Source organism: Nicotiana tabacum, chromosome 19 (assembly GCF_000715075.1).
Source record: "Nicotiana tabacum cultivar K326 chromosome 19, ASM71507v2, whole genome shotgun sequence".
NCBI lineage: Eukaryota > Viridiplantae > Streptophyta > Magnoliopsida > Solanales > Solanaceae > Nicotiana > Nicotiana tabacum.
The window spans coordinates 110,133,267-110,205,355 of record NC_134098.1 but is presented as its reverse complement, the minus strand read 5'-3'; the positions used below and the strand labels follow the sequence as shown (position 1 = coordinate 110,205,355).

The window sequence follows — 72,089 nt, the reverse complement described above, 5'->3', positions numbered from 1 at the left end:
ATCTTTAGGATCAACTTTTTAATCTCTTTCTCAATTAACTGGACATCGAATTTCTTTCGATTTTACGGGAATCCCCTTTTTGGGAACATGGCTTAAGGCTAGAAATCCTAGAGTATATTATTCTACAGTTAGACAGAGCCGGTCTGATCGATCCGCATCCCCATGATCCTGTAATGAAGATAGTACTCGAAGAATTTCTTCGGAGAATGCTAATTCAACTACAGCAGCAAGGGCAAAATAGCCCCGTCTATCATGACTTTCTCCGCTATTTTCGGAATGGGGGAAACTAGGTGAGGGGTGAACCTTATGTCTGATTCAATCTCATGCTTTCAAATCCTCTTAAAGAGTACATTGGTGTCACTTTGTATAAGGAAGTGTCCCTTTTTGTTGTCTTCGACCATCTTTCTTTCTCCCATTCTTTTTGTTGGTCAACAACCAACCAAAGTGCTCTATACTTCTTCACTACTCCTACAGGCTTGACGGAGTTAAGATGTATTGAGGGAAATGTTTTGTCTCAATCAATCAAGAATGCCTCAACTGGATAAATTCACTTATTTCACACTGGATCTAGCGCATATCCTCTCCAACCCACTTGAACAATTTGAAATAATCCCATTGATTCCTATGAAAATAGGAAACTTATATCTCTCATTCACAAACCCATCTTTGTTTATGCTACTAACTCTCAGTTTGGTCCGACTTTTGGTTTATTTTGTTACTAAAAATGGAGGAGGAAACTCAGTACAAAATTCTTGGCAGTCTTTGGTAGAGCTTATTTATGATTTTGTGCTGAACCCGGTAAACGAACAAATAGGTGGTCTTTCCGGAAATGTTAAACAAACGTTTTCCCCTCACATCTCGGTTACTTTTACTTTTTCGTTATTTTGTAATCCCCGGGGTATGATACCTTATAGCTTCACAATTACAAGTCATTTTCTCATTACTTTGGGTCTCTCATTTTCTATTTTTATTGGTATTACTATAGTGGGATTTCAAAAAAAAGGGCTTCATTTTTTAAGCTTCTTATTACCTGCAGGAGTCCCACTGCCATTAGCACCTTGTTTAATACTCCTTGAGCTAATCCCTTATTATTTTCGAGCATTAAGTTCAGGAATACGTTTATTTGCTAATTTGATGGTCTGTCATAGTTCAGTAAATATTTTAAGTGGGTCCGCTTGGGCTATGCTATGTATGAATGATATTTTATATTTCATAGGGGATATTGGTCCTTTATTTATAGTTCTTGCATTAACCGGTCTGGAATTAGGTGTAGCTATATCAGAAGCTCATCTTTCTACGATCTTAATCTGTATTTACTTGAATGATGCTATAAATATTCATCAAAGTGCTAATTTTTTTTATAATTGAATCAAAACGAGCCTGAATGGGTATACTTAGTCGTGGAGCATTGTGAGTATTTGCTTTAGGTATCATTCCTGTGCATCTCCTTACTTTATAGCAGTTATTGCTCCGGTTCCAGAAGGTATAGCTCTCGTCTCAACTTTTTCTTTGAAATCGGAGACTGTTCCAATTTCCTACTGAGATAGGCAAGCGGAGGGAGAACTAGACGTATCTTGATAGGAAAAGATAGGTTAGAATGGTTAGCTCACGGGTGGGATTGACGGGATAGATCACTACTGCAGAAGGAGGTAGAACCGGGGGAAGCACTATGGCTATAAAGGTCCTCGCCCTTTTAGGCACACGGTTTTAAAGATTCAATCTCAAAACGGTACTAAAGATTAGGCAGAAGAAGAACTAGAACTAGAATTCTTCGCCCCTCCCCTTGTACCATGAAGCAAGTTCAAAACATAAGGATAATGGGCTCGTCTATTATAAGTTATTAGTTCATGGAGTTATTTTAGATATTCCTAATAAGGAGACGGGACAGGATAGTTAGAGTTCTATTTATAGGAAGGAAGAGACTATCGGGAAGCTCACTCTCGGCTGGGCTCGAAGCAGAAGGTAGAACGTAATATCTTTTGTTGGTTTAGCTCATCATGCTATTACAAAAGAGTCCAGCGAAGACAAAGAAAGAAACCATTTTTACGGTATTTTCGCTTCCAGTCCAGATCCATCCTAAACTAAAGAGCGGGGCTAAGCGAGGGGCATAGCGATACATTGTTCATACTCGAGTTGCTCAAATCCAGTAGGAATATCAGGAATAGTAGGATCTAGTAGGAACTTGCCTTGGAATGCAGTGAGGGAGCCCAGAGCTATTGAATTATTTCATAACCCAAGGAGAAGAATAGGACTCTTTACCAGTATCATAACCACTCGATGGAAAATGGAACTTAGATCCCAATGTGAACCTACTTGTGAGTGGAATTTCGTTGACAAGCAAATTCCCCGGGGAAACGAACTTTTCTCCAATTGAGATGCTTTCTTCATTTATGGATTCAATGCGAGATTCGGCTAGTGTGAAGTGTGATCCTTGCTCAGAAGGAAAAGCTATATGATTAACACATAGAGTTCGATGAAGGTAAGGATATTCTCCAAAGTTTTCAATTCCACCTTATCAAGATGTAAAGAGCTAATACGGGCTTAGCTTGCCTTTTATCTTATCCTTCTATTCTAGGCGAGGAGGGAAATTTAGAATAAATAACCCAGAAAAAACTACAAACTAGTCAAATGACAGCCTGCCTTATTTTTCTCTCGTTCGGGACCCCTATTTTCTCGGAGATAGCCTGGTCTGAGCTAGAAGAACAGATTCGTGAGCAAGAGCGTATTTCACAGTTGATTCAACAACAACCATTTTTTCTGGGGACCTTTCGTATGAGTCTGTTCTTTCTTTTAATCTACTATAAAGGTTCTAAATTTGTTCCTAAATATTAAGGATAATTACATTCTTGAAAGGATCAAGGGCTCTACCCTCTCTTATAAAGTCTTACGCTTTTATCGTCAACCTTCGTGGCTTTTTGCTCATTTGGTCTAGCTATTTCATTCCTGGCTCTCTCTTTCAAGCTTCTTTCCACCCTGGGGATTTCTTCTCATTTCGTCCGTTCTGCTAGCTGGTGTCGCCTTTACTCTTACTTATCTATTCCCTTCCATCTTTTCCTCACCTACTCCACTACTTTCCTCATTCATTGAGTGATTAATGCTCCTTAAACCTCTCTCTTGAAAAAGAGCATTTTTTAGTGGAGTGGAGCCTTACTACGTGAACCCAGAGGAACAGGGTCCTTCTTCTTTGCAAAACAACTTCTGAATTATCATCACATTAGTAGTCGCAGAAAGAAAATCTTGGTATTGATTTATTGAAAATCTTTTTGAGATTGCTTAGACAAATCTTTTTATGTGAGGCCATTGTTCCCCACCTTTCTTACCTTGTTTTTTTGGGCTTAAAATTTTGTGACTCATAAGCCCTCCGTATCTAAAGATAAATGGCTAAAGGGCGGGTTCTGCGATTAACTAAGAAGGTGATCGATTGGCTTGGAGAGGAAAGGAAACCCGGGACTGAAAACAATAAGGATAGGAATGAATTGAATAAAGAAGGAATATATAGAACGTTGAGCATTTCTCTAGTCTTTCTTAGCCTTTATATAGTCTTTCTTCCACTCTTCCCTCAAAGCATGCTCTTTCATCCATGAGCATGGTTCTTACTTTCATTTTCCCCCTCCTCACATAGAAGCACATCTTGTTTTCAAAGATGAGTTGTAGATGAGTTAGTTCGATCATCCCACATATCGATGGTGTTTTAGTGCCTTATCCTAGGCCCGTCTAGTTGATCGAGGGATAGACGAGTATAAGGAAGGGATAAAGAATCGTTTATTTGATATTGATTTTATGTATATGTTACGATGCCTTCGTATGAAGGAGGATTGGGGGTACGACAGATAAAAAGAGAGACCCAAAAATGGAAAGAAGAGTATGAGGGGCAGCGACTCACCGATAATAAGAAGAACTCACATTCTCGTCCAGAAAGATGACCAATCTGTTAAGGCATCATTCTCAATGACCATCCTCTCCCATTCTAGTTCTTTTCTCTTTTTTTTAGGGACATGTTCATTTTCATTCCCTCGATATGGCCATGTGTGAAGCAACTTCACGATCCAATCAATTCCCTAAAATCGGATGACACAAGGCAAACTAGAGTAGGCTGATTGATCCAGGTAGCGACAGGTTCCAATCAAAAGGAACCACACGTACGCTAGAAAGACGTATAGGAAAGCCTTTCTTTATGATCATATGGATCACTTTTCGTGATTTTTCTTTCCAAAGGCATAAATTGTAGTCTAACCAGCTTTCTAACTTTAGGTGACCCAGAATCAGTCTTTTGATCATCCTCGAGCCTACACTCGTCTTTCAAATTAAGTTCCCAATTTAGTTGGTGCAGATGCTGAAGGATCAACTGACACTAGATAGGAAAGGTTTTCGATCGAAGCACTCGAACATGTTTCGAAGTCACTTTAGGATTCGATTTATAATCTGGTTGATGTTCCAACATCCCGAATCGAGGTGGCTCTAAACTCAAGTTTGCCTACCTCTCTAGTTACAGAGAGGGGAGAGGAGCTTCGAAGCCATAATTCAAGCTACAAATCTCGCTGGAAAACTAGCCATATCGATCTAGGTAAGTGGTGACAACGAAAAGGCGTTTAAGCCTGAGGGGAGGTGAGCGAGGTAGGATAAAGTGGTATTTGAACCAAGGCGGGCTGATGAGGCCCTATGTAGTCTTTCTTGTCATGTGTGGTGGGCAGTGAAAAAAACCATTCATTAAACCTTTTGGAACTGGAGATAAAGAGTCGTTTAAAGACGTTTTCAACAACCACTTTGTAGAGGCGGGTATCACGGTCAACGGAACTATACTTTGCTATGTCAATAGTCAATATGATAGATAAAGAAAGAGAATAGCAAGAGGAGGATTTTTTCTTTATATTTATATATTTCGGAAATCGAAGCATCATGCACTTTAGGCCCTTCTGAAAGCCATGAGGCGGGGTCACACGAGTAGCGAAAGACTGAGCTTGGTCATGTTCTCATGCTTCACACAATCCCATGTTAGGATGCTTGAAATCCATATCATACCGTATGGATTTAGAAAGTTCAATCAAAAAACAATAAAAAAGGACTGGGAAGGCTTGAATGGATAGCTTCCAAGGCCAGGGCTTGATTCTGCACAATTCAAACTAGCTAATATCTGTTTAATTTACTTAATGCACTCACAAGCCTTCGCATCGTTGCCATAGCTTCGTGTTAAGGGCAAAACTTAAATAACAACTTACTTTATTTACGTAATATTCATTCATAGTGGCCAGGCGGACCGTTTGAAGACGGAGGGCCCTAAGAAACCCAGAAAGAAAAAAACCAATATAGGAACTACAACTAAGAAAGAATAAGAATAAGAAGAATTTATTAAGTAAGGTAGTCTCTTCTTTCTTTCGGTATTCCGCTCCGCGAGCAAGGAGTGCCACGCACGAGCAGAGCAAAAAGAAAGCACGGAGAATTCTTCTCTTTTTTAGGGAGAAATCCTTTGATTGTGTATTGAATATAGATCCATGTCTTTCTTTTTACACTAGCTAAGACCAAATTCTCACATGTACCTTTCGTTATTACAACCTTTCTTTTTGATGTCAAAGACCAGAAGCTACGCGCAAATTCACATTAGATCTCTATTGTTCTCAACAGTGATAGCTATTCATTTAAGTCTTCGGGTAGCACTACTATATCTTAAACAAGGTGGAATTTCTCGTATTCCGTATGTACATGTTCCTGTGGCTCGGATGAGTATTCTTGTTTATATCGTTACGGCTATAAACACATTTTTGTTACTATTAACAAAACATCCCCTTTTTCTTTGCCCTTCCGGAACCGGTACAGAAATAGGTGTTTTTTCTACGTTGTTTACCTTAGTTACTTGGGGGTTTCGGGGAAAACCTATGTGGGGCACCTTTTGGGTGTGGGATGCTCGTTTAACCTCTGTATTCATCTTGTTCCTTATTTACCTAGGTGCACTGCATTTTCAAACACTTTTTTTGTCGAACCGGCTCCTATTTCAATCCGTGATGGACTGATCGATATAACAATAATCAAGTCTTCAGTCAACTGGTGGAATATATTGTGTCAACCCGGGAGAATTATCCGATCTGGTACATCAATACATATTCATAATCCCGTTCTAATCTTGTCTAACTTTGCTAATTCCCCCTTCTCAACCCGTATCTTGTTCATTATGGAAACATGTCTTCCTATTCCATCTTTTCTCGAATCTCCTTTAACAAAAGAAATAGAATCTTGAGAAGGAATACAAAAACCTATTTCACTCGCTGAGTCTTTTTGCATCCAATGGTTGAATGGTTAAAGTGCCCAACTCATAATTGGCGAATTCGTAAGTTCAATTCCTACTGGATGCACGCCAATTGGGTCCTCCAATAAGTCTCTGGGAATTGGCTCTATGTCAATAGAATCTCATCATCCATACATAACGAATTGGTGTGGTATATTCATATCATAATGAACAGTAAGAACTAGCATTCGATTTATAGATGGAATCAAATATGCACTATTTACAGACAAAAGTACTCGGTTATTGGGGAAAATAAATATATTTCTAATGTCGAATCAGGGTCAATTAGGACAGAAATAAAGCATTGGGTCAAACTCTTCTTTGGTGTCAAGGTAATAGCAATGAATAGTCATCGATTTCCGGGAAAGAGTAGAAGATTGGGACCTATTATGGGACATACAATGCATTACAGACGTATGATCATTACGCTTCAACCGGGTTATTCTATTCCACCTCTTAGAAAGAAAATAACATAAATAAAAATACTTAATAGCATGGCGATACATTTATACAAAACATCTACCCCGAGCACACGCAATGGAACCGTAGACAGTCAAGTGAAATCCAATCCACAAAATAATTTGATCTATGAACATCATCGTTATGGTAAAGGTCGTAATGCCAGAGGAATCATTACCGCAAGGCATAAAGGGGGAGGTCATAAGCATCTATACTGTAAAATTGATTTTTGACGAAATGAAAAAGACATATATGGTATAATCGTAATCATAGAAATGCATACATTTGTTTCATACGCTATGTGGATGGTAAGAAGTGATATCTTTTACATCCCAGAGGGGCAATAATTGGAGATACCATTGTTTCTGGTACAGAAGTTCCTATAAAAATGGGAAATTCCCTACCTTTGAGTGCGGTTTGAACTACAAATTTACGTAATTGGAAATAACCAATGAGGTTTATGACGAAACCTAAAAATCGATCACTGATCCAATTTGATTACCTCTACAGGATAGACCTCAACAAAAAACTGAAGAGTAACAGCAGTAAGTGATTGAGTTCAGTAGTTCCTCATTTAAAATTATTGACTCTAGAGATATAGTAATATGGAGAAGACAAAATTGTTTTAAGCACCGACATAACTGGAAGCGCCCCTTCTCTCAAAGAGAAGAGGACGTGCTATTCACATTTCATTTGATGATCAGAGGTGAATTTAATGTTAAGCAGTGGGAATTCTAAAGATTCCCCGAGGGAAAAATAGAGATGTCTCCTACGTTACCCATAATATATGGAAGTATCAACGTAATTTCATAGAGTCATTCGGTGTGAATGCTACATGCAGAATCACACTTGGAAAGGGTGGACAATTAGCTAGAGCAGCGGATGAGATAGGAGCAGAGTCGTGAAAAGAGCTAAAATCACTCTCTACATATGAAAGCACCAAGTACATTTGCTTGTGAAAGAAGAGCAGCTTATTCTGCAACAAATTTTCAACCTCCCTTCGGGAAGTAAGAGCAATTTTCCCTTGCCTTGAGCTAGTTCCAGTCATGAGATGACTTTTCCCTTACTCTTTTCATTCACAATCTCTCGCTGCTCACCGCTATCCCTATGGGTCGAGCCTCCTTTTCAGTCGCCCTCTACAACTAAGTCAGTTGAGCTCTTTCGGCTCTTAGACCAGCTGTGATCTTTCCTCCCGTTGGTTTGCTTACTTAAATATATGCATCCTTAGAGTCAGACCCTTTTTGGAGAAACAATCCTAGCTGGTAAGCAAGACAGAGCAAATCAACGTGGGATAAAGCTCTCGATGGCCATAGAACTGAATGGTTGGAGTGTGCAGGATCACTCTTGAAACTTTCTTCCTTTAAATAAGGAATCCTCTTGGTTGGTCGAAGCTAGAAGACGGTTGGACGAACTGCTATTTTGCATAGGGAGAGTAAGATAGGTTAGGTGCTTTTACTCAACTCGTGAATGTTCATTTCTAGTTAGCAAGGATAAAGAAGCAAATTTATACGAATTGCTTCCTTTATATAAGTTCATTTCTGTCATTACGTGCGACTATCTCCACTATAGAAAAAAAAAGGAAAGAACAACATTTTCAACACATTTATACGAAAAAGTCTTTATTATTAAATTAGCATAAGTAGTAAACATTTTAAACTAGGGTTTTTGCCATACATGCAAACATAATAAATACAACCAAACAAAGATAATTAGCATAGATAGGAGTCTATCTCCAGTAGGCATTAGAGTAGATCTCTACTAAAAATGAGAAGGAACACTCTAAATTAAAACACATTACTTTGTGTCTACAAACACTTATTTAAATCTTCTAAATGTAAAAAGAGTCGACAGACTCTTCTATTCTACTCTCTCTGGGAATCTGAAGCTATGCGGGTGACCCGCGCAGTTAGTTCCCTTTGTTCCTAGAGGAGGGCCTCCTTCCTCTCTTCCAGACCGCGGATGTGGTTCCGGATCTCTTGCATCATCTTTTCTACGGCCTCAGGGTTGAGAGGAGGAAAATGCTCCGGGAACAGACCCAGCCTTTGCTCCGATTGGATCTTCTCCTCTTCGACTTGAGAGATTTCTTGCAAAATTTCTTGAAGTCTTATAAGAGAATCCATGGCTACACTCAAAGCTTTTTTTGCCGACTTCTAAGTTCCTCTCCATCTCCCTTTGCCAAATAGAGACTGAAAGAAGCTTCTATTTATAGGCGTTGGTGGTCCTTAACCCTTTCTTATTATTAGTAAGATAGGTTGTCTTGGTTCCGTAACATAGATCATTTCAAACCTGGCTTTTCATTAATATGGAACCCCATTCACTAGATTTTGGTGCACTGAATAATTGTCCTTTCCCCGTACAGATTTGAGTACGAACGGCCCACCCCAAAGAGTGAATATTGTTTTTTTGCCACGCGGCTTAATCCCGATCACTTCCTCAAGAATATGAGGCAATAATAGAGCAAATCCGTCAGAGAGTACTCCACCACGAGCTGCCAAAGGACGCTCAGTCAATCGTCAATCTCCAGCCCAAAGCTGACCAGTACAAACATCTGTCACCCCGCGGGCTTCGGCGTACCTTGCCTACTCGTCCCGGCCTATTAGTACCCAGCTACAATCTCTTCCCTTATAAAAGAAAAAAGGGCCCCTTGGCCAATCGTCACTCAACAGCTCGAAAGTGGATCAATAAAAAACCATGTGATTTGTACTTGTTTACGTACTGACCTCTAGGCCTAGGGCTTCGTCGTACCCTGCTTACTCCTCTTTCACTTTCACTAGCTTGTGCTTGTCTTTTCTTATTGGCTTATTTATAAAATAGTATCAGCATTTGAGACGACACTCCCCGGCCAATCCTCAGTCGTCCGTCATTGCTTAGAACCACTATCTCTTGATTGATCTGTTTTTTCTACCTTTACAGCTCGCTCTGTAAGTTCACAAGCAATACACCAATACATCACTAGCTATAGCAATAACTTGTACAATGAGTCAGGGGTTCGGTGAATTCAATAATAGACGTATGTTGGCATTCCAGCCTTCCTTCACCTTTCAGGGAGTGCTAATGCGGGTATTTTGGTTTGCAGGTAATAAAACCTACTATTCCGCTATGAGGGAAAAGAGTGAAAAGCTATGTGAAGTAAAACAGTAGTTAAGAAAAGTCTTGTTTATTAACATTTAATAATAATGAAAGTACTTATTTTTTATTTTTAATTCACATTTTATTTTAATTCAAAATTACAATTATATCCTGTCTCTGTAAGGTGAGAGTGGAATTTCTCCTTTATTTTTTCCTTTCAATTCACTTGGATTTCTTCTGTTTCGTCGATTTTGACTGGATCCCACCTTTCTTTGGATAAAAGGGAAGGAGAAGGATCTTCTTACGTGGATCCCTCTTGTTCCTATTTAGTCCCCTTCATTTCAGAAGCTCTTTCTATTTCTACATCTCTTTCTTCCTCACTTTCCACCCTTTCTTCTATTTTTGAGGCTTCTTTCAGTTTCTTAGTAAGAATGGGTGAGGATATTCTGCCTAAATAGTAGACACATGTAATAAATAAGAGAATACTAAAGATACGAGCCATATAATTTCTCAATTCTAACACAAGGTACTTATAAGATCGAATGTACTTCGTAGATCTAATAGGATGATTTTGCCGTGTCCAGACTAATACCAATCCAAGCCATTTCATGAATAAAATGTGACCAATTATCCAACCAAGAAAACCACTTGTTACAAATAAGATCTTGTTATTGCATCGAAAGAGATAAATGTTGACTAATTTGGCTAACATTGAACTTGGTAAAATGAAATGGTTGAATAATTTAAAAATTAGATTATTCCTTCAGCGTCTGCACCAACAAAATCGGAATCTTAATTCGAAAGACGAGAGTAGGCTCGAGGAGGATCAAAAGACTGATTTTCGGTACCCTAATGTTAGAAAGCTGGTTAGAGTGAAATCTATGCCTATGGAAAGACAATTCACGAAAAGTGATCCATATGATCATAAAGAAAGGCTTGCCTATACGTCTTTCTAGCGTACGCGCAGTTCCTTTCGATTGGATCCTGCCGCTACCTGGATCAATCAGCCTATTCTAGTTCGCCTTGTATCATCCGATCTTAGAGAATTCATTGGATTGTGAAGTTGCTTCACACCTGGCCATATCGAGGGAATGGAAATGAACTTGTCCCTAAAAAAAGAAAAGAACTGGAATGGGAGAGGATGGTCATTGAGAAAGATGCCTTATTGGGTTGGTCATCTGTCAGGACGAGAATGTGAGTTCTTCTTATAATCGGTGAGTCGTTGCCCCTCATACTCTTCTTTCCATTTTTGGGTCGCTCTTCTTATCTGCCGTACCCCCAATCCTCCTTCATACGAAGGCATCATAACATATATATGAAATCAAGGTCAAATAAAAGATTCTCCATCCCTTCTTTTTACTCGTTTATCCCTCGATCAACTATATGGGCCTAGGATAAGGCATTAAAATACCGTCAATATGTGGGGTGATCGAATCGACTCATCTACAACTCATCTTTGAAAATAAGATGCACTCCTACATGAGGAGGGGGGGGATAAAAGTAAAAACCATGCGCATGGATGAAAGAGCGCGCTTTGAGGTAAGAGGGGAATAAAGATTATAGAAAGGCTAAGTGAAGTACTTATAGAGACTTCTTTACCATTCTTCTTTCCTCTTCTTGCTTATCACCTTCTTTCCATTTCCTCGCATCCTAATATAATAAAGATCATGACAAATTGCTCCAGGTCTAGATATCTCCCTTCGAGATTGCCAGCATCAGTCTAAGTAGCTTAAGTGTTTGAAGAAAAATGTAGAGAAGGAAGGGTGGTTGAAGCATGACCATACGAAGTACCTTTAGCATTTCAAGTACCTAGTTCAGAGCCAGGACATCTTTGGCATATCCACCAGCAGCGCCTTTGGCATGATAGGCAGGCAACATATCTTGATCCATCGGTAGCAGAGCAACTGAGTGAATGACCTTAATGATCGTTTTAGAAGTAGCGCTTTACTAGCCTAACGACTCAAAGCAAGGTCGAAATCCATCCCTCTTTTAAAAACTGATTAATTAACGACCCACCAAGCAAAGGCACGCTGTGTGGTAGTAGCCAGTTCAAGGAAGTGAAACTAAGACAGGAAACTTCCCTTTTTTTTACTTTTAAGTAAGTAAGACCATGTCCTCTTCCCTTTCGATATCAAGATAATTGACGAAGGTGGTGCTTTGGACATTTTCGCTGATGACAAAGATATAAACATCTACCCGGTATACCAGCAATCCTTCTATTCGGATACCCCGTTATTACTCTAAACCATTGCATTGCCGAGAGGAGAAAATGCTCAATGTTCTATATATTATTTCTTATTCAATTCATTCATATCCTTTTTGTTTTCAGTCCCGAGTTTCCTTTTCTCTCCAAGCCAATCGATCGCCTTCTTAGTTAACTGCGAAACCCGCCCTTTATCCATCTATCTTTAGATACGGAGGGCTTATGAGTCACGGAATTTTAAGCCCAAAAAACAAGGTAAGAAAGGTGGGGAACAACGACCTCACACAAAACGATTTGTCTAAGCAATCTCAAAGAGATTTTCAATAAGTCAATACCAAGCTTTGCTTTCTGCGCCTACTGATGTGATGATAATTCAGAAGCTTTTTTGCAAAGAAGAAGGGCCATGTTCCTATGGGTTCACGTGCTAAGGGTTCACTCCACTAAAAATGCTCTTTTTCAAGATAGAGGTTTAAGGCGCATTAATCACGCCTTGAATGAGGGAAGTAGTGGAGTCATGTCAAGCTTCCTGACCTGCTTTGTACCAGCCGATATTTTGTGTAATGCAGGGCGCTGACTAGCCCTGCTCAACGCCCTACACCCTTCTGTTGAGCGCTTCATTGAGCATTTCTCTTTCCTATCCCATCCTTACGCTACACTATCCATAAGGTTGACCTAGCCCTCTCTTCTCTCCCTTTGTCCACGCGAAAATTACATTCCTTTCCTTTCCTAGCCTATTAAATGTGGTCATGTATGTAATAGAATTCAATGGGATGACCTCCTAGTTGGACCCATACTGTGATGGTAGTGAATGTGGCCTCAGCTCCCACAAATGCAGGCTCCCAAACCCTTAGACTGAGATAGTACCACAAAGCAAGGGTTACCATAAATGACTCTATGGAAGTCCTCTCCCACTTGAAAGCTAAATAAGGAGAAGAAGTGACCTAAATCAATGTATTTCGTTCTTAGCAGAGGTTCCTTCCATATAATCCCTCGAAGTACTTCGCTCACTTTCGAAGAGTGAAAGGATCATTCAAAGTAGACTAAGGACATAGGGCAAAGGAGCTTAGAAGGGTGACGGAAGGGAGTAGTAAGGTATGAAATCACTTAGATAGAAGCATGTTGGATGACAGACTGTTGTTGAGATTTCTGACATTGAGAAATGACGTAAGTGATAGATGGAATCGTGGAGTAGGGTAGTTTCCATTGTTGATTGAGAAAGCAGCGAGCCCAGTGAGCTCTCCAATAGTGCACCGAAACGGGGTAGGAGAGACGGTAAACCTTAGATCGGTTAAGATTCTATTGAAATGTCTTTGATTGAGTGAATCCTGCCCGATTTTGATTTCCGTCCCCGCGGGAGACATTGTAAATAGTTTAATGTTTGATTCCCTTATTGAATTAGGAATCGATTGAATGGGACTTGCCTATCCCTTATTCATGTCCGATTTTTCTCTCTTTCCTTTTGATACTTGGTTGGCAGGGTCAGGGCCTTTCGCACTGGGCGAGCTAATCCGTATTATTCTATGTCAATGTGACCTTACCGGCCTTTATTTTAAGCAATTATTCACTCCAAGATGCATGACAAGACCTTCGATCTCTCTCTCTCCATAATTGATATGGAAGTTGGAAAAAATCAACCACTCAAAGCTGACCTCAAAATGTTCCAAACACGCATAAGTGTGAATATTGAAGACCCTCTTTTCTATATTTCATATTGTTGATTAGTACAAAAGCAAAGGGCACTGATTCAAACATTACAGGTAGATTCTTCTTAACTAAGAAATGGAAGGGGGCACTTCACCGAATGATATGTAAAGTATGGTACGTTCAGTAAACAATCCCTTAGCTCAATTCCTCGGAGATACCTAAGGCAGCTCCCCGTGTCCTTTATACTCAACAGGAAAAGAGTATACAGGTCCGACAGGGGCGAATAAGAGCTCGTCGAACCGTCATTCTTTAGTTCCAAGGTCAATCAATCGGTAGTCCTCCAATTTACTCTCAAAAACCTGTTTATAAGAAATAGCTCATGCCACTCGTATTGCCCCGAATTCACAAAACAGGTTTGGATTGGACATTATTGTGTAAACATTCAAGTTGACAATCGGCTTTCTAGACAGCTAGTGGACTCTGAAACCAATACCAATGATTTCGCTTGATCTAAGAATAACGTAGCATAGAAAACCGGACTCACCAAGGATGGCGAATGTGCAATACGTAGAGGTTGCTCCACTTCCTATAGATTGTTTTGTAGTGGTATGATTACGATGTTTGCTCTGAATGGAAGAGAGACGGCTTTTCCTTTCGGATGTTGCAAACGCATAAATGAAACACCTTAGTCAGCAGAAGAAGTCACTCTCAATCCGATCTATCAAGAAATGTTTTACCGGTAAAGTATAGCAAGAATTAGTCGATCCTTTCTTAGGGTTCAAAGTAATTCAACCAGTGCCAAGAAAAGTATCCGGTTATAGAGCGAGGCAGCAGAGGGGAGTTGGCACAATATGTAATCCCTAGGATATCAATGTCGGAGAAGGGGATCACTCAATGCTGTTACATGCACTTATTACTTGGGATTGGGTAGCGTGAAAGAGATAATAGAAGGACCAGCCAAAAGTTGTTCCGTCTTTCCAATAGCATTCTTAGTTAGCACCATTCAACTAAGCCTGTTTTTGACGAGTGAAGCGGCTAGGCTACATGCTTAGCCTAGTATTCCCGGATTGGTATTGGATAAGAAAGATTTTGCTTTCATCCCACTCATGAAGAACAATAAAGTGAGGGGAGGGCTCCATGGAAAAAGGGTAAGTTTGGGATGAGAGGGTGAACACTAAAATAGTAGTCACCAAATTTGGCTAATTTTTTTTATGAAGGCGAATTGATAAGAAAAGGTACTTCCATGTGTATAAAAGCACAAGGGAAGGAGGCCACTAGTCCAAGTATAATAGCATAGGGGGTGCAAGGGTGAAGATACTAGATTGTTTTGGCACTCTTGGTCAGCTTTCTTTCATTCAGTATTTCTTTCTTCTGCCTTTACGCAAGCCAATTATGTGTGGCGCTGCAGAGGAAGGCATTATTTACTGTACTACTATCGGCTGTACAATGATGGCATTGTGGATCTCATTCGTATTCCAATTTTTTGGACAAAGTTAGAGTAGTCATTTAGGGAATAAGTCTTTTTTAATTATTCTGTTAGCATAGCATTAAGTGCTAAACATTTTACACTTTAGGTTTTACCATACTATACATGCAAGCATAACAAATAAAACCAAACAAAGATAGTTAGCATAGATAGGAGTTTATCTCCAATAGGCAGTAGAGTAGATCTACACTAAAACAAAAAAGAACACCAGACATGAATACAAATGTCTCAAGACACTTATTGAAACCTTCTAAAACTAAAAAGAGTCAACGAACTCTTTTAGATTTCTCGAGTACCAAGGAAGACTGCCTCCACGATCAGTGCCTGCTACTCCTGGCGTGGTCCCTTGAGTCTTTCTTCTAGTTCCCAAATTCTTTGACGGCTTGATTCCATTTGGGCTTCAATAGCAGCCGGGTTCACGGAGCGAAGATTCCACAAGAAACCATTTAACATTATTTGAGTCTTTCGAAGAAAATGTTATACATTTTTTATTTCAACGTTAATTTCATCAAGTCGATGGGGAATGTTGGGAAATTTGAGCAGGGAGGACCATGGCTTCTCGATATACACTAGTAGAAAATTTCTGTTTTTTTTTTGTAGAGCAAGAAGGCTTATCGAGCCTATTTTTATAGAGTGTATAGCAATTCTGCCAATGCAGTACGAATTGCATGGCTGGCACAATATGAGTACTATAAGCACGCTGCCTGTATGAAAAAACAAACTTTGCAGAACCCTTTCACCTAATAGATCGTGGTGAAGTCAGCAATGGATTCGGCGGATCATACACCTTACGCTCAGATTTAAGAAGGATATTTACGAGACTGAGGTGAGTTTTAAGAGAAAGACGGGGGTGGATTTTTTTTGCTCTAACTGGTTGTGAGCACGGGAATTGCGTTGTCGAGCAGTGGGCGGAGAGGAATTTGGTGTTGTAGTTTTGATGACTGTGAGAGGGGTTGAAAATTTATTGGTTTTGTTTAGCAGGTATATTGGTATGAATGAACATATTTTAGATTATAGAATGTATAAGAGCCGTACGACATGAGCAGTTGAGTACAGTACTATCATGCCTTTGTTTTGTTGTGTGAAGAAAGTAAAAAACTTGCGAAGCACGCAGCTCAATCACCCTGCCTGTGTGAATTGAACGAACGTAAAAGTACAACTAACTTAATCTGGTTTTCCACCTATTCTTTAGTGTTCGGCCATTTCTAGAAAAGTCTAAAGGACATATTCGTTGCTGATTTGGGGTTGCGATGGAAGATAATGTTGAAGTTATACACCAAGTACACACGTGATTCTGCTATGACAGAAGTACACGCGCAATTCAGCTCTGGAAATACTCCCGGAGGTCCAGAGAGAGATGATTATAGTCAACCTCTACCTCTCAGATAGCTTTCTTTTCCAACACTTCTATGTGAAGATCATTGTAGTATTAATATGATTGATAGTTTATGTTTACGATTTGAAGTTTTCCAAAGTCTCAAATTCAACGTAAAAGTTCCGGCATATGTTCTTTGCAGATGCTAAAGCCAGAGCATGATGGCAAGAATTGATCGAGCGAAGAATCACAGTTCTCAACTGTCACATTCAAATTTCACTCAATTAAATAAACTATGCCCTTACAAAACTTATTAGTACTCCTACACAGTTGTTCAATTTTAATGTCATTCTCAACTTTATCCCTAACTGGGTCTTTGATTTTAGGCCCTTTAGAGGAGGGTATCTTGTTGGTTAATATCATCCCGCCTCGCATGGACTTCCGGTCTTTCTTAGTTAACAACTTTATTACAATTTTCAGTTCTCTAGTTACTCCTGCAAAAGCAACAACAGTTAGGGATCTGATTGAGGAGCGCCGGGAAGAAAGGATCGGGGAGATTCCCTTGAAGATCACTTACCCAGCTCTGGAAGGACATGAGTGGAGAATTGTCACCGGATTTGATCCAAAAAACACAGGGCGGAGTTACCTTATTCGTGAGTCTTGGCCGGGTTTGTGTTTAAGGAAGAAAACCTTATTGTAGGTTCTTTTAAATTTAAATAGTGCCAAATTCAAAAATAAAAGGAAAAAGATGTTTGTACGCATATTAAATTTTCTAACTCAATTGATCCTACTGTGTCTAGATCAGAGTTCCAGCTTGTTAGCTTTGTATTGGCTCCCACCTTACTTAACGGGGCCCTTAGTTGAATACCGATCAAAATTGTTTGAAATTTTTAAACTTTTCCAATATAGAATTATTAGTTATGTTAAATACCCCGAAAAGCCGAAACCTCTTATTACGGTCTTTAGAAAAACTACGACTAGTCAGGAATTGCATAAGAGAAGAGATGTCGTAAGTAACAATAGTGCAAAAGCAGGCGGCAGAGATCCTCAAAGGAAACCGGATGCTTGGGGCTTAGGACAAGGAGCGTCCGAAGTCTCTTAAGAAAGGACAAGGACTAATTAATATCATGTTTACACCGATCAGATTTAAAAAAGTCCTTCGCCCTTTATCTTCTCGTCTATCTTCTTTATCTTCTAATCGGATCGCCTAGCTTCTTTCAAGCCCTACTTGAATTGCTTTCTTCACAAAAGAATTTTTATTAAGAGTCCTTTAAGAAGCTAAGCTCCTTCAGATAGTAAGATTCGCTTAACTTCATACCTCTAAGCGCTCATGACTATCCGATGATAGTCACTTCGCTTTCCTTTTAGACTGAAAAAAGGAAAACAGAAAGATTGAGCATAAAACAAATATAGAGAATGAGCTATTACGTGCAAACAAAGGAAATTCAATAATAAGAGTCTGATCTTCTCGCGTGAGAATATGCGATTCCTCCGGAGTGAAGTTGTTGGAGGGAAGAGATAATGAGGAAGCTAGTTTATTTGAGAAATCCACTTTCTTTAAATGGTGATGTAGGCGGGGGTTTCCGAGCAATGCAAATAACCTCTGGTTTTTTTCAGATTTGGCGAGCATCTGGAATAACTAGTGAATTACAACTCTATTGTACAACAATTGGGGCATTGGTCTTTGCAGCGTTAATACTTTTTGCTGGTTGGTTTCATTATCATAAAGCGGCGCCAAAATTGGCTTGGTTTCAAGATGTAGAGTCTATGCTGAATCGCCATTTGGTAGGGCTACTAAGACTTGGGTCTCTCTCTTGGGTGGGGCATCAAGTACATGTATCTTTACCGATTAACCAATTTCTAAATGCTGGAGTAGATCCTAATGTATGAACGTAAATCTTATCTATGTCACAGGTTTGATGATCGCTAACGCACAGAAACCCAATCTCATAACTCTTTTTGCAGGCAGGAGGAAAGAGAAAACTAGCTAAATGAAGTAGAGCGAGAGGGAGGATCTACTTGGAATTGGCTGTCAGTGAATCCCAAGTATCACATAGATAGAGGAAAGAAAATCGCTTACATGCCGAAGGTACATCTGAGACCTTCCTTCCAAGCGACTATGACATAGATAGACAAATGTGATTGTGCTTTAGGAAACTAGCAAGCCTTGCCATTCATGTGAAAGGAATATCATCCTAATGAAAGCCTGATTCTTCCCTTATCAATGTTTGAGATGCCTGGTTGTGCCAATTTCCTTAGTTGACAATATGACTTTTATGCCTGGCGGCAACTCGAATCTTATGTTCTTTAGATGCCCAGCTTATCTTCCAGTTGTCTGGCTGTAAAAGGCAGAGGTTAGTTCACAACATTGAAAGCCAAAGACGAAGCGAGAGGGCAGATATAGAGCAGCAGATAAGGAAGAGATTTAGGCAACTTAATTGACCTACCAGACTCTAAAGAAAGGGTACAACTTATTTGGAAACTAGAAACTTATCGCTTTCCAAGCGAAACTCGATGCTACTTTAACACAAGGGCCGGTGTCCATCATTGAAAGTGGCATCTCTATTTGCGCACATTGGAGAAAGTGCTCTGCTAGTGAGATCAGTCCATTGACACCTATAATTGTTTCAACCAAGGCCGAGCACTCTTCTCGTATTTTTGGATGCACTCTCGCTTTAAGTAGCTGAAATCTCTTTGTGGAAAAGTTTCTTATTGCGAAATGAATGGAATTCTAGAAGCTCTCACTCAAACAAGGGCTTCCTATAGTGTACTAAACAGAATCAATGGACATAGAGCATGTCCCCCTCCTGACGTTCCCTTAGCAGGTGATCTATTGTTGCTTCTTATGACTGGTTCCGCTCAACTCCCCCTTCAGAGCTACCCTTGCCTGAAAGTGGAAGAGGTAGCTTACTAACCTACTGGAGTAAGTAGTGTTGTCCAAAAGCCTCAGGTGAAAAGGCATCTTAAATGTAACAAGGTTCTGAAAGAAAGACAAGCCTTAAGGAAATTCAAGCTGGGAAGGTAGGTTAAAGTGACTAGTTTTTCTTATCCGAAAGCAAGCAAGACAACAAGGGAGGTTGAGGCAACTCGTTGGTTTTGAGATGGGTTTCCTTGCGGGTGTGTCCATTTGTTTTCCTATTCAAGTTCTGGTTCCAATTTCAGAAAGTTCAGATTCTTATTGCCACTGCTTAGCATACACTGGTTAAAAGGTTAGATGGTTCATTTTTCTTAACATCAGATGAGTTAGGTTTTTTACGCAAAGAAGCCATGCGAAAAATGCACATGAAGATTATAAATAATATGTTGAAATTGAATCATCGACAAGAGGTTTATTAGAGAGGTTTTATTATGGGATACAATCGAAGGGCTCATAAAATTCAAAACTTGAGAAGTAAGGGAATATCGATGGACTTTGTTGAATAGAGAGCGAACGGGAGGCAAGTGACTTTGATCTCATGCTGGCCTTTACTTCGGCTACTAATAAGGGGGTTGGGGTTTGACAAATCAAGATTGCGGCTTCGTTTAGCTGCCTATATAGTAAGAAAAACTCTGAATTTCACGTTGAATAGCCATAGTGAGTTTATCACTAGTGGCATAAGCAGATGAGGCATATGTGGTGGGGAGAAAGGCAATTTACCTCACTTCTAACAATTCTAGTTGAACGCGTAACAAAGCCAATTCTAGTTCTATATTGAAAATATAGAACTAGATAATCAAAAACAATGTCTTTTTTTTTGGTGGAATCGAGCGAGATGATATGCTGAAATGGGTGCTAGCTTAAAAACTGCCGCAAAACGAAGCAACAGTATCGGTTGAGGCCTCACCAAGATTTCATAAATAAGTCTCTCAACAATCAATATTTCTTATGAATAGTTGGGCATTGAGGGAGAACTTATCGATGACAAAAAAGGACGAGGTTTCTGTTGGAGGGTCCCTGACATCCCGAGTCAAATGGAATTGAAAAGACTTTTTTTATATTTATAAACAAGGTGGCATCTCTTAAGTGCGCTAGTCGGTTTAATTATGGAACGTCCAAAAAGCCTGGTCAAATGCGAACATTATTATTATTATAATAATATGCCCTAGAACATGTTATTGAATTGAGCGAGAGGTCCCCTTCTTTCCTACTACTGAACCGGGAAATTGCGTAGATTTCTTTGCTTGGGATTCCCTAAGTAACCAAACCAATCCCTGTAATTTCACATGGAAAATGGTCTGTTTTGAGTGTTTGAAGTGGACGAACAATTAGCGTACATAATCTAGTTTTATTCCATCATGTCTTTCTTCCCATCAGTGCTGGAAACCGCTTTCATGTGTCTTGGTTGTTGGTGGAGAAAAAAACCCGCCTGAAAATAAAGATTCTATTTTCAATAGTTTCAAAGGCTTGAAGGAGCGTAGCCTTATTCAAAAGGAATTGATAGGAATTATCTCCTACAATAAGACAAGAGGTAAGAAGCAAGGAAGACTGTTTATGAATAGCCCTTATCAGTTCCAATGTGCGGAATAGAAAAAAAGACTATTTTTCTTTCGGGGTCATAAATCAGAGAATTCCCTCTTTCAAGCTTCCTTACAGGTAGAAGAGTTCGCAAAGGTATAGACAGCCCGATCTAGCCAGGAAAATTATATGCCTCTGTAGTAGCCTGCAATGGAATGCAGCTATTTCTAACGGATAGCTATGTTAGCTAGGCCACCTGCCTGATCAGGGTTTCCATTCGAACTAGTGCCTTAAGCTGGAAGGTAAATGAAATTATGTGGTATGGTATTGTATATAAGAGAAAGATTTCCTTTAGGAGTGATCTTTCGCCTTTATTGAGGAGATATGAAACAAGCTTACTTACTAATAAAGCGGCAAGAAGCAGCTTCTTCCTCAAAGTCAACTTTCTCCGTTTTTACTAGTAGTTGAGTGCTCATTGTTGTTCGGATCTTGACCTTATCCGAGCTTCCCAAGCTCTATGCTTTTGGGGAACTTTGTAAGGGTCTTACCACCTTCTTGATTGGCTATATTTGAGTCTTTGGAGTACTTTAGGATTATATTCTGAACCGAGGATTTGTGCTTGTGGGCCGGGGTGGATATTGCAGACCAGCGGATCTGGTGGTCGACAATCGTTCATACTTGGTAAAGGTTGTTGCAACACCTGTAGTATGACAGAGGACTTATCGCAATGCCAGCAGACCAATTTACAATGTCGCCGTAGCTAACGTTCGTCAAGTAGGCCATATGGATTGGCCAGGGTCTTCTTCAGCTAATGAGACCTCGATCCCGAAGCTTTCGAAGTATCTTTTTGATAGGTGCCTGTATTTGTATGGGGAATTCGCTACTGATAGATCTCGCCCAGTGTCCCCCTCCTTCCCCCGCCGCCTTCCAAACCGCAGGAGTATACAATGACAATGTCGGGGCAAGAGTGTCCGATCGTGAGACTACCTGTTGAACGTCCGATGGCACATTGCTCCGACCTGAGCTATGCAACAACGAGATCTCCCTTGATCCTTGCCGTATGTGCTTGACGGCCCCCCATAAGACGCTCACTTGGGGACTTCTTACTCTAGCTGTTCCAATATTTTCCGCTAGTTGAACTGCGTCCAGTAGACTCCCTGTTCCACTCATCCCCTTCATTAGCTCTTTGATCAGGATACTATTACCTAGGTTCCTAAACTTTGAATGGATGGCGGAGCGTAGGTGGCAAGAAGTTATATGCATACGGTGATTTACCCGTAGATGCTTCTCCAGCTCTCGCAAGAATTGTATTGAAGTCGCACTCGGAGGGACTTCCTGAATGACCGTACCGAGGAATTCTACGGTACTCCGTGCAGCTATGGTTGTTGATCCTGGAGAATCTACCCAAAGGTTCAAGCCAGATTGTAGGAAGTGGGCAATACTTTTTTGTATTTCTATGAGAAGCTCGATAAAACCCACGATTCCCAGCAGTCAGTCGTCGACATATCGCGCGTAACAAATCCTTATTAAGTAATAGGTTTTTAAGGGGGCCAAATTACGGGCCAAGCCTCTCTCAGACCTGATAACAAGTATCGCCTCCCCGCCAAGCTCTATCAGCGGGCCCTTTCTTTTGCAATACTTAAAAGAGTCTCTCATGGCCCAGTTATTATGACAACGTTCTCTACCATTGAATTCGAACATCCTGGTAAACCCGGCTGCTTCTATGAAGAAGGCGGCGCAAAGGAGGCTCGAGGGCTTGTTAAGGAAGGCGGCAAGGGCCGACGAAGGGTGGAAAACGAAAGGCATTTTCTGGTCACCCTGAGCCGGGGGTGCTTGTGTGGGGGTGGGGGGTGGGTGCCACGACGAAACAAGGGAATGAAAGGCCGCTTTGCATTGGATGCTCTTTAACCTCCCCATAATTATGGCTCTGTTGTCTTGGGGAGCATTGAAGCTTGCTTCTTCGGAAGACTTTTCTTGGTCATCAATATGACATGTTCATAATAGAACCGATCGTATTCTCTGAACAATCAGAATTTCGTACTTCTGTCGGATCCTCCCTATCTCCTGGTTGAGCTTGTGTAGGTAGATGTTGCCTGGTAGGGCCGATAGTGTAACACCCCGAAAAATTTCGAAGTACTTAAGTGTAAAGCCCGGTAATGTTTGCGAAGAAAATAATTTATCATGTTTCCGGACTAGGCTTACGTGATTGAGGATTGTAGACTTTTTGGGTTTTTGGGTTGAATAATGCACCGGAAAGTAAAGGAAAAGTTTTGGCAGAAAAAGTGCATTTCTGCTGTCCATTCTGTGACCGCAGAACCACTCTGTGGACCGCATAATGGCCGCACAGTGAGGTAGTTAATTGGGTTGGTTGGAAGCAACTATGCGGTCGACTATGCGACCGCATAACTGTTATGTGTTGCATTATGCGACCGAATAACAGTTATGTGAACCACATAGTGACTGCATACATAGACAATTCTTTTGGCTATTTTGTAACCAATTATGCGACCGATATGCGGTATGCATATCGGTTATATGATCGCATACCCTTTTCCGGAGCTCCATTTTTGGGCTTTTAAAACCCGACCCTATTTCGTTAAATGCACTCTTTGGGTCATATTTGAGACACAATCTGATATTTTAGAGTGAGAGAGAGTGCCCTAGAGTGAGAAGGTGTTCTTCAATTCTTGCTCAAGTTTTGGAAGATTAAGAAGGGAAGCTCACTAGGTCTTCATCTTGGAGGTAAGATTCTACACCCTAAACCCTAATTTAAGAATATGACTGATTCAAGCCAAAATTCACACTTTGAGAGTTGTTTATTTTACATGCATTTGTTTTCAAAGAGTGTAGGAAGATTGTGGAGCTACACATGGTAAGGATTGGGTTGTGGGATGATGGAATTTTCCATAAAAGGGACCTAGGAACCTTAATGCACACTTAGTGTTTGATAAAATGCTCAAATGAGCTCGAACCATGATCACCTTCCTAATTTTGATTCAATTTGTTATATTTCTACAATAGATTGAAGTTGCTAAGAATTCTGGAACATTTAGAGTGTAAGGAAGCTCAAGCGAGGTATGTTGGCTAAACTCTTCTCTTAGAATTGAATCCCATGATATTCATGTAAATTACGTAAGTCCCAAGTGATTCATTATGAAATTGGCAATTCCGTGTAAGATTGGTTGAAAGATATATGTTCAACAAGCATCCCAAATGCTCTATTCATGTTATGTTACCAACTGAGGATCTGTTAAAATATGGGTTGTGCATTAATAATCTTTCGACTTTAAGTCAAGTTCAAATGAATGCTATTAAGCCAAATTTTGTGAAATATCTTTATGTGCATTACACTCTAAATTGCTCACATGTGTACTACACACTTTGATTTGAATTGTGTTTGTTGTTGATGATGAGGATGATTTTTGAAATTGATAATGTGAGCATGAAATACTGAATATGGCCAACATGCTAAGAATTATCTTATCAAAAGATCTGAAAGTATTATGAAATGCAATGATTGATATAAAAAGATTGATGTCTCAAATAAGACATCCTAGCCGGTCGGGTCGTGATCCGATACCATGCCGTACACATGGTGGTGAATGTGCTAGAAATTGTAATTGAAATTGTAATTGAAATTGTGATTGTGGTCGATGTCCCTAATGGATAGCTTAGCCGATCGGGTCTTGATCAGACTCCGTGTTAAAGATGGCGGCATTGATATTGAGAGAAATTATGGTTGATGTCTCTATTGAGATAGCCTAGCCGATCGGGTCGTGATCGGACTCTGTGCTAACGGTGCAGTGGTACTGGTTTTGTGAATAATGGTATTGTGAATAGTTGTATTGGTATGGTGAATAATGGTACTAGTATTGTGGACAATGGTATATCGATACTAAAAATCTCCCATTGTGAGATATGAAAATTAATTTGAACACTGTCTTGATCCTAAATTGAGGTTTGATGTTAATTAAGGCTTTCATTGATATTATGATAATCTTATTTGTATTATTTGTCATTCTATTGAGAGGGTGTTTAGTTATACATACTAGTGCTATTTGATAGTACTAACGTCCCCTTTGCCGGGGGCGCTGCATCTTTCAATGGATGCAGGTGGTTCCACAGCAGGAGATATTGGTCAGTGATAGCCGTGCACCTTCTTCTCAGCTAACTTGGTGAGCCCCACTTCATTCCGGGGTCATGAATCTTTTGTACTTTGTGTATTCTGTTTGAGGTATAGCTGAGGACTTGTTGCCAGCATTATCATTGTACTCTTCTTTATCTATAGACGCTCCATAGACATAGTGTGGGTTGTGTATTGGTGCTGGGAAAAACAAACTATGCTACGTTGTGGTTGTATTACTTGTCCATTTGAGACTTTAAAAATGGTGAAACGTATGGTAAGAAATTGATAATTGCAGACATGACCACTTTATTGTTTAATTAAGGAAAACATATATTCGCTTTATTCATGAATGAGTTTGGATAGAAGGAATCTAACAGGCTTGCTCGGTCTGGTTCACTTGGATTAGCGCTGGTCACGCTCCTCGGTTTGGGGCGTGACAGATAGTAATACACTGTGTGGGACAGAGTAAGGGCCCTTCTCACCTCCTATGAGTCGTCCGGCGAAAAAGACTTTCTGAATCGGGTAAAAGAACTTGGGATCGTCGATCTCTTCCTTAAAGATGGGATTAGTCAATATCGGTCGATGTCATGAAAACACTTCCTGATGTCGAATTCCAAAAACCAGCAAGAGGTTCCCCACTCTTCTTTTATCCGTCTTAGGACGGAGTGGAAGCATCGACCCGAGCAGAAGTGCGATGTGTCTAGAAACATGAGATAGTAAATGGATTCGAGTACCATTCTGATCGCCTCTTTCATGATCCTTTATATAGGTAGAACTACTGTGAGCGGTCTAAACTTCGACCCTTATTTCTTTCTTCATATTGTAAAGCGGAGCAAAGCCCATTTTTTGCTCCCTCTATTGATAGAAAAATGGCACTCATGCTGTCGTTTCAGTGACCCATAGGGCTTCCCTATGGCACTCGTGCTGTCTATTAATAGAAAAATAACACTTATGCTGTCTTTTTGGTTCTTGAGAATGGCCGCCACTTCTCCCAGGTTCGGAATGATTATCCCTGCCTGATGGATCTACATCCATCCCTGAATGTCGTCGGGTACTATTAACTTCCCCACCATTCTTGTAACTGTCACCTGTAATCCACGCAGGTGTGTCCGCACCCCCTTGAGTGGACGAGAAAGAAAGGATTTCTCGGAGCAACCCCCAGGTACCAGACCCAGGAGTCAACTTTCCCGTATGAGCATTCGGTACATGTATACCCCCCTAATCTTAGATATGTCGTTTGAGGGTTTGCCGCGGTTCAATGCTGTGCTTACACACAAGGCTACCCTTTTCTGAAAGCTCCGCATTACCACCTACCACTAGTCTTTGACCGGAGGGGTTTATTGCACAAAAACGCCGGGGCGCAGGCTCCCAAAGAGAGAAGCCCAACGAATGTCAGATGCAAAGCCTCGCACCTCATTAAGATCATATTGGCATACTCTCCCCAAAAATAAAGAGCAGATCCCATTGAAGATGAGAGTGAGGTAAAACAAGGCCATTTCTGTCCACCGTCCTTCTCACGGAGCAGTTAGCCTTTTTCTATAAGGAATGTAAGTGTGGATGAATCGACATAAAATATAGGATTTTTGTTGTACACGATCTACATTTTAGTAGTCCTAGCTATCCACTCCACTATGTGGTAGAGTATTCGTCCCCATCCCTTTGCAGGGGTACCTTCCCTTTTAATTGAGAGAAGGACTCGAAATTGACTCCCCTCGATTCGAGATCCAAAAGAAGCGTCTTCAAGGAATGCTCTCACGTGGTGGTACGCGGATTCTCGAGGGCTCGAGCTCCCCCTCCCATCCAATCGCCCTACTACAAAATAAGGCAAGGGATCGATGCCTCATAGAGAACCCAACCTTTTCAAGTAGGGCTTGAAAGAAACAAATCAAACCAATTTTCAGACAAAGAAGATAAAAAAAAGAGTATAGTGGCTAGGAAAGCTCCGGATATTCTATTGGAAATTGAAAATGTCAAAGTAAGATGTGGTTTATAAATATGAAGATGAGGAGATAAGGGGCGAAGGATATTCATGATATTCAGAAAGATTTATGTTCATTCACTCTGCTCGCAAAGCAGTATACCGAAAAAAAGAAGCGACTATCTTACATAAGCAATTATTCTTATTCTTATTCTTTCTTAATTGAAGTTCCTATATTGGGTTTTTCTTTCTTTTATGAATGTTATAACTCCTAATTCTTTGGTAGCGGACCTCTTTGATAGTTCGACCGTTATCCCCCATCTAACCCAACTATAAGACCGTACGGCTATTATGATTCTGAGAGAAAGGTGGGATGGCACCTTCCTTTACCATCTGTTAGGCTCCAGGTACACGGCTGTTAGGCTCATCCAAGGTGTATTTACGGAAGTAGAAGGGAACTTGACCATCAAGTTTGAAAAAAGCTGGCCAAGCCTGTGTCACTTTCTTACGTTATGAGAAAGGGAGATCAAAGATGTATGGGGCCGATACGCGAAGGATCAAATTATGGAGATAGGGGATCTTAAGAGGCGGAAGAAAAGGAACCTCGGTGACCCAGAGATCGCGGAGTCCGCGCCCGTGACGAAAGTAAAGAAGCTTTTCTCTCATTTCAGTCGAGCATGCCCGCCTTTATCACTTCCCTTCCCGAAGTGGGCGTAGAAGAAAGGAAAGCGCACTCGATGAATAACCATGCCGTGGCATAAGAAAAAAAGTCACCCGCAGGAGCTGAAAACTAATATCTTGAGGAATGGGAAGATGCTTTAACATGGGCGGATGTGGGACACAAAAAGAATAGATTCAGGTGCTCCTGAGTCAAGAGATTTTTCTCCTTAAGTAGCATTCTTGTAAGTATAGAAGGACTTCTCCTGTCTCTAAAAAGATAAAGCTAAAAGCAATCTCTGGTATAGATATTGATATTGACCCGCCTCTATGGGAGGTGGGTGGGGATCAAGAGAAGTACGGTCAGGCACATCATACTCTTTAAGGATTGTGTCATGTCAATTTTCATAGTGAATTTCTTGCGTATCCACGCTGAAAGCGAGAGCTCACGGTGGTGGGAAAGGAGAATCAGTAAGATAGGATGCTCTGTCCCAACTAACAAGAGTAGGAAGATTCCAGCTTTGAATCGTGTTCTTGATGGCGATCATTTCTGCCACGTCGTAACAGTATTTAGTGCTTTCTGTTTCAATGGTTTGGAACCTTTCTTACTTTCTTTATTATATCGGGGAATTGTTTCTCTTGGTCCGCTAACTCCATAAAGGGCTGGTGGGCGGGGGTAGAGCCTCTAGTGCCAATGTCGATGAATCAAAGGTGTATGTTTATGGTATAGAATAGGAAGAGCAAGAATGGAACTGCTATTGCGTGTCCTATCATCCGCGATGAGCTTCTTTCATTCGTCAGTATGGGGTAGGTAGAGTCTTTTGCTCGTATGAATGGCGTTACTATAGTCACACCAGTCTTCCTTCCTTTTTAGTGCACATGAAATGGAAATCCTAATAGAGACTACCCACACGGTGATTAAAACTCTTCCTTCTCTGCTTCACTGTCAATTAATTGGCACATGAATGAAGGTGTAACAGAGCATGTACGCGACGATCAAAAACGGCTTTACCAGCTGCCTGTGATAGGAAAAAGAAAACATGATCAGATAGTTCGTGCAGGGAATTTCCCACCTCGCCTTTTATCTTTCCCTTGCCGTGTAGGTAAAGCTAGAAGAGCCTCATTGGCCTGACAGCTGACAAGCAAACCTTCCATTATTATGTTTAAATCACTTATCTCTATCTCGCATTGACCGGACAAAGTTTTCAAATGAGCATCCCATGGGGCAGCCATAGCTTGAACCTTCCTTCTTGCAGTCAACTATATAACTCAGGCAGCAAAGGTTCGAGTAGGATGGCAGTTAGTCTTCCTCGCCTCTTTCGGGTGGGCGGCGGAAAGAGGAAACACTCTTGTTCTTGTTGTGCGGACCCCATAATAAAGAAAGATGGAAGATAAGAAGCTCAATAGCAAGTCCGTCTCATAGTCACCACTTGTCTGTCATTTCAAGCCTAAAAAACAAGCAGAAAAATACGTTATCGGTTTAGTAGCTCGAAGTTCATCTCAATCAAATGTCAGGTCAATAACATGACTCATCCTGTTAGTCGAGCATAGCTAACGCTATGATGATGCTATGATGCGCCTGCACTGACGTGGCTTGCAAACAACGATGACGCTATATAGCCATATAGGCAACGCTCGGGACCACCTCCATTCACTTCAGAGTCTTAGGCGCAGCTCTTCTAGTCATAAAAGAGTCCAGTTGCGAACATGTGCACTCCTATCCTATTGTTGCTTCTATCATGATAGGGAATCATGTGATTCTTTCTATCCCCATACTTTCTCGCTCTTATGGAGGTGTATTACCTAGATTATGTAGTTATCTTCCCTGGTCTGACAGTAGTCAAGGGAAAGTCACTTGAGCTTTTTCTCCTTTGCTCCTTCTTTCCGGAGCGCACTAACGGAAAACCTGAGATAATTCTTAGCTGTTGTGGACGTTAGCGTCTTAAAGAGAGTAAGTGCTTGTTGCTCCTGCTCTTGTAGTTAGATAAGTCACTAAAAGCATACCTTATCTCAGGGGCATGAGTACACTGCTTTCACACTCGAACTCTCCTACTATGTGATGTGTGTGCTTTCAAGCAATAGGACTGCTTGCTAAACGAACCACTACTGGCGAAGTTTCCCATACCCGCACTAAGGGGTAACCTGAGATAAGGTATGGAAACAGTCTGATTATTTCCACTTGAGTCGACTTAAATATTACTCTCCTCATACAGTCTTGGCTCTAGTGAAGAGAAAGAATCTCTCCCTACCTTACTGCGGGAAAAAAACACTTTCTATCCCCCAGTGCTATAAAACAAACAAACTTATCTAAGCATTAAAAGCAACAATAAGGAATGGAATGGGAGAAGCTATAGTGCATATCACTTTTCACTTTCTCGTCAGTCAAGACCTTGTCCTTAGTTCTATCAGATATGGAGTCTTCCTCTGGTTCTTCCCGTCTCTAGTACAGATCAAATCATATGATCTCTGTATGTATGCACTGAGGAGCTATATCTCCCAGATGAAAGACTTCTAAACCCTGATTTCCGGAAAGGCAGCAATCGACTTATTTCTGTGTTACAGCTTTCTTGTAGTACTGCTCTCTTTTCAAGCGAATATCTATTTCAACTGCATTCCCTATTGCAAAGAAATCAACCTCAGTTCTTTCTGTTGATAGGTTAGCTTGATGTAAGGTGTGAGCCTCTTCAGTTGCAGTGAAAGTTCCCGACTCTCTAGTGCTATCCCCCGTTTTTCAGCCTGACATTACAAAGGTAGACTTCATCCACCGGATGCCCTGGCTTTCTTTTTAGTTTTCCAATCTTATGTCCTTCATTAATGAAGATGCAAATTATAGATGACCTAGTGGCATTTATTCCAGACCAAAGAATTCATCTCAAGAAAAGAAAGCAGAGAGGGTGACTGAATTTCACTCTTTATCATTCCTTACTACTCCTCAATTCCCATCAAGTGTTGTCTTATTTCCCAAGCCACTGCTCAATCCTCCTTTTCTGATTGATTGAAAGTAGCAAGGAAAGACAAGCAAAAAGTTTGTTGGCTCAAGAAGCAACTGAGGAGAGAGAAATAGTAGTAAAGGAAATACATGTAGCAGTCTCAGGTCAAAGGAATCAAGGAAGAATTTATTCTGATATTGCTGTTACTCTTTCAGAAACTCATCCTGAGACCTAAGTGTGCCATTCTCTTCGTCAAGAAAGATCGAGCAGCAAAGAAGCCTTGACTTCAAGCTTAGGTCTTTTTTTTAAAAAAGGGAACTAAGGCAACTTTTAGGTTCAGGGAAAGAAAAAGGCTAGCGAACCTCTTTCTAGGAGGTACAATACAAAGGGCGAAGCTCGAGTAGGTTACTTTGAGTGACCTTCATAGCGGGTGTTTCGGTGTTAACGAGTTCGGAAAGAAGGTCAAGGATGAACTGTAGAAAAAGACAAAGGAAAGAGCGATGCCTATATTAAATCAATTGATACGTCATGGTAGAAAAGAAAAATAGCACACAGACAGGAAAGCCATATCCATAATAGAATGAAGGAATGATTCAATCTTCCATCATTTTAGAGCCGACGCCCCCTTTTTTGCCTTTCTATGTATACTTCCCATCCCAGCAAATTATGGAACAAGCAACGGCTTTCGCGTGAAAAAATATTTTTGCTGGGTCTCGTTTCCACATTTCTGGGTTTGACCTTTCATCCCTTAGTCTCATTATGTTCAACTAAGCCACTTCGTCCCTTGACTTGGATTTTCACACCTTTCAAAATCTCAAAGGTGCAATCCAGTTAGGGGTGGAACTGCATTTTATCGCTGCCAAGCTTCCGGTAGTGAGAGCACGACCACTTATAAATGACTTACTTGATAATGCCTCCACCCTTTGTGACCTCTACTAACTGAGTGATGAATTGGATAACCCATCCAATCCTCTATCGCATCGAATTGACGAATTCGTTCTGTTGTGTTAAACCAGTTAAGGTGGTGGTGCTCAAACACCAAGTGGGGCTGGGGAGCGAAATTGCTAGTTTTCTTTATATTCTCATTAAGGAAAAGTGAATTTATGAGGTTTCCAGAGAGTGGTAGCTCGACCCTCGATAGAGTGGCGAAGCTGTGAACGAATGGGTTAGACAAAAAGGGGAGGCGGGGATCACCTCTAACAAGCGTATGATTTCGAGTCTAGATTTTCACTCTCGACTTTTGCCATGTAAGGAAAAGGATTGTGGTTCGATCCTACAGCGTGCTTCTTTTATCCCATCAATCAACGCCTGCTGCACAGAAAGAAGAAAGAGGCTCGAGGTTCTAGTATAGATAGGGATTGAAAGTTCATAACATTAATTGGGATGGGAAAAAGTGGTTGATTCTAAAAAAGACGGGGTTTCATCAAGCTTTCACTTTTTCGATCGACCTCACCGACAGATGATCGAAGGCCTTAACTAGTAAAATATAAAGAAGGATCTTTAAGTCAATTAAATAAACTAATCAGTTTCTGGTCACTAAAAAGTGAACTTCCTTCCTTCGATAGTCGGAAAGTCTCATAGGCGGTCTGAGGTTACCAGTTTTGCGGGACCGCAGTCCAACAAAAATAGTCAAGTGATGCTTCCCTTTTATTGTAATCATTTAGCAGGGATCTTGGGATGGGCCCAACTAAAGGCCAGCTAGTGTCCTATAGCGCACTCCCTTTCTTTTGGTATCTTTCGCTTGGAACCTAATCCACGAAATGGATACCAAAATGGTGGCAAGTGTTTTCTCAATCGAGAGTCATTTCCCTTAGTGACTGACGAATGGAATCAACCAGATATTTACTTAAGTTGTTTTTTGTTGCTCTCTTTTGTTCCAACGAATGTTGTATCTTGCTTCTCTTATGCCCTATTTTCTATCGCAACCCCTTTCTTCTTTTTAACTCGAACTGTGGTACACGACCTCCTTTTATTGGAAAGACCTCTATTTGACTGGGAAGTAGTGCGGGAATGTATGAATAGCTCATTTGCTAGTTAAGTAGATCCTTTGTAAAGTGTATTCCTTCCTTGGTAGTATGGAAAGTCTGTATCTATAAGGAAGTCTCGGGGCTCCCAAGTACACGATTGTTTAGGTGTGTGCTAAAAGTGCTTCCTTTAATATCAGCATGTATCTGAACCAACTTTCCATATCTCGGAGAAGGTATGCAAGCAAGTCATATATGCTAATAAGCTCCTACTTTTTTTTATGTGGCAATAAGCCCGTTTTCACAAATTCCCGTCTTTCTCGATCAAAAGCTAAGCGTGCCAAACCATCTAAGCGAAGTCCAATTTGTCAAATAAGAGAGCTGAGACAAGATGAAGTCATTCGGGATAAGAGAAGGTCCTATCCTAACAAGCCGGGGTAGGACCGGTCGAATAAGTGGTAATTCATCTTTTCGTAGATGAAGAATAGGATACTTCCTCACATATTGAATACTTTAATACCAAGAAAGATCCTTTTGAAACATAATATTTTACTACCTGAATAAATGCCCGAGAGTATTCAATAAATCTTCTCTCCCTCTATCTACCCCAGCCTCGGTTCGGTTATGGGACTTCCCTCTGCCAAGAATTGTGAGAAGATATTTCGCTTTTACTCAGTACACAGATTCGGATGAGTTAAAATAGAACTAGACTGATCAAGGTGCGGAAGTCAAGCAGCAAATCCAATCCTTTTAAAAGAGAACCTGAATCCTCTCTTTCTGCCCTACTTCATGCCAATCACTCTCCTTCCTTCCCCAAAAGCCAACCATGGCATGGCAGTCGATGCATCAACAATTTCATTGCCTTTCTCTAGAGCATCAGATTCAATATCAAGGGTAATTAGACTAAGACTGAATTCTGTAGTAGAGGAGAGCAGGAAAGAGACAACAACGATTATTCTAATTGAATGTCAACCCGCCTATTCTTATTCACTTTATCCAATAAATGGCTATGCGAAATAGGGATTGTTCCTTCCACTGCGCTGCTTTCCTAATCCCTTACTCTATTTCCTTTTGCACCTGCCTTGTCGAAGTAGAAGATGTGGCATTAGTTAAAAAATACTTTCTTAAAGTGGCGAATCGACTTCTCCCTAGAAGGGCATTCTATGCATCTTCAGCTAGCTTTCCCCCGCCGCCTACTATCTAGCTGTAATCCTTCCCTTAACTCTAATCATGAGTAAGATATGGAATTGGATGCTTCTTAACCCAAAAGTCAATAAATAGAAGAGTGAGGAGGGATTTGTTGGCAAAGCAAGACTGATTAGCTCGCCTAAGGGTCGTAGCGGAAGAATTCCTCATCTGCGAGCTATTGGGGATCTATTCTCAGGAAGGAGTGAAAGCACTAACTTTCCTTACATAATAATATCTTAATCTATGATCTACAAATAAGAAATAGGAGCATCTAGCCGAGTATCAGTCAGTAGGCAGAAAAGAAGTCAAAGGCAAATCTCTCTTTGCCCCCCTCTTCAGTCAATGCTTTGGCCTTCATCTCTTTTACCCTTTTAATTAGTTTTTTGCAAGTGTAGGGGCACGTTTTTAACCTAATCGACAGTTGTTAGGATTTTGCTTTGCCATTCTTTCCATAATAGGATTTTTCTTAATATTATTTGGATGGACTCAGATCCTCTCATGTAGGAGGGTCTTTGATGGGCTTTGAATTTGGATAGATCTAGCAAGCCTTCTTGCATGGACTTGGGCTTGCTTACTGGCTTCGTTGAGAATGGGATTCCCTACCCGATGAGTCTGCTAGGCTATTAGGCACCTTTGGTCTAGGATTTCTCAGGCCTATCCAGAAGTCTGAAGTTCTGTCTATAGAAGGTCTAATTCTGAGCCGAAGCTCTATTTATTGCCCTATTCCCTTTCCTGACCAAAATCACTAAGGAAGGGATGGGGTGGACTCCAAATCGTCTGAGCTTATTGTTCTCTTCTGAGACGATTGGAGGCTGGGGGAAAGGGCACTCTTGAAGAAGGGCCTGTCATGCGTAGGGATGAAGAAATCTCCTTCTCTTATATGAGAGGCACTATTGAATGAAAAAGAAAGTCTTCAAGAAGTGAAATAAGGAATCATAAAAGAAATAGCTTTCGACTAAAGACGCAGACGATGAGCATAAATCTGCTTTAATAAAGTAGCTCGGGGGAACCTTAATACAGGACATCAGGGCGAAGGTATGAAGGTACGGCAATGCAGCCCAGTCTGGTCTGAGGAGGAGTGGGACTGTGAAAGCTACAACAAAGGGAAAGGACTTTCACCAGTTTCTTGAGTGAGAAGCAGATGTTGGTGAAAAAAGGAAGTTGAGTTCAAGTTTGGAGCACATGGCATAAGCCAAAGATCTCGGGATGACTCTAAAAGGTAACGAGATGATTCTGGTTAAACCGGGCATTCCTCAGAGCAAGGAAAGATCTTTCAAAAATAGAATCAAGAGAAAGCGCTAGAACCAATGTAAGTAAGATCCGCTACAACTAGAAGTAGATCTGGTACCTTCCTCAGGGTACTCAACAACTAGAGTCATCTCCCTTTATCCTTTTATCTTTAGTCGGTCGAGTAGCTTATTCTAACGTTGTGAACTCATTCTTGCCTTTGCAATACCAACGCATCTTGTGCCACAGAATCGGTTGTGCTCTGCCTCTTCCCCTCTATCCGAAGATTGCCTTGTGTGGGAGGTTGACTCTTAACTTCAGTCAATGGGAGGAATCCCCTTATCTAATGTTCTTTGTATGGCACTCTAAACTCTTTTTCTTATGTGAGACAGAACGTGTAACTACCGAAGCTCATTCAACTTGTCCTATCTTTGGATAAGTATTGCGGTTAAGTCAGTTAACAAGATGAGAGTCAGAAAATTGAAATAGGAACTGTCAAGTGATTCTTGAATGCTTCTACTTATGTAGATGGAGTCCAGTACGCTACTATAAATACTTAAAATTCCCAAGACAATATCGGGAGTATCCATATTATGTGATATTACACTAGATCATCAAACTCCTTCCCGCTATACCCAACCGATTCTCAAGGACAAACGGTATAGCATTACATTTTAACAGACAAATGAAAGCTAGGTCTCTAATCCTTCTTCACGAGGAAGAAAGGCCTTGTTATTATCTATATCGACGAAAGGTGTGTAGCGGTGTAGAGTCCAACTAAGACTTCCATGAAGGGTCTCATTCATCTTGATTGAGGAGTTTCTTATTGATCACTAAACCTGCTCCTTCTGAGAATGGTTTTACCCCGCTCCTCAATCTTATTCTGTTTCCGATCCTGCTTCAGATTCTCTTTCAGTTGTGGAAACAAGCCCCTATTCCAATCAGTTGAGTAGCCCAAGCACATTATGTATTGTCCCCTCTCCTGTGAAAGAAAGAGGTTGCTGCACCTAACTACCTGAAGTAGAGCTTTATTTGCCCCGACTTTCCTTACTGACTTTCCTAGTTTAGATAGAGTATTGAGAATCATATCAAAATACACCAAGATCTGGGCCCAGGCTTTCTTTTTTCTAGAAAGGGTAGCTTTAAACAACCCGGTTCCAAACACTCCAAACAAGCAAGCGACTCCCCTTCCTTAGCATACCCGTCCATTAAGGCATTCTTCCTTTTTGCGTATGTGTTATAGCTTATAGCTCTAAGCCCCAATTCCTTGGTGAAAAGAGTTGTTGACTTTAAATCATCGAATAAAGAAAAGAAGGAACCGCTCGAAAGGGACAACACAATAATGGCTCATAACTGGAAAACATAACAATAATGTCTCCTAGCTGCAAAAGAATGGCTCCCAACTGAAAATTTATCTCGATCACTGTCTAACAGAAAGCCATTTTCCCTTTCGCAAAAAGTAAACTTGGACCTAAGCAACCCGCCAACGGGGGTAGCCTTTCACTGTTGGAAACTGCCGACGGGAGTAGCCTTTCACTGTTGGAAACTTTGATTTAGATTGGTAGGATTCTGTCTAATCTTTCCTAATTTACAAATTGCACTCAACGAACATAGTTTCCACTCATTCCTTCTCGACCGCCTCTTTTCTAGTCACTTTTGATAAAAGATTTCTTGTGATTTTCTATTCTCTTATGAGAAATGGTTTGCTTCGTTTGAGCCGTCGTCGCTTAATGCATGTAGGGGGCTGTGGCTTTTCCCCCACGACCCCTTTTAATGGAGAACCAGAAGAACAACAATGAACTCAAAGCTAATGAAGGAGATCCACAACTTGAACAAGGTACACGGGATCTTTCCTACCTCTTTCTATTTCAACTTCTTTGAAAGGTGAAAGAGTAAGAAGCTAGACCGATTTTCTCTTAAATTAAAAGCAACAAGAGCAAGTAAGTAGGCTTTTCTCCGCAAGAACAATCTTGACTTTCTTTATACTTTATAATATAAGACCCTTTAAATGATCGTAAATGGCCTGAAATGTAACGACCTATGAGAGAATGGTTTTTAGAAAAGAAAGCGTACCAATCTGGCAAACAAAGCAAAAACAACGGCTCCTATATAAATACAATAGAATTGAAATGCTGTCACTAGAACAGACCACACAAATAACATCTTTCTAGCCGCCTAAAGGAAGTATTCAAAGATAAGATAACTCTATGCGCATACAAGCTAACTTCAGGTATGCAGTTAGTTCTCAAGCGATTCTTTCCGATCTTAGGTGCGATCTTAGGGAGCTTGTTTTGGCAGCTACTCTCTTATAGTTATATGTCCTGGTTTTCGAGTTCTAGTTCAAGGCAAGGCAGGACGGGACTCACGGGGGTAGGGGCGAGCCTTCCCCTAGGGAAAACCTAATAAGACTCATTCTAATACTTGAGTTCAAGCTCCTACTTCGAAGTAAGCCTATGGCTTGTTTCGAAGCTTATTAGCTAAAGCATACTTGCGTGTTAAAGGGGCGATTTTGGGCTACTAAGTGGAACCGGACCATTCAACTTGCCGTTTTCACTCTCCTAGGCTGCGATCGTAGGAAGCTCAATAAGTAAATGCAATTCCCCGACTGATAAGAATGATCATGCCCTGCTGTTTGGCTTGGAATCAAACTAGCCTATCATGCCCCTTCTTCATTCCTATATGGACCCATATTCCTATGTTTTTCCAATGTTTACTATATTACTGGGATTCCTATTTACTGAACCATATCAAAGAAGCTACTTTCTTTCTGGCTTTTATACCTAGGTATAAAGAGATAGACAATCCAAGAGAGTGCCAATAAACAACACATACCAATCCCTTTTGGAAGGTTTGGAACCCTCGATTCATCCGACTCAAGGAGAAAAAGAGAACAAGATGGGAGGGCTTGCCTCCTCGTTCCCTTTTACCTATGCCATGATGCTCATGGTCAGCTTATCTCTAATTGGATTTCCTTATCTTTCTTCTTCAAATTACGAGCAGAGATTTGGGGAGAGTGGATAAGATAGGGTGGCGGATGACGTAAATGAAGGGAAGTCCCATCCCGTGCTTTCGAGCGATTCTTCCCGCAAAAGGCAGATCTTTTTCTTTCCGTCCCAAATAGAACAATAGAATAGGGACTTAGATGTGACCAAGGTGCTTGCAAGCTTACGGTTAGTATATTGTTGGCTGGGAGAGCTGGTAAAAGAATGAAACCTTCAAGGGACCATGGATAGCAAGCCAGCTGAGGAAGAATAATCTCTCCCAGCAATACCGATCCTCTCTAGTTTAATCAGAATCGAGAATTGCGGAGAAGTTCTAACCGGCCTAGCCTAACCAACCGCTACAAGGGGGCAGAAAATAGATGTGGTGGAGACTCAAGTCAAGGCAATGGATCACTATCACTATAGATAGATGATTTCCCTGGACTATGTTCAATGGCACCTGATATGCCAACAAGGGTTTACTAAGAGATCTTGCATGTTTTATAGGGTGCTTCTTATGTCTTTCCATAAGCATAATTATGACTAGAGCTGCTCTTCCCTTATTCTTAATCCCACTTCGTATGTCTGTCAACAAGAGCCCAGCACCTGGTTCAATCGATAGATAGGCCGAAAACATATTTCTGGACAAATGAACAGACCTTTCCTTACTTTATTTGCCAACAAAGCGGTCAAACTAGTAACCAAGTTCATGCGTCAGTACCACGTCCAGGATCTTAGGAAAGGGGAAGCTCAAATGATATCTAATGGGATGGGCATGCTCCCCACTGCTCTGTGATTTATTATAGTCATACTCTATTTCGTACCTAGTAGTTAGCCTTTAGCTTCCTCCTTGTATTAGATTTTGACTTGAATTCCCCCTGAAAGCGAGAACGTACTATATGCCTTTAAAATAAAAAGAAGGCTGGAAAAAAGAAAGAGCTCCTTTCTTTACTAGCTTTGGAGGGAGGAATGAAAATCCTATCCTATACGAAGGCCTATATACCAAAAAGCACTTTTCTGAGGCTGATCACATCCACTTTTGGAGCCCCTCTCCTCTGAGGCTGATCGCATCCATTTTTAGAGCCCCCCGCCTTTGAGTACGGCAGCAGCCCAGACATAGACCGAATTAGGGGCCTAAACTCTTGAATAGATTGCCCATGGAAAGGAGCTTACTCCAAGATCTGACTCCGCCTATGTAGGAGTTCGGGAAGGCTAGAAGTAAACAAAGAGCGGTAGAAGAGAATAAAGCGTGGCACCCATTCTTTTCTTTCATAGCTAGAGCAAATTTTAGGAGACACCGTGCAAGCCAAAGACTTTGACAGGCGTCGGTAGGCATGCCTCTGATAAGGGATGGATCCTGAGAATCAATCCCAATCGAATCTATGGAAGGGGGACCCTCTATCCTCGTAATCTTTAGAGTAGATATTATATATAGGATAATCAGTCCACTACGTTGCCCAAGACAAGGCAAGATGAATAGGAATGTTGAAAGGACATAAGGCTTAACTAAGGTAAAGAATGACCTTGACCATCTAGGTCACCAAGTACTCTTATGTTTTAGGGAGTCGGAGACGATCGAAGAGGCTGCAAAATAGGAACTTTCGATCAGGGAGAGCTCAACAAGGTTGAGACCAAGATGATGGATATTCCAAGGAAGATCGAAGAAGATGAATGAAGGTTTATACCTACCCCTAACTGGCACTATGAAACCAATACCATCTACATAGATGTTCCTAACCAAGAGATGAGGGGGTTCTCTCTTACTGTTAAGCCGTCTTCAACTCTTCTTTCTTTACTCCCTTCCGCATTGGGGCTGATAATTGGATAAAATCACTTTAAATAAACAAAGGGGTGTATAAATTGGGTTTTTGGCTCGCAATAAAGCTAGGGTCCTGATCGAGCAACTAGTAGTCCTATCTATCCACCTCTGCAGACACAATATCTTGAGTACCTATGATGGTGACCACATCTGCGGGCATGTGATGTTTGGACATAGAATCGAGTCCTTGTGAATAGGTAAAAGTCAAGTGCTCTTATTTTATGATGGTAGGGACGATTGCTTCCATTACTGACCATAAAGACACCAAATTCTCCTTTAGGTGCTTCAACTGCGGTATAGGTAGAAGGAGCTGGTACAGAAAAACCTTCTGTATAAGGTTCAAAATGGTGAATTGAGGTAGAGTAGACCAATGATCTTGTAGTTATTTGGCGGGCTATTGAAAGAAAAAGCTTGCATCTGCTTCCCCTATTATATAACCGGTCCCATCTCTCTCCAAACCTAACGTGGTAGTTTCCCATCGTAGGGCTTTCTATCTATAGATTATGCCATTACCAAGGAGCTAATTCGTTCAGAACTCAGTTAACTACTTCTATAGAGAAGGCGGAGCATCCTTGGCTCAGCATTATAGAACATAGGGCTTCAGCGCTACTACAACACTTCGCTAACTCGAAGTTCCTCGCTAACTCAAAGTGCCTCGCTATGAGAATCTAGCTTCGCTAACGCTCAGCTAAGTCTTGAACCTTCGCGCTGACCGTTCGCTTTCTTAGTAGCAAAAGCGCTTCTCTTTGCCCCTTAACCTTACGTAGTAGGACAAGAAAGAGATTATTGGTTTTCTTGCTCCCGCTTCCTCATCTGCACTCATCAAGCCAACTTTGCCCTTTGGGAGGTGAAACAATGGTTGAAGCGGACATTTCGAATCTCATTAACCACATAATTTAGTGAGCAGTGCCAAATCTTTCTATGATTTGCTTCTTTTGCCTCTTTCACCGTCAAAGTACCTATGGTACCAGTTCATATTTGGTTACCTGAAGCTCATGTAGAGGCACCTATACCCGAGTTTCCCGAAGCGACACTTTGTACCACTCCTTTCATTTATACTTTAAGCGCGATTGCTATAATATATACTTCCCCGGCCACTTTAAGGCAGATCGATCTTAAGAAGATCATTGCTTAATCCTCAGTAGCTCATATGAATCTGGTGACTATTGGTATGTTTAGTCAGGCGGCCGTTAGGTCACCTATTTTGATTTATGGACACACAAGGCCAAAACATGTGTGTCGGGCATGCGACCTACCAACCTACTAGAAATGGGGAGAAACCATAGCATGTCACAATAAAAGCTTGAGTCGAGGCGTCAGAAAAACACTGCCGTTTGTTCAAAACACAAAAGCCCCTTAGTGCCCCAGGACGGGAGTGGGGGATGGACCTACGCACAGGTAACAACAGCACCGGCTCTACGAAGTCAGAATCGAATCTTTCTGTTGGCTTTCCCAATTCATTTGTGAATGGTAATTCAAGGGCGTGAAGCGAGTACTTCTAGATACTTCGCTTGCTTCTTATTATGGCAGCTATGTTTTCGTGGCAAAAATGAACGAAAAGCAAGATGAGCATGCTATTTTCAAATCGATTGATAGATAGCCTGATCTGTTCTGATAGATCGAAAGACATAGAGAGTGAATCTCTCAATAATAAGGGGAAATCTCCTATTTCTATCTATTGATGAGACAACTATCTATTCTTTATCCATCAAAAAGAAATCGATATGTATCTGATGGAGTGTACATCGTACGTAGAGCGCCAAAGTGCTTTTTAGGCCAGCTCAGTTCTCTTATCCATCGGTCCAATGCACTGGGCTCACCTCATGGAGGGAAAAGGCAAAATTTAGTTGTCTTGTTTGCCTCCTCGACGCATTCCCTTCTTTCCCTGGTATCATCCCACACAGAAAGAAATATCACAGAGCCCCGACCTGACTTATAGGTCCGCTAACATAAAGCGAGGAGTTGAGCCTGAACTGGAGAACCAAAGTCACTTTCGTAACCATACTTCCTACAGCTAACATGTGTCCAGTCCAGAAGGAACGCACAGCGCAAACGAACCTGAGCTGCTATACCGAATCGCCCGCTGGCCATCGGGGACCGAGTAGTAAGGCCATGATTCGTAGGGGAACAAATCACTCATTATTCCATTGGGGATAGGTGCACGAATGACAACTCCAAACGTCACACATCCGCCACCTACCTACCATTTAGGTGGCACCAGTGAGATCCAGCCAAGGTAAGGAACTTTGTGTCGCGGCTGCTCCACTCCACTGCACTGCGGTCTCATGAACTAAACTTTGTTGCCTTCCCACACGTGAAGCGAATGGGTGATGTGCCGTGGATCAGTTTCGGGGTGGGGAGTGAAGAGAGACCAGAAGAATGATTCATTTGGATCGACGAGCCTTTTCAGTCCAAAAACAAATAATCAATGGAATATCTGTCTATCCATGAATATCTATTCTATCTATATATCTAGGGGATCTCTCTATACATATAGATTTTTTTGATGGAATGATATGATCGGCTAGCCGTGGCCGCATATCAGTTACTCTCAATGCGGGATTTCTGTTGGATCAGATCTTCTGGGAAGCTTTTAGACCTAGCAAAAAGTGCTCTAACCCTTCACGCAAACAAGCGCGAGAGAAGTGGAGCACAAATCTACCGCTTCCCCCGACCGACTAAAATACAACAGTTGCAACCAACTTTGATTCAAAAGAAAGGCAAAGGGTTTGGCAACAAGCAAACGACTAGCTATCATACTTGAAAGGGTTCCAATCCTTAACTACTTAAGTACCAAAGCCTTTTTTCTGTTAGTTTCATAATGGGGCTGTTCAGTACAAGCTATCAGTGCTCAGTGTTATCTTTGATTGAACGTTGACTTATCTTATTTCCGTTCAATCTCTAAGGCAGGTTTCCACTGACAATGGAATAGGGTTCGTGTCCAAAGGTGAACAAAGCCCTAGCTTCTAGAGTTCATTTCTTTTTCCAGGCCGGAGAAGGGTTATACTGCTCGCCTTTGTTTGATATGTTTATTCAGTACCAATACAAACTAAAACTACACCAAAGTGGAAGGGCCAGTATAGAAGCTAGAAGTAGCTAGCCTATAGTAGTCAGCATAACCAAAGCCTCACAACAACATAAAATTAGACTTATGAATTGAATCTTAAGTAGGGGGCTTAGCCCGCCCGCCTACCAATCAAAGAGATTGAGAGTAAGTGTAAGCTCACTTGGAAGCTCGAAGAGCTTCCCTTCATTCGCTTCGCGGGAGCCGCACAACACATAGCTGGAAGTCAGAGGGCCCATACTACCTGCCTAACCCTTCGCTCTGAAGGACCGTAGATCGGAAAACGCCTTCTAAACCACCACATTCATCCAAAAGAGAAGGGAAGGGGCCTATGTATTTGCATGGCCCCTGCAGATTTAACCCTATCTATACCCGGAGCCACTCCCCTAGCGGTCCTGCCACTACATCGCAGAACGGGAGCTCATGTGGAACCTTTTATTCTGGCGTAATAGTGGTAGAACGTAACAAAATATTACGGCCGCCTAACATAGGGGACGGAGGTACGGTAAACTCGGCCAAAATATGAGACCCGAAGGGCCCGACGCGCACAATCCTATCCTATCTGAGTCCGAGTTTACCTCTTGCACTTTGGACAGCCGTCCGTAGCATCATAAGGAGGACCCCCTTTCGAGGTACAAAAAGAGTACGGTACATAAGAGGTTGTTCTTTCTCAACGTGGTGTATAGCACGAAAAAACTTTCGATGCAAGATATGACTGTTCACATGAAATAAAAAAATGAATCCTTTCTTATCTTCATTCCCAGGAGGGAAAGAGAAAAAGGGTATTATGGAGGGAGAGGGGGGAAAGGCTTGGGCCTACCTATTCCGATAGGACTCCATAAAGGAACGGGAGTTGTTGAGAGGTTCCATATTGCCGAGATGAAGGACAACATTTCTGTACGTGATCATCGTATGTCACTTTGTCTCGTCCCCGCTACATCAAAGAGTACCTATGCACTATGTTCCGGTTCACTGATAAGGAAGATAGCGTTGGGGTGGGGGTCTACGATGTGATACAAAACTATGACCGGGGGAGATACATGCTAACTATGGGTAGGAAGCAACAACCATTATGTAAATTTTTTTTGGGGGTTACAGATCTCTTATACTACCATCGATCGACAGAGTAGAATGACCAGAAAAAGAAGTTATGTTAGAAAGCCGTATGATATGTGGTAACTATCTTGTACGATTCGGGGGTAATCGGCGTACTCAGATCAGTGGGGGGAATCTTTGGCTCTATCGAACATACATGGAATTGGAGGTAGCATTCTACTGATATCAAGTCATGGACTAGTTTCTTCAGCCCTTTTTTCTATGTGTTGGTGTTCTATACAACCGACATAACACTCGACTTGTTAGATATAACGGAGGTTCAGTGAGAACCATGCCGAATCTCTCTACTATTTTCTTCTCTTCCACTTTGGCCAATATTAGTTCACCTGGTACTAGAAGCTTTATCGGGGAATTTCTCATCTTAGTAGAAGCTTTCCAAAGAAATAGCTTAGTAGCCACATTAGCAGCGCTTGGGATGATTTTAGGCGCAGGCTATTCCAAATGGCAGAGAGGTTTTCAGAAATTCTTCAATCCAAATGGCAGATAGGTTTTCATATTTATACCTTTTCTTCTTGGATGGGCGACCGTACGTTAAACTACCACAGAAACTAGGGTAAACCAATGTGACCATGACATTGTAGGTGCTTGCGATGGGACGGATGCGACTTACCTCAGTTGGTTTGGGTGGCATAGCCCGTTGCATAAGTCCCCCGCTTTTTATGCATTTCTTTAGTCTTTAGGGAGCCAAAGCTTGACTTTACTAAACTAATAAATAAGGCTCGTGCTAGGCGCTTACCTTTTTTAGCTGTAGGGTTGGGGTAGCTTGCTGGGTGATACTTATATAAAGAAAGGACGGGGAGCAACCATGCATGGTACTTCTTGACCAGATCTCCGAGGGACAATTGAACTAGCGACTCATGAATGCTGCCGGGTTGGACAAGCCAATAACTCGAAGGCGTTCGGTCTATTATTTGAGAAAGAATCACAGCCTTACCATATCTTCAGCATGATATGGACTCCAAGTTCTTATGGCAGAGCACGAGGAGATTTATCATCAATATGATGATTGGAATGGAAACCAGAAGCACGACTGGGGTCCTCGTAGTCCAAGATAATCAAACCATCAATAATAGTAACGTAAGCATGAGACTTTTTGGTAGTACCGGTGAACCAGATGGTTGTGGCGGTGGAATCTGGGATGGAGGACTTGTAGTATCTATCTAGATCTGGCAAAAGCGAAAGACCCCCTAACATAATTCGAATGGAGGCTGACCGCTGATGTAACACTCCGAAAAATTTCGAAGTACTTAAGTGGTATGCCCGGTAAAGTTTTGCAAAGAAAATAATGTTCCGCGGTGCCAAATTGGTTTTACGTGTTGAGTATTATATACATTCTTCGCGGCGAGATTGCTCACCATGACTCAGACTTATTGGGTTGAATAATGCACCAGAAAGTAGAGGAAAAGTTTTGGCGGAAAAGTACATTTCTACGATCCACTATGCTACCGTCGAATCACTCTACGGACCGCATAATGGCCGCATAGTGAGGCAATTAATTGGGTCAGTTGGAAGTAATTATGCGGTTGACTATGCGGCCGTTTAACTTTTATGCAGTGTACTATGCGACCACATAATAGTTATGCGGACCGCATAGTGACCGCAGACTCAGGCAGATTTTTGGTCATTTTGGACAACAATTTTGTGACCGATATGCGGTCGCATAGTCGACCGCGAACCTGTTCCGGAGCTTCATTTTTGTGTTTTTAAAACCCGACCCTATTTCGTTAAATACACTCTTTGGGACATTTTGGGCCATAATCTAATATTTTAGAGTGAGAGAGTACCCTAGAGTGAGAAGGTGTTCTTCAATTATTGTTCTTCAATTCTTGCTTAAGTTTTGGAAGATTAAGAAAGGAAGATCACTATGTCTTCATCCTATAGGTAAGATTCTATACCCTAAACCCTAATTTCAAAATTATCTGAAAATGGGTAATTAGCAAGATAAAGTTTGGGCATGAGAGTTGTTTATTTTACATGCATGTGATATCAAGGGGTGTAAGATGATTGTTGAACTAAGCATGGTAAAGATTGGGTTGTGGGATGGTGGAATCCTCCATAAAAAGACTTTCAAACCTTAATGCACACCTAGTGTTTGATAAAATGCTCAAATGAGCTAGAACCATAATCATCTTCTAATTTTGGTTCAATTTGTTATATTTCTAAAATAGATTGAAGTTGCTAAGAATTCTCGAATGTTTTAGAGTTTAAGAAAGCTCAATTGAGGTATGTTGGCTAAACTCTTCTCTATAAATTGGTAAATGTAGACATGATCACTTTATTGTTTAATTAAGGAAAACATATATTCTCTTTATTCATGAATGAGTTTGGGTAGAAGGAATCTAACAGGCTTGCTCGGTCGGGTTCACTCGGTTGAGCACCGGTTGCGCTCCTCAGTTTTGGGGCGTGACAAACTCGGTATCAGAGCCTACGGTTTTAAAGTGTCCTAGGATGTCTCGTAGCCGTGTCTAGTGGAGTCCTTATTATTGAATCGTGCAATGAAACTGGTTATGAAATTGTTCTTCCTCCAACTCGTGCGTTGAGGTTCACGGTAAGTTTAAATGCTCTTTTGGTTTATTCCAAGTAATGTTGTCATGTGACATGACGAAGGGGTAAAGGCCTGAATATTAAACAAATGGCACATGTATCATGTTGAACGAATAGTATGACCATATGAGACAAGTATATAGTATCATGAGCATACTTTATATGAGAAGAGTGCTAGAAGTGATTACCCACCTCCAAAGAGGAGTTGACGTGATAAATGAGACCGGAGCCTAACTTGTATATGTGGATAGTGTGGGAACTATGTGTATGATTCTAAGATGTAAATTTGTTACGTAGGCACGTGATATATGAAAGGCATGGCCTGGAGAGTAATGATAAATGTGTAGGTCTCTCACGGGAGACAAGAAGTTATGAAATGAGAGTTAAGTGAACCCACAATGAGAAGAACCTAGCACTATGAATGCTATAAAAATCTCAGGAATATACGAAGTGGTGTTACACTCCAAAAAGGATATTGACACGTGGGATTTGGATCCTAAGCCTATGTGGCTGAATAAGAGTCGAGAACTTATGACGTTAATACCATGGGACTTAAATCTCCCTAATAGTCAATCATATACAGGAGGACTAGAGATGTGAAAATGTCTCCCACAAATTGCTAAATTCAAGACTTGTGTCAAAATGTGAATCATTCACCCCAAGTGGGGAGGGAAGGACCATGTTGAGGCTACTTAAGTGAAATAAAACGAGAGTAGGGCCATGTAGCTATGATGTTTGGACATTTTGTTGAAGACATGTGTAGTCTCGAAAAGTGGTAAGTGATAATGTGATTCTCTGAAAGGAAATGCAAAAGATAAACCACTAGTACAAAAATAATGTGGAAGGTTAAAAAATGTAAATTCCTCGTACGTGGGAATATACATGACAAGGTCAACGATACTAGTAACTAAGAGTAAGGTTTGCAAAAGGGTTTTATACTTGTTAGAGAGTCAGGGACAATGGAACCCAAGGAAGTACTACAGATCAAATGTGAAAGGCTTGCGAGTTATTAGAATGAGTTAATCACGGATTTGCGATTTAGCTAAAGTTCCAAGTCTTCAAGAAAGACAGCAAATGGGAGAGATAAACGTGATGTTATAATAACCCAAGAGTGCATCGGGACTTGATGGAGAGTCTCTTAAGAATCTTACAAGCAAGAAAGTGTTAAGTGATACATGGATTAACACACTTTCCCACGGATATCCAAACAAGTGTCGAGAGGCGAGCATGATGAATTCCCAACTAAAGGAAACGACCACATAACATATGGAAGAACGCATGGTTATTCACTAACTAGGAAGAATGAGGCGAGAAGAATTGGAAAAGAATGAGCAGGATGGTTATCGCAAAATAGTTCCTATCAGAATAGTGGACTCGCCTAGAGCACAAGTGTTAATAGAAGATATACAGGATCAAGTGTAATGCAGCCGACTTGAGTGACACTAAATATCAACTAAAAGATATAGAGGGAGTTCATGTCTACATATTACATTGGAAAGTGAGACTACTTTTGATGAAGCGGTGGTGTGATAAACTTAACAAACCAGTCACAATGATACTACGAGTTCATGGGAGGCAAACACGTGTGTGGCACAATATGGTTGTCAACTATGAATTAAGGGCAAAATGGGATGTGAGTGAATGATCTAGTCACAAAGGAAATGTAGTACCAACATATTGTTTAGACCAAAGGGGAAATGTTTGAAACAGATTAAGAGAGGATGAACACTTGTTACGAACCAAACATGTTTAACATGATAGCTCTTAGGTTGCAATAACAGGAAGCAATATTGGTGACTACAATACATGAATAAGGTGAGTTACTCATCGAGGATGGAATCAGGTGGACTAAGTCCTACACTTATAAGGAAAACAAGAAGTCGTCGTTGAAGAATTTAGGAGGATCTCAAGTTTCAGAAAAGGACTTGTTTGGGCTAAATATATATGAAGGGTGTTGATATGTGTTTTGGGAAGTATTTATCAATAAATAGGGATCATGAGAATGTTTACGAGGGAAGTAGAGTGGTTTCTTAAAATCCTAGAAGACTTATAAGGAGAAAAGAGGGTGGCTAAGAAAGGTATGAGAACGATGTTACTTCACATATTGAGACAATGCCATGCATGTTGATGTTATCAGGGTGTGCGCGCGAGCTAGTAGATGTTATTCATTTGAAACAGATGGTCCCATAAAAAAACTGACCTAGTAATGTCTTTTCTTGAGAAATTTAGAAAAACAAGTTGCAAGTACTAATAAGATTGTAACCGTATCAAGGATATTTTTATAAAACTCAATTCCTAGGAGGTCATATGAAAGAGAAATCTGATATAGATGTTCCACTGATGATGAAATATGGCAAGATGATCATTTATGCCTCTAGGCAACTCAAGAATCATGATAAAAACAATCCAACACATGACTTAGGACTTGCGGCTATGATTTTTACATTAAAGGTTTGGTGTCATTAATTGTAAGGGGTCCAGGTGGACATATTCACGGACCAAAAGATTCCTCAATATATTTGAAAATAGAAGAAATTGAATCTAAGGTAGAGAAGATGGTATGAGTAACGTAAGGATTACGGTATCAATATTCTATACAATCCGGGGAAGCCAATGTTGTGGCGAATGCTCTTACCCGGAAATCCATGGGTAGTTTGGCTCACTTGGAGGCATGTCAAAGGCCGTTGGCCAAGGAAGTTCATTGATTGGCTAGTTTGGAAGTTCATATTGCGAACTCTAATGAATAAGGGGTAATTGTGCAAAATAGGGCTGAATCATCGCCTGTTATGGAAGTCAAAGAGAAGCAATACAACGATCCATTCTTTTGGTACAATTGAAAGAGGGGATTCAAAAACATAAAACTATTGTTTTTCTCTTGGCATGGATGATGGTACACTAAGGTACCAAGGGCGACTATGTGTTCCAAATGTGGATGGTTTATGGGAAAGGATTATGACTGAAGCTCACACATCTAGGTATTCCGTGCACCCAGGTTCTACGAAAATGTATCATGATCTTAAAAAGGTCTATTGGTGCAATGATATGAAAAGGAATGTGGCGGACTTTGTGGCATGATGTCTTAATTGTCAGCAAGTGAAGGCTAAACACCAAAGGCCCGGTGGGTTGGCACAGAACATTGAAATTCCAATGTGAAAGTGGAAAATGATTAATATGGACTTTGTGGTAGGATTACCGTGCACTGCGCGAAAGTTTGACTTAATTTGAGTGATTGTGGATCGACTCACGAAATCATCACACTTTTTGCTAGTTAAGTCTACCAACACAGCAGAGCAGTATGCTCAGTTGTATATCAAAGAAATAGTCAGGTTGCATGGCACCCCAGTTTCCATCATTTCTGATCGGGGAGCACAATTCACTGCTAATTTTTGGAAGAAATTTCAGCAAGGTTTGGGTACTCATGTGAATCTTAGTACATCCTTTCACCCGCAGACTAATGGGCAGGCAGAGCGGACTATTCAAACGCTTGAGGATATGTTTCGTGCTTGTGTGCTGGACTTCAAAGATAGCTGGGATGATTATTTACCACTTATAGAATTTGTATACAACAATAGCTGTCATGCTAGCATTCAGATGGCACCGTTCGAGGCTTTATATGGTAAGATATGTAGATCTCCCATTGGGTGATTCAAAATTGGGGAAGCAGGGTTGATAGGGCCAGACCTCGTGCATCAGGCCATGGAAAAAGTTAAAATCATTAAGGAGGGTTGAAGACTGCTCAGTGTCGTCAGAAATCCTATTTGGATGTTCGTCGTAGGGATTTGGATTTCAAAGGACATGATTGGGTATTCTTTAAAGTTTTTCCAATCAAAGGGGTAATGCGATTTGGTAAGAAAGGAAAATTGAGTCTGATGTATGTTGGACCGTACAAAATCATTTAGAGGATCGGTGAGGTGGCGTAGAAGGTTGAGCTACCACCTGAGATGTCATTAGTACATGAGAAATTGACTTACAAAGAGATTTCAGTTTCTATTATTGATCGGCAAGTCTGGAAGTTGAGAAATAAAGAAATTACATCCGTGAAAGTGTTTTGGCGAAACCAACTAGTTGAAGAGGCTACTTGGGAGGCCGAGAAAGAAATGGAGAAAAAGTATCCTTATTTGTTTGAATAACTACGTATTTGTAAAGTTATGATCTAGGAAAATTACAAGACTTACTTTCTATGAATTTTGTATCAATTGTACAATTGGCGTTAAGGGTGTTCCTTTCTGGAAATACATTTCTTGTGAGGTCACAATTGGTGTTGTTTTGTATTATGTTATGTTGTTAGATTACCTATATGTTGTTAGGATGTCTTTCTGGGCTCTCTGGCAGGTGGATAGGCCTAGTTACAAAGGAAACTCTAGCAAAACTTTTGGAAATTTAGGGAGTTAGTCAAATTTGGGGCTTCTAGTGTGTGGTATAAAAAAACAAACTAAGTTGCATAAGATGTTAATGACGGATTTTTATCCTCATTCGAGGATGAATGATCCTAAGCGGGGAGAATGGAACACCCCGGAAAATTTGGAAGTACTTAAGTGGTAAGCCCGGTAAATGTTTGCAAAGAAAATAATGTTTCGTGGTGCCGAATTGGTTTTACGTGCAAGCTCGCCGCGGTTCGAACCTTTTGGGTCGAACAATGCAACGGAAAGTAAAGGAAATTTTTTGCAAAAAAGTACATTTCGGCGGTCCACTATGCGACGGCAGAATCACTCTGCGGACCGCATAATGGCCCAGAGTAAGGCAGTTAATTGGGTCAGTTGGAAGCAATTATGTGGTCGACTATGCGACCGCATAACTATTATGCGGTGTACTATGCGACCGCTAAACAGTTATGCGAACCGCATAGTGGCCTCATACTCAGGCAGATTTTTGATCATTTTGGACATCAATTATGCGACCGATATGCCGTCCGCATAACCATTATGCGGTCACATAGTCGACCGCAGAACCTGTTCCAAAACTTCATTTTTGGGTTTTTAAAACCCGACCCTATTTCATTAAATACACTCTTTGGGACATTTTTGAGCCATAATCTGATATTTTAGAGTGAGAGAGAGTACCCTAGAGTGAGAAGGTGTGCTTAAATTATTGTTCTTCAATTCTTGCTAAAGTTTTGGAAGATTAAGAAGGGAAGCTCACTAGGTCTTCATCCTATAGGTAAGATTCTATACCCTAAACCTTAATTTCGAAATTATCTGAAAATGGGTAATTAGCAAGATAAATTTTGGGCATGAGAGTTGTTTTTTTACATGCATGTGATATCAAGGGGTGCAGGACGATTGTTGAACTAAGCATAGTAAAGATTGGGTTGTGGGATGGTGGAATCCTCCATAAAAGGACTTTGAAACCTTAATGCACACCTAGTGTTTGATAAAATGCTCAAATGAGCTAGAACCATAATCATCTTCCTAATTTGGGTTCAATTTGTTATATTTCTAAAATATATTGAAGTTGCTAAGAATTCCGGAATGTTTTAGAGTTTAAGGAAGCTCAATTGAGGTATGTTGGCTAAACTCTTCTTTAAGAATTGGAATTCCCAATATCCTTGTATGTTCCGAGATGTTGATTATAAATGGAGTATTCCGATAAGTTTTGTGATGAAGATATATGTTCAATTCGTGTTTCAATTGCTCTTATCATATTGCATTATAAATTGAGGATGTGTCCCAAACTATGGATTATGTATCCACATGTTATAATTTCTAGTCATGATTTATGTGAAAGTTATTATGCCAAGTTGTGTAGAGATTGTGATTGTGATACACCTCCACCGGCATACATTGGGGTGAGGCAGTATGACCGCTTTGTGTAGGGATTATGGTATAGAGATTGTGATTGTGACACACCTCCATCCGCATATATATTGGGGTGAGGCGGCATGACCGCTTTGTGTAGGGATTATGTTATTGTGGGACTGCACCTCCACCCACTTACATTGGGGTGAGGCGGTACGACCGCTTTACATATAGTTTTGGTATTGTTGTGGCACCACCACCCACATACATTGGGGTGAGGCGGCATAGCCGCTTTGTGTTGGTATTGGTATCGTTGATGCATTTCCACCCGCATACATTGGGGTGAGGCGGCAGGGCTGCTTGATTAGAGTTGTGGTATTGTACATACACCTCCACCTGCATACATCGGGTGAGGCGGCGGGGCCGATTTGTGTGAAGATGGTTACATAGGATCTCATCTTCTTAAATCCTATAAATGTTATTGATAGCTTATAATAAGCTTGCTATGGTTTAATCGGTTATTTATATTATTCTATTACTGCACTGGTTCATCATATTCATCTTGCATTTCTGAATTCTTAAATTATTGTTTAGTTTTCATACAAGTACTATTCGACGGTAGTAACGTCCCTTTTGCCGGGGGCTCTGCATCTTTAAATGGATGCAGGCGGTTCCACAGCAGGAGATATGTATCAGTGATAGCAGCACACCTTCTTCCTAGCTGACTTGGTGAGCCCCACTTCATTCTGGGGTAATGAATCTTTTGTACTTTGTGTTTTTTGTTTGGGGTATAGCCGGGGCCTTGTTGTCGGCATTATCATTGCACTCTTCTTTATCTATAGAGGCTCCGTAGGTATAGTGTGGGTTGTGTGTTGGTGCTGGGAAAGACAAACTATGATATGGTGTGGTTGTACTACTTGTCCATTTGATACTTTAAATATGGTGAAACTTATGGTAAGAAATTGGTAACTGCAGACATGACCACTTTATTGTTTAATTGTGGAAAACATATATTCTGTTTATTCATGAATGAGTTTGGGTAGAAGGAATCTAACAGGCTTGCTCGGTCGGGTTCACTCGGTTGAGCGCCGGTCGCGTTCCTCGGTTTTGGGGCTAGAGCAATGGGAGGGCCCCAGCATAGAGAAAAATCAGGATAATAAGTGCTCCACCTGCCAAGCGGGCGGCAGGAGCAGCGGGCAAGTGCTTGGTAAGTCAACATCCCAGTGAACCGGGCGGGGTACTCGAAGAAAGAAGTGCACACTGAGCAAGTACGAGAAATTGACCCTGCTCCGCTTTCTTAATAGCACGGACCACTACGGGAGGTCAAACCAAGGATCTATGGAAGTGGGGGCTCGTCCCCGGTTAATATTGGATCAAAAAATAGGGGGTCGTAACACTGATCTATTTTTTTTATTGATTCAATACAACAGGGGAAAAGATCGTACAGTTCCCTACCGAGACAAACTCTCAACGGATCCTCCGCGCGCTGGGAATACCTGTTCCATGCATCTTTCTCGTGGCGGGAATAGAACAACAAGGAACGACTCGGCCTAGGGCGAGTTTTATTTATTTAAGAGAGAATGGGGAGTGAATCGAATACCATTTCCATTCTTTGGGGGCTTTCGGGCCCCTCTCAATCGTTTTTACTTTGAGAAGGGGGAAGGAGTCTAAATCAATGAACATTAATGAACCATCATTGATGGACGTTACACATGACACGATCAATTTGACTCTAGGTCCTACGCTAATAGATGTTGCTTACTTTCCTAGTAGCGAAGGAAAGGGCAGGGCTTTTTCGTAGTAATAGTAGGCGGGTCTCATGAGATCTATGCCATTCGATTCATTAAGGGGCATAGCAGCGCCCTCGCCTGGCGCCATTTTCGGACCTAGCAGCAGACGGGCGGTCCGTGCCTAAATTCAGACTGGACCAGACTCTTCTTTGTTTGAGCTTTTCCCAGGCACGCAGAGCAAAGATCTCACTTGTCCTGGACAAGTATGTATAGATCTTCGTGGGGCCGTGGAGGGAGTCTCAATCGATCTTTTCTAGTATTCCTTATCACGCCACACATAGAGATATTTCCATTTATATATCAGAGGGTCCCCCTTGAACAAATTCTTAAAGGTTAGGTTTCTACCTGCTTCTACGGAAGATGTTTACATTGTACCGCCCGGAGGTCATATAGATCGGAATCTGGAGCGATAAGAACGAAAGGGTTAGTGTGGCCACAGCTACAACTACTTACACTTCAAATTAAATTCTAAGGGCGCTGCTGAAAACCTTTTTTTAGGTCCTGTAATAGGGAGGTGTAAGCCTCGAAAGGCTTTAGTACTTCGGTAGGGTCAGACGGCTTTCTTTGTCCCAGTTTAGTGAATCGCATCACCGCATAATGACATTATTTGTTTGAGTGACCCTTACCGCTCTCGCTCAGTCTTTCAACGGTTGGGAAGGCAGTCGTAGAAACGAAGCCTATCGCCACACCGACCATCAAATACGAGATTGGGCCCCTTCTCAAAGATTTGATGGAATGGCCCACCCCACCAAGAGCGCTTATGTCATAGGGGAACTCATAGATGGAAGCAATCCTTATGGTTTGTTTTGATATCCGGTAGGAATAATAAAAAAAAGGTCAGGTTGGTTGGTGAGCCTAGTGATAAGAGACTGTCTAGCTTGGTTCGGAGAGTACTTGTTGGGTTAAATATTTATATGTTGCTAAATGTTATGGCCTAAATGCTGAACTATTGACCCTACTTGTTCGGATGGGTGATCACCCAAAAGTGTTCCTGGAGTGCATGCATACATCCGTAAGTAACTTAGTGCAACATGGAAAATTTCATTTAGAGGAAACAGCAAAGAAAAGAAAAACGGATCAACAACATCAACATGTGTATTTGAGAGATTGCCCTCAGGATGAGGAGTGTCCACATGAGTTCGTTGAGGTATTTACACACGTTTGTGGTCCTCTTTTATATTATGTCGAGAGTTTTGATTGCTCCACCTAAGTAGAATGAAAAGAAGGAATTGGAAAAGAAAAGGGGGAGCTATTATGAAGCCTAGAAAGGCGGAAGCGGAAAATCGCTTATACCAAGTTCCCCAACAACAGCTTAGCTTAGTAGCAATACTCTTTATACTGGCGTGGCACTGCTGGATGCTTTTGATCAATAGAACATGAAGAGGAGGAAAACAAAATCTTATGATAAGCATCTATTTGACTCGATCATTTCCAAGATCTAATTCCAACTCTTTCTTATGTAGTGGAAAAGCCTTACAATCTGAAATTTTACGCTTAAGGTCTGACTGGTGCCTTCTCTGCAACAGATGCTTCAATCAATGTTAAGTCTGACTATGCTCGCAGCAGACTACTTATTGAAAGACCGAACAAGAAAATTAAAAGTCGTACTACAACAACTGTAAATAAACACTCCCTCCCCGCTCCGACTTTGATCGACTTGCCCGCACATCGTCTTTTTTTAGAGAAGAGGTCAAGGGGCTAAGTGACTCTCGAAAGTCATCTTTTTTACTGTGAAAAAAGAAATGACATAGATAAGAACATTGCTTAAAGAGTTTCATTGTTGAATTGATCTCAAAATTGGATCGCAGTAGTTGCTGCTGCCCAAAGGTGGTTTATGAAAGCCGGTCCATAGCAGTGAAAGTATGATTCATTCCGTCGATCCAACAAAAACAACTTCTTGATTTTTCTTCCTCTCTGGCTTGACTACTCTTCTTGCATAACACAAGTCTTATTTAACCTTCACGGACCACTTCACTACCCAGCAAGCTCCGGCTCAAAAAGAAGAAGCAAGGGCGCCGCAGCTGCGCGAAGTTGCGCCTAAGCGAATCTGTTTTCTTGCTCGTTAGCGCTATTTTTTTATTCCAACTAGCGCGCTTGACTAACGAGATAGAAAGGGCTTTTCTTGCTTGTTCGAATCCATATAAGGTTTTTTCAATCAGCAAGGGATGTCTGATAGGGCTTTAAGAGATAGGGACGTAAGCGCAGGGGTAAGAAAAAGTCACTCAGTGAATCGGTGGATTACACACTTGGAGACAGGGACAGAGGCATGCCCGACTCTTTAGAAAGTATACAAGTGTTCAAAGAGTGAAGTTTAGGGACAACGGTAAATGTGAGGAATGGCACCTCCGCCCTACTAAAGAAGTTCTCAAGCAAAGGAGATGTCGAACACCTACCTTTCCAACTAAGTCTAAGGCGAGGACCCGTTAATTGACGATGCGTTCCGTTGTTAGAAAGCGGTGGCCGACAAGGCCCCTTTCCCTAAATATCTTGGGAAGAGAAGAGGACAGGTTTGATACTCATTCAGTAATTTTCTCCTGAAGGTAGGCATTTCCCCAAGGCACTGATATGATGACTGTCTCAATTACACGTGTTTTAGGGAGTTGAACGTCTTATTCTTATAAGTGGCCTATGTGAATATAAGCTAGGAGCAAGGATTCTGAAAAGTCAAATTCTTTATTACAAGTGCAAGTCGACGTTCTTGATATGAAAGTGAAAGTGGAGTGAAAGCCGGCCCTAAGCAGGATCTAAAGATGTTTAAGTCCAGTTTCAATCTGGATATAAAAGTCAAGTTCAATCGTCGAAAGTGATATCTCTTTTAGTCCGTCTTCTTTTCTCTTTTGAGTCAGGTTCTTAAGACAGGAAAGCAGTTTTTCTGAATATTTCTCTTCTGGCCTATGTTTTAAGTTGGTTAGTTAGAGATCAAAACTGGACCTGAGAGAGACTAGACTTCTAGTAAAAGTAGGTGCACCTTAAGTTGAGGAGAGCTGTTCACAAGCAGTGGTTATGAGCTCTTTCTTGTTCCAGTTCAGAAGAGGCTGCGCACCTTCAGTTGCACTAGTGGATTAAATAACCCTTATTTTAGTGCCAATAAAGTGCATGTGTTCTAGGATAATAAAAATACAAGTATAGGCTGGAGGACTGATACTATAAGTAGGACAAAGGCCTTCAAAGAGAAATAAATGGAATTTTTTAGCATTTTTCCACTTTATCCAAGAAGTCCCTTTCTTGGCATTTGTATTTGAGAGAGAGAGAGCTATGCTTAGGTCAGTTCCTTCAGTCAACCTTTTTGGTGAGCCAAAATTGAACTTTAGGTAGGTGAGTAGTCCCGTATGAAATTCACAAAACATTCATATCTGGCACTTGAGGAGGTCAATCTTAAGTGTTGGAAGCTACTGCTAAGGGACTCCCACTCATCTAGAAAGGATAGGCAATTGATAGAGAATAGGGCGATAGTGACAGACACATGAACTGAAATAGATTAAAGGATTACTTCCGTAGAGGAGAGGGGAAAGCTTCTTAGATAGGGCGATAGCCCGGTTTTTATTGTTTATCATTTCATGCGGTTGTCTTGTATTGAGGTATACCGAATAAATAAGTAAACGTAAGTAATAGTGAGGACAAGGAGCTTTCATTTTATTCAATCTAATGGTAGGGCTTTAAAGAGTAGGCGGTTCGTTTCTTTCTATGACCCCCAAAATAAGAAGTAGGAGGATAGGCAGAGCAAGAGCTCTTGAAGTCTATCTGGGCACCCTTCTTCATTCATCCATTTAGGCCCAACTAGGAACACGTGGATCCCGGGAACCTGGCTCGGGAACAACTTCTTACTAGTAGGAGCTAATCATAGTAAGAGAGTCCAATCTCTGAAATAGAGCTTAGTCTCTCCATAGTAGTCTACTAGTAGAAGTCTTAGGTTATGACTTGATCCAATAGAGTCAGAACAACTTTCTATCTAAAACAAATGGTGCTCGATGAAAGGATCCAGATTCCATACTATGATGTAAGCTGGGGAGAGAGCTGCTCTACGAAGCTGGGCGTTCAATGTTCTTATGGAGGAACAATACTAGAAAGAGAATTGAAAGGGCCTTCAAAAAAGAGCGAGAGAGTGATGGTCAACCTTTGTCTATATGTTGCTCGTGAGCCGCCAAGTACCAGTCTCGCAAAAGTATTGGCGCAAAAGGATATGTCATTCACTTGCTAATCATTCGCGAGTCGAACTCGCTCTCTTGCCACGCCTTCCAGTCACTCGCCTGAGTTTGACTCAATCACTCTTTTAGTTTGGAGGATCATTCATTTTTCACTCTTTTGCTATTACCCGCAGGGAGTGCAACAACCAAGATGCATATTATCATATACAAAGAGGCAAAGCGTAGGGATTCGTACTACCGGAAAAGTTTCACTAACCGGCAGGCAATAGAATCAGCTGATAGGCGCAGGCAAGTGTAGCGAAGCTCATAGATAAGCCCTTACCTATCAGCGTGCGGATGGATAGGGCGGGCGAAGAGCGAAGGGCATGGATAAGCCCTTACTATCTTTGTCTGCTTTCACCGCCCGTTATCATTAAAATTGTGGTTAGGATTTCCATATTTGGGAATGTTAACGCCGAGTGTCGCGCGGACCTTCATTCTTGAAAAGGCTATTAGTAGCGCCTTCGCTTTGTTTGTAATGAAAAGGAAAGAGAAGATCTTCAGATATTTTTCCAGGGGAGGACTTTCTTGATCGCCTCATTCTTCAACCATGGGTTAAGATGTGGCTAAAGTCTCTCCGATGGTAGTGTATATTAATCTAGAGGTCCCTCGAGCCTCCTCTTGTACCAATGTCTATATTCCATTCTACGAATAAGGTCAATTTCTTTTCTGGTATGTGAAGTTTTGTTTCGTTGTTACGACAGGCTGAGAGCAGTGCCCGCTCCCTTGTATTTGGTGGAGTTGGACGGCTGGGCTAAGAGTTATCATGACTTAACTCCGGCTTATCTACTAAAGGCGGTAACTTTGAACTCAACTGTAAAAATAAAGGAAGTGACTTCAGGGTTGGACCATCAAAGCGGAGGCAAGCATAGAATCTGTGAGTGTTTGAATTGAATCCCTTGGGACATGAAACTGAATCTTAGTCGGCAGGAATTAAGACTGGTTTTCCATTTTCCTACCTTATCTTACCTTATCTGAAGTTGGACGGGATTCCTAAGTCGAATGACTAGCTGGGGTTCAAACAGCCTTGACTCCAAAGGAGAAGATTCTCTAGTTTGTTTTCCCGGTGCAGAATATAGGGAATTTGAATAGAATCCCTGCCTTTGATTACCCAAATGGGATTGCAACTGCGTCATATAAAGAAGAATTCCCGAAAATAGAGGAATCCTCGGCTCTTCTCAACTTTCTCACTAAGGGCTTCTATTCCAATATGCCTACTTATATGTTCTATCTAAGCCTAGCTTCCAAAGCCAACTCATTCTCAGGGATGGGATAACAAGAAAGGATGGGAAAGAATAAAGAGTGCTTGCAAGTCGGAGAGTAGAGAATACTTATATGAGCTGAATCAATCGCTTGCCGAATTACCAGTCATCGAAGACGGGCTAACTCTCATATCGCTAGTTAATCCTGATAGAACGGAAGTGAGTAACCTGGAAAGCTAACCAGTCAAGCAAGTGAAATGATCCGTAAGGGGGGGGGGGTAGCCTTTTCTTTATGATCATAAACTCCGCTTATATACTCCCATGGAAAAGCTTTCGTTCTCTCCGAGATACTTTCAGCCCCTCTCTATAAAAAAGGCCCTTTCCTCTTTTCATATATTTTTATAATGAAAAAATAGGAAAGGTCTGCTTCAGCCCCGACCGATTGCTACTGTTCCCATGACAATCAACTAGATCGTTCGCTGTATCCGTTATGCCTTCAACTTGCTTTAATGGACAGTTATCATCCTTAAGACCATATTTGCCTTTGCCACAATTAAAAGAGATCATATGAAGGCTCTCATACTCAATTTTCCACATAGTGATATTTAAACTTAGATAAAATAAAATAATCTTAGAAGAATCAAATTTTGCACACAATAAAATAGAATGATAGCTCTCAGCATCAGAGATAGTATAATCAATCTTTATCACCTTTCCAATTTCTTTCCTTTTAGCCGCCGAGCATGATGTTTGTTTTTTTCTTTTTGGTGGCCCTTAAAGTTTTATTTTTATCCTTTATTCGGTCATCATAGACATACTCTGCAAGCCTCTTTCCCCTCTCACGTCAACATCAAATTCTTTTAGTATCCAGCTTGCTCCCTTTGTTCAGTCGGAAGACTTTTCTTTTGAAAAATAATTTTTAGTCCCGTCCAACAAGAGAGATAAAGCCTTTATATTCAAATTAGACACACTCCCATTATCTCGCTAAGGTCAGCAGCATGACAAAGAGCAGGGATTGAGTAGTTTTGGGCGGCGGACTTATATTCCCCAGTTACGAGTTGACGACGTTTTCACTACTCAAACATGAAAAAGTCTTTTATATCATCAGGAAAGCGAACCGGAAGATCCAACTTTCGCTTAAAATCCTAGTTTTGATGAGCACAGTTAGGCTCGATTTCGATTAATACTGAAAAATAGGTGAATAGTTGATAGCAGATGGGGTCAAGCTAAAGGCAGAGATTGAATTGGATTTTCCAGTTGGAAATCTGTTAGAAAAGTTGTACCTTGACAAGCCCCACGATGCTTCTAGTAGCCATCATCGCAGGGACGAAGAGATTCCCAAGACCACAATGATAGACTCATTCTGCACCAGCCCATTAGCAACACAAAAGGCAAGGAACTTCTTTGACTAATATAGTATCGGGAACATGCCTATAAGAGGATTTTAGAATTCCAGAGGCACACAAACAAAGCCATGCTTACTTCATCTTCACTTCATACTTATATACCTACTGGACTGTCTATCCTTCCTTGCTTTTGAATAGACGGATTATATCATCCAAGAGCTTAAACTAAGAGGCCAATACTTCAAGGAACGAACTTGCAGGCCTTATCTTATACGTTACCTCAATTAAAAAAGCTAACGTGAATGCCGATTCCATGCCTTAAGGCTGACTGATGCTTCCCTCTTTCCTGGTCTCCATTACCCTTGTCCCGAAAATGCTTTTTCATCGCTCTGAGCTCATCAAGTTGAGTAGTTAATTACGTTTAACAATCTTCAGCAGCTTTAAGGTAAAGATGCTATTTGCATGATCCAAGGCCTTCCTTGCAAAAGGTTGTTGGAAGTCTCGTTTTCAAACACTGAGAAAATTACTTCTGTCTTAAGATCTGCAATCTGGCACTTGAGGCGAATCTTGCCCATAGCTTTCTGAGACTGAGCATTGTATCCTGGGTCTTAATGTTGTTCAGCTTCCTGGTGGGAATACCGAGCTTCCTTACAGTTTTTAGGGGTATAACATTTATAGCAGACCCCATATCTACTTGCACTTGTCGGAGTTTTACTTCACCAATATATCCTGAAAGGTACAATGGACGATTATGGTGAAAGTCCCCTAGCAACAAATAAGACTTCTCGATAAAATGTGAGTTCTGGCTCCTCTGCCTTTATCTTCTCTTTTATTCCTCGGTTCTCTTCTTGAGGTACATCATTCACCTATATCTGGATTACATGGGGTGCATACTTATCGACTTCTGATAGAGCCTTGACACTTGTCGGATGTCATGTGACAACCTTAACAAGGTAATCCTAGTTGCTACATTAGCTAGTTGTGCAAACAAATCATAATCGAAAGGCTCATCTAAGCCGGGCAATGCTTTCTTCTTCACCCTAGAGTTTACATTCTACCGTCTCGGGAAATTTTTGGCGGTAGTCAAGACTGGTGCGGGTTCTATCTACATCATTTAGACTGACTAGGTTCGGTGTTTCTCTCTTCAGAATCAGACTTTGAAGCCAAGATGGATATGGCACACTTACCATGTTAGAGGACTGTACAGGTGATATAGGCAAGCAATCTCCAAGTGTCATAGGGGTTCTTGCAGTGTCCCCGGACTGAGGAACCATACAAGACTTTTCGACTAAAGGACAAGTCTGTTACTGCTTTGTTTTCGGTTCCGTATTCAATCATCACCTTTCCTGAATGAAGAAAGAGAGTGAAAGAGAAGATAGCAGTGCAATAGGTACAGAGGTACGAGAAACAGTCTTCGTTCGGTTCGGCTGAAGAAAGCCGAGAAAATAAATAGGAAGAGTACTATGCAAGCTTATACTTAAGGAAATATATAAACGCTATCACCACCTCAAGTAGTAAAACAAAGTCGTTATGGCTATGTTACTAACATAGAAAACTATGAATGGTATTCATTGACAGGAGTGACCGCTTCCTAGTTGTAGTTGGTACCACCCCTGTTCACTTTAGCATGCAAGGAACACCTTTTGGAAGAATCAAAGTTTTTCTCCTCTGTAAAGCTATCAATGCTTTATTCAAGATCTTTTGCAATCGATCGTTCATTCTCCCTCCCTAGTGTCTTTCGAAAGCTCGACATGAAAGAATAAAGAAAATAGTAAAAAAGAGTATGGGGATATTTAGCTATTTAGCTATTTAGCCTTAGAGAAAGGTAACTTGGTAAGACCATAATGTAGAACAGAGATTGAATGAAGAATTGCTTTTTATTTAACAAGAATGGCACCACCTTTTTATTTAGCAACTGTTGCACCGCTTAATAGGAATATATGTACTTATCGAACGGTGAAAGGAAAGAGTGGGGTCAGCCATCGATAAAGGAATACCAAACTCTACCCGTGTGAGGCCTCGTAGCCAGGGAGAACCATAGAATCGGAAGGTTATATTAGAACATCGGTGGAAAGGTCTAGAGGGCACCTAAAAATAGCTTTAGAAGCCAGATTAGGAAAGTTTTTCCCGAGTTCGAGCAAATATAATGCGACATCCAGGCAAAAAAAGGGTTGGCGTCCGATTTGCGCATACATCACTAAAGAAGATAGGAATCCACATATATGGGGGAACACGTCAAAGGCCCATGTTATGGAAGTAGCAGAGGCTTATGAGAGAAAGAAAAATATAGGGGGTTCTCCTATGTGTACGACCGACATTATAGAGCAGCTTGCAGGACTAAATTCGTGGCCAAAAATGTTCAGGCATGAACAACCGAAGCATATTGTTCTACAAAGGTACCCGAGCATGAAGGATCCTATGAGGACATACAAGTCCTCAAACTAATTGAAGTAGGAACGCTACTAGAAAGAAAGGGTACGAATGCATATGGAAGAAAAGGGATGGCCGGAGGAGTACGAATTCGAGGAAATAAAAGAAAAGTATGTGGCAATTGATTGGATAGCGGCTTAATTCCTAGGGTAGCGACCCATAAAAACGAAGGAGCTTTTCATAATAGGCGAGCTCAGCACCCAAAAAACCTTGCTTTTTCATTTACTCTCAAAAGTAGTAAAGATCTATTATGCGAGCTCCAGAAAGAATGACTTCACCGGGGCACAATATTACCACGACATATGGCTCTTCAATGAGTTTCACCAGCCACAGTAGGAGAGTAGTAGGCATGCTTCCTACGCTGAGACGGGGACCGCCTATGTCAATGCATTATTAAAAGTACTCGATGGGTAAGAAGTTCGGCTGGATTCAAAGTATGGAAGACTTTATATGAAGAAAAAGAATGTTCCAGTTGTTATGATAGTGAATGAACTACTAGAGTGCGTTGCTGCGAATAGGCCTTTCCACAAGAGATTCATGGTCATACATTTCCGCAAAAGGGTAAATGATCTGCAAGAAGAGAATGTGGTAGCCACTTTATGGGGCTGCATACAACGAAGAATGGAGAAAATGAACCTAGTGAATGGAAGTAATCCCCAAGTGAAGATGAAATTCAATGATGATGTCCTTAGGATAAAATATGAAAAAGGAAGTGAGGACATAACAAATCATCATGCAGAAACCTGGATCTCAGGAGAACAAATGCTTGTGCAGCAAGGCGCGGGAAGGCTCATCATAAAAAATAAGTAAGAAAATGCTGAAAGAGGACTGGGGAGCCCTTCGAAGTCTCTGATATTACAGATGGTTAGGCTATAATTCCTTCGCTTGTGAAGAAACTTAGCTAGTTATCCTTCCTCAAACATTTTGTTCGCCTGCCCATGCTTCAAGATTGAAATTTTCACCAGAAAACTCTGTAATAAAAAGAATGTTGTAACGAGGTCACATAGGTCCAACATAATCCTCCTAATAGGAAGCCAAAGATGGGCGAGGATCAATTAGTTAGCTAACGAAGTTGATGTTGAAGTAGAAAGAAGGCTAATAAATAGGAATGGAGTCGGTGAAATCTAACTCATAACTTGCTCCTGCGACTTCCTTTTCATTTGGTAGGGCATGCCAACAAGATCTCATGAGAGCTTTGAATCAGTAAGCTCATAATCTAGGGTTAAATTAGCGCCAACTTCAGGGGAGAGAATTCACCCCAAAGCAGATTTTGTTCGCTCTGCTCCTCTTGATTCTGTTGTTCTAGAGAAAAAGATGAGAGCTTTTCAAGGTATCGAGTTAGACCCCTGGGTAAAAGAGATCTATCCATTTTAACCACCCTTTCCACTACTGATCTAGTTGCTCTTGCTATCTAACCCGGCACTTTATAATATGATCTTTTATTGACTTTAAAAAGTAAATTTGTTTCTTTTTCTCGGGCCGACTTCATACATTATATTACTTATAGAAATAGTCATGCCAATCTTCTCGGTAAAGAAGAACTCTTTTGCACGATCTTAAGAGAGTCTAGTTCCATAAGTGCCTTATCACGAGCCTTTACTTTATGAAAGGCGCCCTATAAGATGCGCTATATCGACAAGGCGAGGAGAAAGCAGCGTAATGGGAATAGCTCCAAACCAAAGAAGCCCTCCATCTCGCATATAGAAATTGTTGACAGGCATACCTATTCATGAGATAGAATAGGAATGATCGTTATAAGGGGATACAGATATGCCATGCTAGGATGAGCAAACAAAACTTTTTTATTCATCTGCCATGTCACTCTTTGGATTCTACATTTGTTCTTATCATGTTCTTTGTGATGACCCGAAACCTCAAAATTAGATTTTTGAGGGAAAAATGGTAATTTAACCAAACCCGTAGGTTCGAGCCGTCATTTACGACTTATCGAGACTGGTCAGATTGATTTTCAAAGGTTCTGGATGAGTTTGTGCGAAACTAGTCACTTAAGTGATTAAGAAGGGTTCCGACAATCAAAACCGGGCAAACAGGGTTGAAACTATAATTTGACGATGAATACAGGTTCGTGTCGTCATTTGTGACCCATAGGAACTGGAATCGTGACCAAGGTAGTGGTAGTTGGTTGGCGATGAGTACGAACGACAGTACCTTTTTGTGGAAGATCCTTCCTTCCGTGGAGACAAGTCTACACTCTTTTCAATCTCAGTATAAGTTTTAGCCGATGAGGAGAGCTCACTGGGAGCTAGAGCACCACTCTCAGCTTTTGTTTGATTGAAATCATCGAAAAGCCATAGGTCGGAGTGCGCATAATAAGACTAAGGCTACAGCTCACTTCTTCCTTACTAGATCGATTGCCATGAATGAATGAAGAGGCTTGACTTTAGCTACAGGTATAGGGGAACAAATAGGCGTGGGGAAGAGTCTGCAACAAAATCAATTGAATAGACAGAGAAGTCCGGTAAGCCTATCGATTCAAGCAAGTCCGACTAGCTTAGGTGCCATATTTTAGACTTCTAAAAACGAGTGGTTTTAAGTCCAGAGACCTATTCTGGTTATAGAGTACGGGTAGCCGACATGTAGGTTAGCAAGCTGGTAAATCAATAGGCTTTGCTCCTACCTTCGCTTCTAGGAGGAATCGTACCATCCATGGCGAAGATATAGTATAATAAGAAATTACTTAAGTCATCGATTCGAATCCTGTCCCCGCCTAATCCATCTAAGGACCGGCCTCAGGATTTGAGATTCAGTAAGTAACTAAGTACAAGGACTTAGAAGAGGAAAATGAAATAGGAACAAGTGCGCTGGTTGTTTAGTTCGAAATGGAGATTCCTTTCCCCTATGATTCTAGGAACAATCCTCACCGCCCTTTCAATTCTATCCATAAGCCTCTATCGAAGAATTCAATTAAACAAAAGAAAGAAAAGAGATGATGACCTTATGCTTGAACATCCTTCTTCTCAAAAGAAGCGAAGACGACTCGAAGAATGAAAGGCCAAATGGGGAAATGGAAATAAGGCGGAAGGAAATGGGGATGCACCTCTTCTTCAAGAAAAGGAGGCTCCTATAACCCTTGAATTTGAAGGAATTCAAGTAATCTTAGCCCATGTACAGGACGCGGGGCTTAGCCCCTGTACAGGATGGGGGGAGTTCAATTAGAAGAGAATGACCCCCTTTTTGACTTTCCACTTGCTAACAAACTTTTACCTCAGCTAAATGCAAACCTTGATCCGGAGATGGAGGAAAACGAAGTCTTTCCTAATCTATCTCATAGTATTACTATAAGAATATAGGCTCTTCTCGAAGGAAATGCCGCTAATTCTACTTCCTTAGGTGTCAAATGTGATTGATCCGGAAGAGTGGATAAAGAATTACCTACACTTTGTATTTCTTTTTAGTCTCGCCTGCTATCATAAGAATCCTAAAGACCAGGTGACTGGATATCTTGCTTCTTTGCTAGTTCCCTTAAGTGGGTCTAAAACTTCCTTACTCTAGGTGATTTGGTACTGCCTTCTTTTGTGGACTCCTAGGAGTTCCGTATATAGAAAAAGACAGTCTTCAAGTTGAACTAGCTCTAGGGTTGCTGAAACCTCTTTGCCTTCGACGGAGTAAATGTTTTTGAAGTTCCATTCTTTCCTAGCGGGGAAAAACCTCTGCCTTAAGAAAAAGTGTATAACCTCAAGGCTACAAACCAAAGGAGAGAGGCTAGGTCTCAATCAATAGAAAGAAAAGCAAAAAGTCTTAGCCCACACTAAAAGAATCAAAATAGTTAACTGGTGAAAAAACGAGAGAGAGCGTTAAGAGAATCGGTATGGTCATAGCAAGATCTTTGTTATTACAGCACAACCCACAAAAAAGGAATTGTGTATATAGTGGAAGTCGCAGCTAAGAAATAAAAAAGGACGATGAAGGGGTAGCTAGCTTTAGTACAAGTAGGGGCGGGAGATTCAATTAATCGAAATCTTGAAGGTGAAATTTCACCTCTACCTCATAGGTAGATTAATAGCTTTGCCTTTCCTCTTCCCATTTTTTTCTCTTTGATCCCACGCTCTTATCTTCCATTCATTCTCTGATCGCCTCAGCTGCTCTCCTAGTTATCATTTCCATGACTTTCTTTTTCCCATTCATCTCAAACTTCCTCATTGTGGGCGATACTATAGTGTTGAATCTTTTTCCAGTAGTTGTTCTTGCAGTTGCAGTAGTAGTTGTAGTATCATCAAACTAGTGGACGGACCACAATGCAAGTACTAGAACTATAAATTTCTATCAATGTCGAGATAGACAGAGGTCTAGGATAGTATGCTGTCGGAGTGAGCCCGGGGTAGAGTAAGGAAGTTAGACTGAAATAAAGGACTCAATTCCTCTAGAAGAAAGGAGAGAGAAAGAGCAACCAATTCCATTAAAGAAAAAAGAAGGTAGTTAGTGCACTAACTCAAACCATGTTCTTGGACAAAATGTCCTGCTAACATAGGGGCACTCCTACTAAGAAATGGAAGAGCGATTTTCTTTCTCTTCGATGACACAATGCCTCACCTGCCCTCTGCTACACATCTCTTTCGTTCGCCCTAGACCCACCCACCAAATGAAACTCTGCCCTTTTTTGTTGGGTTAGAACGTGTATGAAGTTAGGGAGGCAGAAGAGAGGGAAGAAAGAATATAGTAATATTTACCTTTCCCAGCTCTCAGAAATGGAGAATGAATCAAAAATCTAGTGAACCCCTCAAACTCCGTAGGTAATTCGAGACAATTCAAGAAGAATAAGGTAAGCTAGGTCAAATAACTTGAACATTGATAATAGAAAGTGGAATACTACCATTCTTTCGCGTTGACTCTTCCGTGGAGTAGCCTAAAGAATCCCCTTCTTCGCTTATTACTCCTATAAAATGAGAGATTCAGCAACTTTCACTAAGTAAAAAGAAACTTCTACATTCTTTCATAAGAAAACTTCTTGTAAACTAAGATTAGTCTTAAATTAGGTAGGAAAGGGGATCGCATCACCGACCATATCTATTATTAGTAGGAAGGTAAGTACAAAAAACTATCTTTCTCTATTTGATTGACAATGTAAATCTATTCGGATGATGTGATAATTTATGTAGCCGAGTCACAAGGACTTATTCTTCTATTCCCTTCTCGGAATATATAGGGGACTTAGCCTCTGGCAAAGTAGTGGCTGACATAGGAATAGCTGTCAAAGGAAGAGCTTCCGCTAAGATTTTGACTTATTTGGAAACTTGATTTGCTGCCCCTGCAGACTCCACTTTTGAAGAATCTGATTCGCTAACACTGGTATACTAAATGGGTTTTCCTTGCCAACCTTCGCTTCTAGAAGGAAGTAAGTAGAAGCTAACCCTCCGAGATACATTGCAGGGAAAGACCACTCCAGTTGCATACTTTATGGAGAAAGGCTTCCATCAGCAGGCAGGTATTTACTTTTATGATAGCTTCACATCTTGTTGTCAAACCTACTACTATTCATATTATAAATTCTCTCGCTTGCACATATAATTGGGCTCTTAAGCAACTTCTGGTACGATGAGGTTGCTCGGAGAGGTATTTCTTATCGAGTTACTATACTCGATGACCAGAAGAAGGTTCTGCACGGCATCTTGTGTAGAGGGATCTCTGGCACAGACTTCCTTCTTTATGCTCATAAGCTTAACCAACCTAGAGATCCCGAAATAAAGAGAGTTCATCTCTTTGTTTTTCGCTCATTCAGATGAATACATTCCGTGAAGACGACGAGAGATGCCTCATACTCTTTCTGGTCCTTCTCTTTCAGAGTGGATCACTCCTCTTTCTTCTCTTCTTTTCTTTCTAATAAAAGCTTGGTATGTATTCTGAGCGAGCCTTCACGTGACATGAATGGTACCTATGAAGTGGAATCCCTTTGTCTTGTCTTCCAACTCGTACGTGATTTGCGTTCCGAGGGAATCAAAATATCCATAGCTATTGTCAAGCTTGGGCATAATAATGACCCAATTGAGACCATGGCCACACCTTGATAAAACAGTGATTATGTAGTCAACCCTGGATAAGTGGCTCTTCGATGGGGGAAGGACCACGCTAGTTGACTGAGTGTGTGGTGTGTAGTGGGTGCGTCTTAGTGTCTTCTTACTACGAAAGAGAAATGAGAAAATATATGATTATCCTTCTCGAAACTCCACTCTTTTTCTATTTCAAACTAGGAGGATTGGCATTTGGCCAAGATGTGATCTATCTCCTTCCTTGGCCTTCTTTCTATTTAGATCCCTGTTCATGATCCCAACCCTGTAATCACTTCACTCTTTATTTAAGAGAATAATAAAGTAAAGAAGAGGTTCAAGATAGAACTGTGAGCAGGGATATTTAGCCATTTAGCCTTAGAGAAAGTCTGACTTGAGAGCCCTAGTCCCTTACTTTTAGAGAAGAAGGACAGCTCTATTCGTGATTCCCGGGTAGGGATCACTTCACTCCTGCGTCTGTAGAGTCTTCTTGCATCTTTCCTTGAAAATCGACTAAGCACGAACAAAATCATCAATGAGCGAGAACTAGAATGGATAGGATGAATACGTTACCAGAGAATGAGAAGGTAGGCATGACTACTGTGCTCTTATGCTGAAAAGTACCTCTTATCCGCCCTAAAAATGTGCGAGAATTAAAATGCAAGCGGCGAAACTACAGCAAAAACCCCTCTCCTTACAGTCAAGTGGCTGAACGCCCCTCGAATCTTGTCTTCGGTTGCTAACCACCTGCGCAAAGGCCTTGTTATTTATAGGAGAGATTAGGGAGACGAGGCAAGGAAGGGATCAAGGAAAAACCCGCCAAGAATTTGATGTTCGATGATAGAATCTTTGGAATCGTTAGAAAAATGAAAAGCCTACCTTTTCTTTTTCACACATTTTTACATTAAAGTTTAGATACCTTGCTCGACTTGCGCTTTTGTATGCTCGACCGCTCCCCCATCCCACCTAGCCCATTCTAGCGGGGAATAACCTTGATCCATAGAAGCTGCATCCTCAACAGCTGAGTGATAATTCCAGTGATCAAGATATCAACAACATAAATAGGTAGTAAAATGGTTATGGACCCACGATGACAAAAAGTAAGTGATGCGTCGGACTTAGAAAATCTTAGGACAAACTAAATGTTGATCAGTGAAGACAAAACAACTTTTAAGTGTAGAAGACTACTTGTACTTGAAATTCCATTCCTTTATCCGGTGGAAGGGTTTAGAGCCAGTTAAGCCAATAGCATATCTAGCAAAAGCTTCAGTAACCCTAGCTATATCAGTAGATCATTAATTAGCATACCTACTTTGAATAGTCTACGTGGATCCTAGTTTCTATTACTATTAATTCTAATTAATCAAGTAATGCATACAACCTTGGCTCTCTTAAAGAGTAGGAGGTTTAGCGTCAACTCATTCAATGAATTTTCTTTCATTCACCACACGGATGAATCCTACCTTGTATTTTCTAGCGGACAGTCATTTGTCTAAAGATAATAGATGTATAGCAGCTCTCTCTCATAATAGAATAAAGCAAGCAAGAACGAAATGAGCGCTTACCCTATCGACCGAAGCTATTATCCTAAAATCAGAAACTCCTAAATTAAAGAACTACATGGAAGGTAATATACTGAGCTAGCCTCCCGCTATGCACCAATGCTTGAACAAGACCATTAACCTTTACCAAAAGAAGGAAGAGCTATTGGTCAGTTTTCTATAGTTGACCAATACAGCTCGACCGATTGAGACATGGTAGATGCGACCGATGGAAGGGATATAGTTTGAAGAAGTAAGTCATTTGTAGACTGATTCCGACCCTTTACCAGAAGGCAAGAGATTCGCGGTATGTCTTCAGAAAAGGTATTAATTATACAGATATCATTTAATGAATTTCTAGATTGCCGATTCATTGCGCCTACCAATGATGCCTTTCACTTTCAGACAGTTCCTCGAACATGAAAGGACTTCACTTAGAAAGTCAAGATAAGAAAGGATAAAGGATGGTCTACGATCAGGGAATGCCTTTTTGTTAAAGAGAATTGGCCGCAGAGAGAGCGCCTATCTCTCATAAGAGAATAAGAGCCATTTTTGATAGTATATTAATGAGTAGGACTGAAATTCCAATCGCTCCTAGCTCAGAAATCACACACAAACAAAGACATGGAGGCCTATAAAACTCATAAATAATAGACTAAGAAATATACATGACATACACTTTTCTTTCTGCAACAAGTAAGACTACTTTTTCTTATCATACACCCTTATGAATGAATGAATCTCAAATATTAGACTCCCAAACTAGTCCCCCTCTTCTCTTTCTTCAAAGACAGAGGTACACATCACATGAAAAAAATGCGAAAACAGAAAGAGAAAGAAGTAAGTCAAAAAATAGGAAATACTGCTAGATGGCTAGCAGATTAGCAGCGAAGTACGCTTTTACTTCCTTTTGGTACAATAAAACAAGGTAGTAATATGGGAGAGAGTGGTCCAGTAATCTTCTCCAGCAGGGTGGCCAAAGTGAGATAGAGTGGTGAAACTGGGTTCCGAATAAAAACAGAGCGAGCAGGGAAGGCAAAAGCTATCACATTGGAATCCGCTTCAAGGTAAGCCCCACTCCACTGAATTGGAGAATTCCAGAACATGTATCAGAGAGTACTACAATGGAAGTGGGGGCACAATTGAGATAATTTCGATGATTAGAAAAGAAAAAGAAGAAAGTTAGTGTTCAATGAGCTTGAGATAGCTTCCTGATGAGAGGAAGGGACGCCTGGTACAGTCTTTCTTTGGTTACAGCCCCCTAGTTATACCAAAGCACACAAGTCAACACTGTACTATAGCGCTTACACCTGTGAGTTTGCAAAATAATATCGTATATTAATTAAATACCTGAGTTGGCAAAATAAAAAAAACCTAATGCTAACTAAGTGTTTAGTTACCATGCCCAAAAGTCCCATGCCTTTCTTGGTTGGATAA

General features: G+C 41.0%; 2 pseudogenes; one reads left to right on the top strand and one right to left on the bottom strand.

Annotated features, from left to right (window-relative positions):
* Positions 1-21,326: 21,326 nt before the first annotated feature.
* Positions 21,327-25,769, bottom strand: LOC107788439 (uncharacterized; annotated as a pseudogene).
* A 286-nt stretch (positions 25,770-26,055) lies between these two features.
* LOC142173654 (uncharacterized) lies at positions 26,056-26,556 on the top strand (annotated as a pseudogene).
* Positions 26,557-72,089: the final 45,533 nt, after the last annotated feature.